General features: G+C 37.3%; 7 protein-coding genes across 9 annotated transcripts; 1 reads left to right on the forward strand and 6 right to left on the reverse strand.

Moving 5' to 3' along the window:
* Positions 1-515: 515 nt before the first annotated feature.
* On the reverse strand, positions 516-4,696 carry LOC110801966 (protein WVD2-like 7). The gene is made up of 8 exons (XM_022007374.2): positions 4,362-4,696; positions 3,704-4,252; positions 2,350-2,655; positions 2,185-2,243; positions 1,636-1,738; positions 1,481-1,543; positions 997-1,107; positions 516-917 (listed from the first exon to the last, which is right to left on the reverse strand). The coding sequence occupies exons 1-8, from the start codon at positions 4,431-4,433 to the stop codon at positions 768-770; spliced, it is 1,413 nt and encodes a 470-aa protein (XP_021863066.1). The 5' UTR covers positions 4,434-4,696; the 3' UTR covers positions 516-767.
* A 4,407-nt stretch (positions 4,697-9,103) lies between these two features.
* LOC130465574 (uncharacterized) lies at positions 9,104-10,131 on the forward strand. The gene is made up of 4 exons (XM_056834388.1): positions 9,104-9,218; positions 9,335-9,817; positions 9,906-9,943; positions 10,039-10,131. Exons 1-4 carry the CDS (start codon positions 9,104-9,106, stop codon positions 10,129-10,131), a joined length of 729 nt encoding a protein of 242 aa, XP_056690366.1.
* A 213-nt stretch (positions 10,132-10,344) lies between these two features.
* Positions 10,345-13,205, reverse strand: LOC130468261 (uncharacterized). Its single transcript, XM_056837950.1, has 2 exons — positions 10,940-13,205; positions 10,345-10,798 (listed from the first exon to the last, which is right to left on the reverse strand). Exons 1-2 carry the CDS (start codon positions 11,093-11,095, stop codon positions 10,493-10,495), a joined length of 462 nt encoding a protein of 153 aa, XP_056693928.1. The 5' UTR covers positions 11,096-13,205; the 3' UTR covers positions 10,345-10,492.
* A 204-nt stretch (positions 13,206-13,409) lies between these two features.
* LOC110779849 (E3 ubiquitin-protein ligase WAV3) lies at positions 13,410-18,213 on the reverse strand. Of its 2 annotated transcripts, none has more exons than XM_021984311.2 (2): positions 17,686-18,213; positions 13,410-15,407 (listed from the first exon to the last, which is right to left on the reverse strand). In XM_021984311.2, the coding sequence occupies exons 1-2, from the start codon at positions 17,899-17,901 to the stop codon at positions 13,548-13,550; spliced, it is 2,076 nt and encodes a 691-aa protein (XP_021840003.2). In that variant the 5' UTR covers positions 17,902-18,213; the 3' UTR covers positions 13,410-13,547. The 2 variants fall into 2 exon arrangements, with proteins under 2 accessions (XP_021840003.2, XP_021840004.2); XM_021984312.2 differs by having other exon boundaries at positions 13,410-15,404; positions 17,686-18,154.
* A 4,934-nt stretch (positions 18,214-23,147) lies between these two features.
* Positions 23,148-26,565, reverse strand: LOC130468277 (40S ribosomal protein S10-3-like). Of its 2 annotated transcripts, none has more exons than XM_056837951.1 (5): positions 26,158-26,565; positions 25,669-25,717; positions 24,602-24,875; positions 24,275-24,404; positions 23,148-23,506 (listed from the first exon to the last, which is right to left on the reverse strand). In XM_056837951.1, the coding sequence occupies exons 1-5, from the start codon at positions 26,548-26,550 to the stop codon at positions 23,426-23,428; spliced, it is 927 nt and encodes a 308-aa protein (XP_056693929.1). In that variant the 5' UTR covers positions 26,551-26,565; the 3' UTR covers positions 23,148-23,425. The 2 variants fall into 2 exon arrangements, with proteins under 2 accessions (XP_056693929.1, XP_056693930.1); XM_056837952.1 differs by lacking the exon at positions 26,158-26,565 and adding an exon at positions 25,798-25,957.
* A 9,246-nt stretch (positions 26,566-35,811) lies between these two features.
* On the reverse strand, positions 35,812-43,075 carry LOC110801946 (cystinosin homolog). The gene is made up of 8 exons (XM_022007355.2): positions 42,814-43,075; positions 42,566-42,698; positions 39,811-39,900; positions 39,572-39,696; positions 37,512-37,554; positions 36,511-36,628; positions 36,365-36,414; positions 35,812-36,291 (listed from the first exon to the last, which is right to left on the reverse strand). Exons 1-8 carry the CDS (start codon positions 42,933-42,935, stop codon positions 36,142-36,144), a joined length of 831 nt encoding a protein of 276 aa, XP_021863047.1. The 5' UTR covers positions 42,936-43,075; the 3' UTR covers positions 35,812-36,141.
* A 12,349-nt stretch (positions 43,076-55,424) lies between these two features.
* LOC110801965 (auxin response factor 18) lies at positions 55,425-58,064 on the reverse strand. Its single transcript, XM_022007373.2, has 3 exons — positions 57,774-58,064; positions 56,496-57,679; positions 55,425-56,418 (listed from the first exon to the last, which is right to left on the reverse strand). The coding sequence occupies exons 2-3, from the start codon at positions 57,618-57,620 to the stop codon at positions 55,648-55,650; spliced, it is 1,896 nt and encodes a 631-aa protein (XP_021863065.1). The 5' UTR covers positions 57,621-57,679; positions 57,774-58,064; the 3' UTR covers positions 55,425-55,647.
* Between the last annotated feature and the right edge of the window lie 13,076 nt (positions 58,065-71,140).

The raw sequence follows: 71,140 nt of genomic DNA on the forward strand, positions 1-71,140 counted from the left end.
ATCATATCATAATTAATCATATATTAATAAAATCAAAATTAATTTTTTTTTAAAAAAAAAATTCAAAACTAATTAAATCAGAAAATCCAAAAATAACCAAAAATAGGTAAGGTATGATCAACGGTTGATTATGGTATAATTAGCGACTAATTGGCCAGAATATGGGCTAAGATAGCAATTGACAACAATAACTTAACACATACGTAGTAATTGACAATTTTCAACAAGATTGGTAGTAATTTGCAGAAATCCCTAAAAATCTATGTAGTAGGTAATAATTAGCAAAATTTCCAAAAAGTAAAATAAAAAATATAACTTTGATGCCTGCTCACACCAAAAGACCATGATGCCTAGCTCAATAGCACATGCGGCATGCCCACAAAAAGTAATCCTGAACTTTTGCCTTCCAATCATCACAGTATCACACCCCGTAGCTCACGTCTATAGTTGAATCAGTAATGTAACAATTATATTCTACAAGGCAGTAGTAAGACCAACTTTAAACAATCAGAAGATGGTAAACTAATACAGTCATTAATAGAATCTTCTATATAACAATCTGATTCAGAAAGAATACATATGTGCAACTTATGGCGTTAGAAAAACTTGCAGAACCTGAAAGAATGTAAAATGACAGCACTCTGATAAAACAAATTGATGGCTAGCCCAAACTTCTTATATATACATGTTATTGAAGTTCTTCAATATCACTAATCTGTTGTCAATTTCAAACGCTTGACCCAAATTCTTGTTATAATTTGCTATTGTTAGACGGGTATATGAGTGGTTGTTTTACTACTCTTCAACCCAAATTGTTTCATTGAAGGCCTTCTTGGAGGTAATGCACTCTTATTTTGAGTTGTCGTTCTGTTAGCGTGTTTTCCTCCGCTGGGGGACTTACGATGTGTAGACTCGTTCTGCAAACAGATGAAACAGAAGATTATGACCAAATAATAATACTGAATGAGCTGAACAAGGTGATTGTTCAAGACTAACCTTCTGTTTAGGGCTACTGAATGTTCCGTTGTCTGCATAATAGTCAGGAGAAGACATAGATTTGAAGCAAAAGCTTTGTCTGAATTTGTTAAGTTCTGCTTCTGCTTTTTCCTGCAAGATCAACACTAGAATAAGTACCATCTCATGTAAAATATGTGTACAAATTAACACAATGCCAAATGAACTCTATGTTCTGTTAAAACTCTTGCATCTGCTGTAAAATTGACCCATTGCCTAAACTCGCTTATGTAAACCATCCCATATCCTAAATTAGCCACACCGACCATCTGAACAGATTGATAGAGTATAAAACTAGTCTTGGGACTTCGAAAACATTTTTGTCTGCAAATAAATTAGCACTGAATTCTGTTTCTGAAACCATCAAATTTGATGATCATACTGTGCATCCTATAATCTAGGTTGTCAGTGATTCAAGACCACAGTACTGTAACCAAGGAAAACATTGCAGTGAAATAGTAGTAACCTTGAATTTTAACGGTTGAGGTGCCTTTTCGGTAGCCATAGCATTGAACTTATCTTCCAGCTTCTGCAATACATCAGGATTTAACAGTTTTTCAGGAAACTTAAATAAAGTCTAGCATAATAATAATGTGCCTTAAAAAATGCTTGAAGTTTAACCTGCTTTCTTCTTGCAGTTCTGTCTGCACTCCTCAGGCAAAAAGAATTGGGAATAATGGGTGAACTTATCTTGTTCCTGCCAGTTCTTGGAGAATCGGAAATACTGAATGTAGAATACAAACATCATGAGATTCGAGTGCTAAACCACAATCAAGCATAACAATACTCAACTTAAAACACGAAGAACATTCTCCCATTCAGATATGCTAGGCTAACACGAATTCTTATTTAAAGATTGTGTACAATAAATATTGTACGGCGGAGATCAAGTTAACTTAAAATGCTTGAAAGTTACCAATATGACATACAAATTATCTACTTTTCAGTGAATTTTTTTTCTTTTCAAAATCACCAATGTATAAATGTAACCACGTGACCTTTTAAAATGTTTATCCATCCATCTTTTTTTCATAATATTAAAAATTAACCAAAACATATTAAAAGGTGCCAAAAAGTGGGTAAAAGTTATTCCAGTGTACAACAAATTTGGTGCGTGCAAAACCTATTGCCTACACCAGTCACTGAATCTTGAATGTGTTAGAAACATACACTCTTTTCGACAAATCTGGAGTCATGGGAGGAAGCTGTGGTGCACTGTTTGCAGAAGCCTGCAGTTTGTTTGAGGATGCTCTTGTTAATACACACATAAAACCAAGCAAGAAAAGTAGAAAACCAATGCAATGGCAATAAACACAAGGGGGAAGAGAAGAAGACCTTGGCAGGAGTTTTCGAGGGGGCGTTGGCGCAATCTTTGGAAGCCTTTGATGAACTTCCAAGTTTCTTAATAACTGGTGACATGATTCTGTTGAGTTCTCGGTTTATGGACATGCGAAGAGGAGTTTTCTTTTTATCAGGATCACCAACAGAACTTGCAGAAGACTTGTTTTTCACAGGAGTGGCGTAGTTTTCTTTGCCAGGATGAATTACATTAGCAGATCTAGCAGGAGATGGTATGTAGGATGAAAGTGGTGGATTCCTTTTGATTACTGCTGCAGATGCTTCTTGGTTTACATAATCTTTCTGTTACACCCAAATGGCTAAAACATGTTAAAAAGTGAAAGAATTGTTACGTTGATAATGTAATTTGAACATGTACTTAAATCATTCCACAAGACCCCCAACATATCATTAATCTTACATAAATAAGTCTTCTAGAGTCCACTTCGTACCATGTAGGATATGATCTACCAAAGTCTATGTAAGAAGAGATTGACCAATTATAAGTCTGGCAAGGTTCATCCTAAAACCACTTGTTGACCAGTAGAGTAACACACCAATCTTATATATTCTCTTTTGTTTAACATTGATACTCCCAGGCGTAACAACCTTTCATGTACACCCAACCGGACATACCAACATATCATTAAGCTTACATAATTAGTCTTCTAGACTCCACTTTGTACCATGTAGCCATGTAGGATATGATCTACCAAAGTCTATGTAAGAAAAGATTGACCACATATAAACCTGACGAGGCTTCATCCTAAAACCAATTGTTGGCCGGTAGAGTAACACACTAATCTTATATAGTCCCTTCTGTTTAACATTGATACTCCCAAGCATAACAACCTTTCATGTACACCCAACCGGACACGCCAACATATCATTAAGCTTACATAGTTAGTCTTCTAGACTCCACTTTGTACCATGTAGGATATGATCTACCAAAGTCTATGTAAGAAAAGACTGACTACACATAAGCCTGGCGAGGTTGCATCCTAAAAACCAATTGCTGATCGGTAGAGTAACAAACCAATCTTATATATTCCCTTCTGTTTAACATTAATACTCTCAGGTGTAACAACCTTTCATGTACATCCAACCGGACACCCCAACCCTCTAACGACAAAGAATTGCTTATTTCAAAGAAGAAAATTTGAGCATGAGAAACAAAAACATTGGTCATATCTCACACGTTCTGATACGGACTTGGGTACACCGTACAATGTAAGGATTATGTTATGAAATTGTGCTTCTACCAATTCAAGAATCAAATAAATAAAAACTTAAACAAGAAGAAAAAAGACAACAGAAATAACAACAATAATAATAGAGGGAGAGAAGTCACCTGCAAGACAGGTTTGTCCATCTGGGGAATCCCATTGCTTGGCTTGCAATTTTCACCCTTGTTAGAAGCTAAGTAAAGCTCAATTTTGTCGGGTTTTCGATCCGGTGGTGGTGGAATTACTTCTTTGGCCTCATTACCATTCTCTTCTTCAACATCAACACCAATTAAGTAAAGTTCATTCTGGTGAACTACAAATTCCCCTGCATCACTCTTATCACCTTCTTTGGGAACAATTTCATCCTGCTCGAAATTACTTACTTCAACCTGCAGATTAACATTTTCAGTAGTAGATGTAGTTTCAGCACTGTTGGCCTGCTCGAGTAAAGCTGCAGCCTTAAGAGCTGCCATTCTCTTGAAATGAGCTTCAAAATAAGCCTTCTTCTGGGCAACTGAGCCTGGTTTTGAGTATTTTTCAGCCTCTTTCACATAACGATTCCTGTTATTATTATTATTATTACTGTCAAATGATGACCACTTTTCCCAATCCAATTCTTCACAAACGTATCTTCCAAATGAAATTGATTCTCCCATTCCATACATTGGATTTTCCTGCCAATTTCAACATTCATATTCATATCTAGGTAAATAAAAACTATGTAAAATGCTAAATCCATATCTTAACCAGTTGAATTAGTAAAAAGGAAAAAGGATTTCTAACCTCATGAGTTTCATTGGAGAAGGTAGGCATGGTGTAAGAGAAAGGATGCACAACACAAGTAGACTCAGCCATGTTTCTTAATTTGCTGCAATTCTCAACTTTTTTGTTTTTTGTAGTGGAGAAACCCAGAATTTTACATGCTTGTTGAAAATAGAAATGGCTGTTTAACAGAAAAAGTAAGTATCCATTTTTTTAAATTTGAAATTTCAAAGAAAAGGGAGAGGCATTAAGGTAGGTGAAGGTCCTATAATCCTATTCGTTGTGGGAAAAGTGGTTCAAGAAAAAGGTAAGTGAGCCTAGAGAGGGAAAAATGTCGTTGTTTGGGTTTGATGAGAACCAAATTCACTATACTTAGTTTCGAAGTGTCATTTTTTAACCCAACTTGTTATGGCTTCATTAGTTCATTGGTCCCACTCCCTTAGTGACCCAATCCTAGATTGACCCGAACCAAATCGAATTGACCTGAACTAAAGTAATCGAACCAAATTGATTTGAATTGTCTGGCCTCAAATTTTAGCTAATTTTCTAACCTAAAAAACATAAACATAACCTAATCTAACCCGAAAAATTGATCCAATATAAACTAACCGGATATGACCAAACTGAAATTAACCTGAAATCTTGACCCAAACCAAACCAAATCCGACCATCCTTAAACCAAATTTTACCGAAATCTTGACCCAAACCAAACCCGATCCGACCATCCTTAAACCGAATTTTACCTGATACCTGAATGGACCCGACCCAAACTCATACTTACCCGAAGTAGGAGTGACCCAAAAGGATTCGAATCGATTTGATCCGATCCAAAACCGATCTAAACGACCCAATTGCCAAGTCTAGTGAATATGGTGGCCTGGTGAGTCGATTTAAATTACCCACTCGCGTAATTATGTACTCATGACAAAATTATGATTCCTTCACTGAAATTCGTACTATATTCATATTAATGTTCTAGGTCATAAATGTTAGTCATTTTAGTCTCTTTTAAATTTATTTACTTTTATCGTCGTTATACCTTTATAAATACCCAAATTCTTATATGAGACTGTCCTCACCATCAACTGATGGTGAGACCAGTTCACACTTGCGAATTTAGGTATGTTACTTCTATAGTTTAGATATGTTACTTTTTTTTTAGGAAAAATTACTTTAAATAATCCAACCTTTGGACCATTTTCTGAAATTAAGCCAACCTTTGGATTATTATTTAATAATCCAACCTTAATACCCATCTAACTTTTATTGCCCCCTACTGACTGGAAACCGGCTAAGAAAGTCAACCAAATTGTGAGACGTTTCGTTTTTTCCATTTTCCCTCCAAAACAGGCATTTACTCCCACCAGTACCACCCACCTTCTTCAATTCATACACTCTCTTGCCCTCTCTCCTGTCACTCTCAGTCTCTCACCACCATAATTGCAAGCAACACCTTAAACCTAAATTTGTACGAGCCAAGTGACGACATCTTTGTACGTTGATGAAATCATCGGTCATTTGAAGCTTGAAGGACCACTTCCTGCGAAAAACGCAATAAATTGCCGCAAGTCAGGTTAGTTGGAACCCTAATTTCGCTCTCAATTTTGGGTAAAATATGATTCTTGGGTGAATTTTTTAACAATTGATGTTCTTATGTCGAATTCTATGTTAATTATGCGTTTTTGTGAATTTTGCCCTAATTTTGTTAATTTTACGAAATTATGAAATTTGCCCTAATTTTCCAGTCAATTTTTCCCTAATTATTCGAACAAGTGAATAAAGTAGGAAAATTGAGTAATGGTTGATTGAATTGAGTGATTGTGTAATTGTTGACTACATTATTTCGTTGGTTTAATTAATCAATTATTTGGCACAAATTCAAATTGATAGTGTGAATTCAATATGTTGTTTGCAGTTGTTGTGATGGGAATAAATTTGTGCATTTTTGTGTAATCGGGGACAATGTACTGAATAATTTTAAATTTGTCTAGGATGGGAGTTGTGACTTTGAAATTTTGGCATGGTGGGATCTTTAAGACGATTAGTAATGGTCAGTTAATTTATGTTGGTGGGAAGGGTAAGACTTGCCAAATCGATTCCGATGTTCTGTGTTGGTGGGATTTACTCGAGTTAGCAAAGAAATGTGGGGATTATGACACAATTCAGGGTCTGTTATATGTTGTTCCTGGGCAATCATTGGCAAATGGATTAAGGAAGGTGTATGAGGATGGGCAGGTTTTGGAGATGGCTGAGTTAGCATTGAAGTTTAGGTGTGTTGAAGTTTATGTAAATCATGGGGTTGACCTTTCACAGATGGCTCCAAAGGCTAAAAAATTACAGCCAAAAAGGGCCCCACTTCCAACTAAATTGGATTCTTTGAGATCTAGTCCTACAAAGTGTGTGTCAAGTGCAAAAAACACCACTGATGTAGCTGCACAAACAGCCAAAATATCACCCACAACCCAAAAAGATGCTTTCCCTAAAGATGCTTGTTTGACTGGTCCCACAAAAATAACCCCTAAAAACATTAGCCCCATCAAAAACAACAACAAACAACAGCCCCAACCTTCCCAACCACTTAATTCCCCCTCTATTCCAGATCCAGAACACACTTCTCTCTCTTTTCCTCAAACACAAACAAGCCTGATTGAAGGTGAAGTTGAAAATGAGTTTTTAAGAGATTATGAGTGGGAAGATCCTAGAGATTCTAGCCCTGTGGACCTACATGAGTTTGAGTTCAGTGAGTCTGAGGATGACCAAGATCCACTGTATAATCCTTACACTGATAAGGGTAAGTCAGTAGTACAGAATCCAGATGATGTTCAGTACACTGATGGTGATGATGAGTGCACAGATGATGATGATTACACCTATGGTGATGGTGGTACTGGCATAGATCTAAATAATGTCAACCTAGAGTATGAGTGTGGAAGTGAAGAGGAGGAGGTTGATGATGCTGGGTTCGAGTCTGATTGCAGTGATGATGAGTATAGAGCAGCTAAACAGAAAGTGCAGGAGGCCAATAATAAGTTATTCAGTTTAGCACAGCAAGTACAGTTAGAGGTTGAACAGAAAGGGAGGCCTGCTGAGCAAGATTGTGTACTTGGGGAGCAACAAAATGGTGGAGATGGTTATCACAGTGAGTATGAAAACAGTGAGGATGACATACACACACCACCAGATTCAGGAGATGAGGAGTTGACTTTTGGGGAAAGAAAGAAGAAGAGAGGGATTCTAGTTGGTGCTGACACTGATTTCTCTAAGTTTAAGTGGACTGTAGGGCAGAGATTTCCAAACAGGAAGGCATTTAAGGATGCAGTGGCTATGTATGGGGTATTACAAGGTAGAAATTTGTATTTTGTAGTGAGTGACAGAAAAAGACAGCAAAGGTTGGGTGTTAAGTGTGTGCAATCTTGTCCATTCTACTTGTATGCTTCTTGGGATTCAAAGAGAGCAGTTCTGGTGGTTAAAAGAGTGGTAGGAGAGCACACTTGTCAAAGAAATATGAAAAAGAATAGGCAGTTGAAGGCTTCTTGGGCAGCTAAACAGTTTCTGGATGTATTCAAGGCAAGACCGCATTGGCCAGCCCGGGAAATTATGGAGTCAGTGAGGAGGGCTTTCAAAGTGTTAATTAAGAGAAGTTTAGCTTATAAGATCAAGTATGCTGCCCATGAAATGCTTCATGGTTCAATGCATGAACATTACAAGAAAGTTGGTGGGTATATTGAAGCTCTAAAGTCCGCTAGCCCGGGAACAGAAATTGAATTGGTGACAGACCCAACCAAGGACAAATTCCCACCAGTTTTCCAAAGATTATTCACCTGTTTTGAAGACTTGCAGCAGGGGTGGAAAGAGGGGTGTAGGAAGGTCATATGTGTGGATGCTTGCTTTTTAAAGACGTTCCTAGGTGGTCAACTCTTGGTTGCTGTTGGTCGAGACGGGAACGATCAGATGTATCCCATTGCCTGGGCAGTTGCTGAGGGTGAGAACAACAACTCTTGGGTATGGTTCTTCGAGCATCTGCAACACTGCCTTGGCCTAGGGGATGGTTCTGGCTTTGCTATAATTTCTGACGAGCATGTGGTACGTATTTATTTATGTTTAACTCTTGACATTTATGGTTTATGTGTTACATGTTGTGTTTACTTGTACATTTGTGTGTTAATTGGGATCACTTGTGTAGGGTATACTCCATGGTAGAGCTGCTGTTCTCCCCAATGCAGAACATAGACATTGTGCGAGACATATATTTGCACACTGGCACAAGGCTTTCAGGGGGGATGAAATGAAGTTGCTCTTTTGGAAGATTGCAAAAGCATACAACTTGGCAGATTACAATGATGCACTAGCAGAACTTGGTGCGATAAATGAGGAAGCTGTGACTGCCTTCAATGCTTACAACCCAAAACTGTTCTGCAGGGCTTACTTGGATTGTTCTATGAAGACCGATGCGATCACTAGCAACATGGCAGAAACGTTCAACGGATACATCATTAATGCAAGGACAAAACATCTATTATATATGCTGGAAGACATCAGACTATCCTTGATGCAAAGAATGGTTGTAAAGAGGCAAGAGATGGAGAAGTCATCATCCGTACTATGTCCAAGAATTCAGACCAAACTTGATGAGGAGAAGACCAAGGCTGCCAACTGTGATGTAATTCCCTCAACTGACAGTAAGTTCAATGTGAGCTATTACTTGGATCAGTACGTTGGTAGTTGATCTAGAAGCCAAGAGTTGCAGTTGTAGAAAGTGGAATATGCTCGGTATCCCGTGTTGCCATGCTGTTGCATGCATTTACTTCCTGAACAAAGAAGCTGAAGCGTATGTAGATGACTGCTACAAAAGAGAAGTGTACTTGAAAGCATACTCAGGTAAGCATGTTCTCTTATTGTGATCTCTTGGTTGGTTTAGCTATAGACGAGCACGTATTTTGCATTTGAAGCTTAGGAATCGTAGTCATTTGACATTTATGGTTTTCCAATAATAGGCTCCATACCAGCAATTGAAGGTGAACGCTATTGGCCTAGGGTGGAGCATCCTTTAGATCCTCCCCCCATCAAAATTGAGCCAGGGAGACCTAGAGTAAACAGAATCAGGGATCCAATGGAGGATCCGAAGAAGCCCGGAACCTTGAAAAGAACTGGCATTGAAATGACATGCAGTGTGTGTCATATCAAGGGCCACAATAAAAGGCGATGCCCCAACAAGGACAGTGCACCTGCCCCATCTGAACCCCAACCAAAAAGGCCAAGAGGCAGACCAAGGAAGGATGGTCAACCTCCTGTCTCTCACTCACAAGTTGCATCAACTGATCACCACAATGCAACTGCACTACCAAGCAAACTTGGAAGAGGAGGTAGGATGTGCAGAGGTGGAGCCGGTTCATGGGGGGGGGGGGGGAAGAACATCAAGAGGCAGAGGCACAAGGGGAGGGAGGACATCTACAGGAAGAGGAAGGGGAAGAAACCAAGTATGTGATGAGAAATTTGTGTGTTTTCTGCTTTTTTGTTGTTGTTTCTTGTTGCTGTCACTCATACCCTTGCTTATTTGCATTGCAGGTACCGGTGGGCAGTGGGTGGTTCATTGCATCAGATGGGTCTGCACACACCAATGTAAGTGTTTCTTTTGTTGATTGTTGAAATCACTGGGGTGTCTGTAGTTGTTAACACTGGTCTGTTTATTTTTTTGCAGCAAGGTTCTAGACAACCTAGATCAGCCAATGAACAAGCTACCCCATCAAGTCAAGCCTCCACAGTGCACCAAGGAACCCAGCCTCGTGCTTAGCATATTATCATCCTTAGTGTATGACAATGACAATGAAGTTTTTGCTGGTTTTATGTTGTGTAATGATCTTTAACATTACTCGTATGATATGTAATGATCTTTAACATTACTCGTATGTTCTGTAATGATCTACTCGTATGCTATATTAACTTATCAGGTTGTTCTTCTATTTTGAAATAGATTGCGATCGAGTAAACAAAGTCTCGTATTTTATTTCGTCAATTATGCAACTTCTTTCAATACATGAACATCTTATAACCACTTACACAATGACTGATCTAAAACAAAACAAAAACTTATTTTTCGTGACTCTTACAGTTTTCAAAAGACAATTATTCGGGTAAACATTCATCCCGATTAACTACTTCAAATACATAATCAGGATGCAAAAAAACACCCAGGAACATAACAAAGCCATCGAGAAATTCTTCTCATTTCTAGAGGTCTTCATAAGCTCAATACGCGTGTGGCAAAGCTCGATTTTTAGCTCTTGATTCTCTTCCTCCAGATTCTCTTTTTTCACCTGCAATTTCTTGTTTTTCTCTGCCATTAATTGTTGCTCCTGCTCCATCTTCATTATCATAGAATCCTTCTCCAAAATCTTACACTCAAGCTCTTCTATTTGATTGTTACCAGGTATCCATCTGAAAAATTTACATGTTGTATTCTACTCCAAACCAAGCAAAAACAAGTTAATTTCTCAAACAAAAACCCGATTAAGGGAGAAATTAATTGGATTATTTTTGGGTTTTTCACCAAATTCATTTTACAAGATGATCAAATTAAAGGGGGTGGGGGATTCACTTACTGGCCATAAAGGGCATCCATGGAATTTCATTCCAACATTCGGACCGTGTTTCACCGTCCGCACAACCGCTTCATTACCACATTCACAAATCAATGCACTTCGTGAATTTTGTGAAGATCCAGACCCACCTGAGATTTGCCCCTTCCAAGCTTGCATTGTCGTTAAATTTGGGAAACAAAAAAAAAAAAAAAAATTGGAGCAGAGCTGTTCTTCAATGGAGATGAACGAAAGAAAGGAACCAAGAAGAGTAAAAAAGAAGAAAGAAAGAAAGAAAGAAAGAAAGAAGATAAAAGATAGAAATGGAAGGAGGATTTTTTTAAAATAAAAAGGAAAGAGGGACCACCCCACGTGAGTTACTAACGGCTATATGCCACGTCATCAGAATGACCTGCTGAACTTGTTGGGTGACCTACAAGGGGCAATAAAAGTTAGATGGGTATTAAGGTTGGATTATTAAATAATAATCCAAAGGTTGGCTTAATTTCAGAAAATGGTCCAAGGGTTGGATTATTTAAAGTAATTTTTCCTTTTTTTTATAATTTTAGAGGAGATACTTGTTTTAGTTTATGTATGTTACTTCTATAGTTTATACATGTTACTTTTTTTATACAGAGTAGTTTTAGGGGAGATACCTTCTTAGTTTAGGTATGTTACTTCTATAGTTTAGACATGTTATTTATTTATTTTTTTATAATTTTAGAGGAAGTACTTTTTTTAGTTTAGGTATGTTACTTCTATAGTTTAGACATGTTATTTTTTTTTTTTAATAATTTTAGATAATGTATTTTTTTTAGTTTAGGTATGTTATTTCTATAGTTTAGACTTTAGACATGTTACTTTTTTTTATAATTTTAGATGAGGTACTTTTTTAGTTTAGATATGTTACTTCTATAGTTTAGACATGTTACTTTTTTTTATACGGAATAGTTGTAGGGGGTACATTTTTAGTTTAGGTATGTTACTTTTATAGTTTAAACATGTTACTTTTTTTTTATATATAATTTTAGAGGAGGTACTTTTTAGTTTAGGTATGTTACTTCTATAGTTTAGATCTGTTACTTTTTTATATAGTTTTAGGGGGGTACGCTATTGGTTTCGCGTTCGTCATAGGAGACGCACTGTATATATTAAATATATAAATGACCTAATTATTTACTTCCAAATAAAAATTTATCCTTGGAATATTGTAAGTTAATTTAAAAAAGAGGGACTATGGGTGATTAATAACTTAATATCTATGTTAGGGAGTATATTATACGGTGTAATCGTAAAAACACTTAACAAGAGGATATAACGATAACTAAAGAGACAAAGCAGTCAGATAATTTAGTGGAGGTAGTATTTAATTTGAACATTGATGATAAAGATTACCGTTGCCGTTCCGGCTGCATGTGACATTGCCCTGGATTAAAGCAAAAGGTAAACGGGATAAGTTACTGACCTTTCATTGGTATCATTACGCTGTCGCTGGCCCAATTTTATTTTAGCTTTTAAATATAAAATTAGTTTAAAAAATCAAGTTTTATTAGACCAGTTAATTACCCAACTCGGCTTCCTCTAATAGCGTGGTGGCGAAAACATCTCAACACCGGCGGGCGCCGTATCACATCTCAGCACTGCCATTAGAAGTCATCACTGCAAAGGTTGTCACCACAATATCACCTTTTCAGATTTCGAAATTAAGGCACTGCAAAACATCCGCCGCCGCCGCCACCACGCGTTGGTATTATATAAGTTAAACAATTAATCAATTAGTTGTAGATGAGATTCAATTTCAAATACATCTAGTTATGCATATCTGATCCTCATGTTAATCCTTTTGAGAGTGAAACTTAATTAAACCATAACGATATAGTAGGAGAATAGCTAATTTCGCCGCCGAGAAATCCACCGCTTATTCGATATTCCGCTAACAATGAATGACCGAAGATGAATCAAAATTCAATAAATCCGACTAGCATCCTCAACGAGCCCACTAATCTCCCCAGGACCTGCCAAATCATGTTCATTCACCGCCAAGTTATCCCCTTCAATAATAAGAATTTTACACCCCATCGCCAACGTACTTTTAGTTCTTTTTCAAAGTGTTAAACCTCCAGCAAATAAGATGGAGTCATCTGGGTGAAATATCATGGCTCCCGCCACTAACAAGTAACAACGCTCCTTCGTCATCGCGAATAACAAACCCCTAGCGTGTAGTGAAAGTCTTGGTCTTCCATGTTGGATCATCTTATGTATGTGGTTAGTAACGGTTGGTTTGACGGATAGTATACTCCATATAATGATATTTTCATATTTGATAAAGAGCCATCAAACAATATAGTAGCAATTACAGGCCTGCACAAAATCCTCCCAGGCAAAACAAGTAAGCCCAACAAATTACCAGATATATACACCACAACCAAGATACTCCGTACTTCAAACAAAAAAATACAAGCACCAACCTTTGATTCCCATAACTCACTCAACCTTTTTCTAAATTTTATTCTTTTATTTATACACTTAAATTAACATAATAAGTACACATAATCCCAAATGAAACAAAATTTGGATCAGCTACAAATCGAACATGTAGCTCCCTACAATAACAAAATACACTAATTAGTAATTACCTTGGTTTTGGTCGAATAAGTCTTTCACCTGGGCTTCTCTTAAGCATTGTCTGGGATCGATTAAGCATTTCGACCATAGAGGGCGTTTGGTACGATTGAATAAGGCTTGAACTATCGGTTGAATCGCCTCTTGCAGTTGCTCTTTGCCAAGAATGTGAGCTTAAACCAGATAGAACATATGCCCTTCCAGAAGCTTCATATACATGTCTGCTTGCCATCCTTTCTTGCATCTCTTTTAGTTCAGCATCCATAGCAACACAAAGCCGGTCCTGCTTTTTTGCAGAAATGGTTCTTGACAGCATTTTACGGCAATTTTCAAGAACTGAAATAGCATTATCCAGGTCTCCATTCTCCGCAGCTGTTCTTGCTTCGGATATTGCTTCTGTAGCTTTGAGCCGGTTTCTTTGCCTGTCTACCTCAATGGACCCTTCTTCCTCTTGTGCAGCTGCAGAACTTTCAGGCCTTTCAATTGAGACCTCCTCACTTTCCACTGTCAATGATTCTTTTGTCAACGCGTCTTTGAACAAACATTTCACCTTTACCAATTGAGTATGGTTGCCTGCTGGAACGTCTAATAGAAGAAGAAAATCTCTCTCTTCATCAGCATATAGATCCCCAATGTCAATGACTCCTGAACGTCTGTTGCCCATCACCTGACTCGGGTAACTCCCGGCTTTTACTGATTGAAGCTTAATACTAGGATGTATACATTCAATCTCGACTACCAGATTCTGTACGACAACACTAAGAAGACCACCTATGCATTGAGCAAACGCGTCTTGGATAGCTGCCTCGGTCTCAATGAAAGAAAATGTACCACCAGACATTTCTGAAATTGAGTGCATTAAGATAGAATCGTGATCTATGCCAAACCCAAAAGTATGGACAGGAATCTGGAAACCTAATCTTTTGCTATCTTGGATTGATGAAGGGAGAAGAGACTGGTAATTATTTGGTGCAGTTTTATTTCCTCCAGATCTGTCAACAGTGTAAGTGTCCTGTCCGTCAGACAATAAAATTACACTAGCAACTGTGTTCTTCTTTTCTCTTCGTTCTTCCATTACTTTTGCACCTTTCCTGAGTCCTTCAGCAATATTGGTTCCGCCATTTGCTACCAAGGAATTGACAGCTAGCAACGCTTGCTGTCTTCCACTTTCAGACATTCGGCGGAGTGGGAAGAGACGTCGAGCGGTGGAGGAGAAAGTGACAACGGATAGCCTGTCGTTGGAGCTCATGTTATGTATTACAAACCCCATGGCTCGTTTTAGAAGTGCGAGTTTTGTACCTGCCATACTGCCACTGATGTCCAGCACTGTCACAAGGTCAACTGGAGTACGGGGCAAGCCTAGGTTGTCTGTACTGGAGTTTTGTGTTGAATTAGTAACTGCTGCTTTGAGATTTATCAAAACGGTGAATTCGTGACAACTTTTACTACGTGGAACAGACGAGACTTCTGGGTAGGCTCTGATGCCTATGATTTTTGACAAATTACCATCAGCATCTGAAGCAGCATTCTGGGAAACTTCACCTCGATTTAAAGGCTCGTCATCATCAAATACGGCAGGTTCAGCAGCATAAAAGAGTGGAACAACGTGGCGGTTGGAGTTTCGCGGAGTAGAAGGTAATCTACGAATCACAGTCATCACAGCATTGTTCTGCAGAGGTCCATCCCTTTGAGAAAGATCTGGGTTTTCCAAGGGAATCTCCTTCCACTTTGCCCTGCAAATTGGGCATATCTGGTTACCATGCTTCACATTTGATGTGACGCAACGGAAATGGAAGGAATGCGAGCACTCAGCAGTGAATATGGCACCTTTTCCAGGCCTCATTGTGGCCAAGCATATTGAACAGGTCTTCTACAAAATCAAACAAGATTTAAAAACAATTAGTCTCAAAAGTAACTGCAACATAAAACAAAGGAAAACACATCCACGCCAAAGTAAACCACAGTCTGAATTATATGAACAAGGAGAAAAGAAAAAAAAGGACAGAGAACCGGTATATCCAGAACACCAAATTGCATTCGTGATTCAGTGATATATGCTTAGTATTAGGCACTTGAAATGCCATCAACACTCAACCGTAAAAGTACTTGATGACGATTAACAACCAAAAATCATGCAAACAAGAATTTAACAGATCAAACCAGAAAAAGAAAAAAAAATATCATCTGAAGAACCAGGAAACAGTACCATACTACATCCTGTGTAGTTGGCACTTGGCAGGAGGTACAACACTTGTAGACTAGTTTCTCACTCATTGAAGATATTGGGAATCTATAGTAGAACCAAAACTGTAACAAGTCCGAGGACAGTTTTAAGACTTCTAACATTTTACCGATTAAGATAATTTAAGAGATGACACAAAAGAAATACTTTGTATATGCTAATGCTACAAGCCTACAACGCATCAAAGAACACGTGATACCTTTAAGTAAGGTACAGCAGTTCGAAAAAATGTGCAACCATCTACCTAAAGGAAATAATCCACAGATAAAACTATAAGTAAAGGGAAGGGGAGTGAGACTGTGAGAGTGATTATATATTCACACGGCGTGTGTTTGGATGGACAGGTTTTAAGGAATGGGGAGGTGAGCGAGTGTGATGAATCCATTTCCCATTGTTTGTAGAAATGAAAGAGGTATAGTTCCTTTTATAATTCAAAAATGAGGTCAAAGAACACATGATTGTACCATATTCTTTTTCAGTTCTAAATGTTTGATCAAATGGACAAGCAGTTAACTTAAGAATCTCATACAACCTTGATCAATTTCGCACCACACTAAAAAATAGTTGAGGATATTTTTCAGAAAGCTGGTTTAAATCACAATCGCGTCCTTCACTTGGAGCATGTCAATTCAACAAGACGGCTCAACCAATTTAATAAGGGTTTGACTAATAAATTTAAAGGCATTTACTTGTAAATTCTGAAGCTGAAGTCATTCATTAAGCGTTGCACGAACATATTGAATAGGAAATAGCCAAACACATTATTCTGAAGCTGAAATAGTTCTTCAAGGTCTGATATTGACATCAACTTTATTTGAATAGCAAATTACCAAACATGCCAATACAAAAGCAGATGCTCTAAAATGGGAAAGTCACTCAAATGCCAACGACAACATGATTCCATGAGCACAAATTGCATAAAGTGTGAACCATAAGTATACTCCTTAGTAAAAACAGATAAGTGCCTGATTTGACAAAACTATTTCTCCTTTTCAAAATTAGGTCCTTTATTTTATTTGGGGGTCAAACCTGTAATGTACGATCATCAAATGACCTCCTCATCCCCGTCCATAATTAATAGTCACATATGTAGTTTTAAAAAGTCCGGATATTAAAGGACCCTTACAAAAATGTGAATTACTACTTCATTCGTCTCTAAAAGTTGTTCTATGAGCAAACTTCACTTTATTATTATTTGGGTGTAAAATATACATACGGATCAATAACGTCGACTTTATTAATATTTGGGTGTAAAATATGCACATGAATCGATAACGTCGACCCTCGAGAAGAGAGATGGTAAAGTTACTCGATTAGGTATGCGCAAACAAAGTGGGACAACCAAAAAAGGAATATGGGGCAATCTTTTACCTGCATAATACGGAGTACTCCCTAAATGTTCAAATTCGCACTAAAACAACAATACTCCGTATATGCTCAAAATCAGCATATTTCAATCACAAAAGTCAATATATTGACCAAGGGGCTCAAAAAGATCTTTTTTTGCCAGAAAAAAGTTTCAATCACCAAAAGACAGTATACTTATTAAAAAGATAAAAAGCTACTGCAAACCACATGAAATAATTGAAATTGCTTCATCCTTTTTACTTTCCTAAATTGATTTTAAAAGAAAGACGATTGCAATTATAAATTAAGTATTTTAGTAAGAAAACCAAAAAATTAAACAATACTAGTTCAAAATATCAGCGTAATTCTATTATCAATAATATAATTAAACAACTAATATATTCTTTATTATCAAAATATCCAACTACTAAAAACAACCCAGAAACTAGCTTAGCCGGTAACGTCACAGGGGTTGGTACTGACTACTGGTACAAAAGAGACTAAATCGAATTAAATCTCGTCTACATCGTTGCTTAAAAACAAAAATCAGAGTACAAACCTCGGAAGAGTGCTTCCTGCTGAAGCTTTTGGACAACCGGCCAGAAGCAGCCGCCGCCGCCGCCGCCGCCGTAATCGGTCGAGAAAGCAACGCCGCATCGGAAACTCTCTCGCTCATCGGCGGAGATTCGTCGTCGTCATCTACCATTGTTTTCGGGACATGGTAGCACAGATTCAATCCTAGTGCCTGCTTTGCCTTCCTCCATTTACTTGCCATTTTTATTGATTTGTTTTTTCGTTCAACTAGAAATTGATAGAAAATATGTAAGCAGAAGCATAAGCATAAGCATAAGCAGCAGCTAATTAAGTACTAGTCGTAGTAGTATTAGTATTAGCGGCCGCCATTAGAGATTGAGGGAGAATGAAAATTAAGCTTTGACCTTTAATTTTGAAGGGTAGTTGTTGGTTTGGTTTTATCTGTAATCTCTCCTCAAAAGCTAAGCCTTTTAAATTTGACTTTTATTTTTATTTTTTTGGAAAGAATTTTGACTTTTTCGATTATTATATGCAATGATGATGATTCTTACCGCTTTATAGCAAAGTGGGGAACAGCTCAATCGGCCATTATTTACAAGTGCTCCACTCTTAATTTTATCCCACGAACTCTTAATTAAACCCGGTCCATAATTATTTCTATATCACGTATTAAAATTACTCTGAAATGTTTAAAATTTAAACCTATGTTATGAAAATGTAAAATTTTTAAAAAGATTTTTCGTCATCCATTACATTATAATATAAATGTTAATCAAAATATGTTAAAATTTATTAAAACTGGATAAAAGTTACACTAAGGTTATGTTTTGTTCGACTTATTTCAGACAAAATTAGTTTAGATAAGTTCATTTAAATTTAGACATTTTAACACAAAATAAGTTTATTTCAGTCAAAATAAGTGTTTCTTTTTTTTCCAGATATAATAAGTTCAGATAAGTTAAGATAAATTCAGTTAAATTCGATAAGTTCAGATAAGATAAGTTCAGACAAAATAAGTCGAATAGAACGCGATACCTATTACAATAGCTTTATTGTCCATCGGGTACATACTACACGCAATACGTATTACTCCAATTTATTTATAGAGGTAAAAGTATATTCATCATTTAAAAGGAAAGCAAGTGTACCATTTGTTATAGGTTTGAGGTATACCTCTTTATATTTATTCCAAAAAATTAAATTTATAGTGTCTTGGTAGCTCGGTTAGGAATGAAAAAACGCACACGTTGATGAGACAAACAAATGGTGGAATTTCAGCATCTATATTTGCACTTCAATTGGTCATATCAACTTTTTAAATGATATTGATATCAACATTTTCGTAGCTTATAACGAATTTTAAGTAGTTGATATAAATAGTTGTATATCTGATATAAGCATTTTATAGTGTATATCAAAATTTTACTCCATTATCGATATCAATATCGTTGTCCCCTAAGGTTTGAAGATGACTAACAAACAACTAACTTATGATTCGAATTTCTTGAATGAAAGAAAGGTTTGAAATGGAGTGAAGAAACTTGAAGAATCAAAGTTATTTGAAGAAAAGCAGCAAGCAACAGTTGTTATCCTAACAGGGAATAAATGAGAGAACTTAAGAACTATTTTTGGAGACGATAAATTAACAACGGAGTATAAATTATGTTTAGTAATTTTTAGGTGCAAGAACTTGATTTTGGAACTTGGAACACAATGCAAGTTATAGGGGAATATAACATTTAAATCCTAGGCAATTCATAAATTTAACGGAAATTTCATGAAATGCCCTCGAGTTTTGCCATAATTCACCAAACGCCCATCAAGTTTCAATAATTCATAAAATACCCCTCACAATTCGTACAAATACCCAACATACCCTTACTAATAACGGGCCGTTAGTCCACCGTTAGCCAAGTTTCCAATTCACCCAAATGCCCCTAGTCTGAAACTTATTTCACCAATTGCCCCTATTATGAAACTTATTTCACCAAATGCCCCAAATTTAAATATAGCTATTATGATGTTCCGACGGCTAGTTTTTGTGTTTGAAAACTGGTTCTTGGTCATGGTTGGCTATAAAAACCCCTTTGCTGAATGGTTCTTGTATTTTAGATGTTATTTTACTTTACTTTGCTAATTTCATAAGATTTGTGTCATGAGTTTTCTTTCAAAATCATCTTCCACAAGTCCACATATATTAGGGTACCTAACAAATTTTGTTATTGTAGTAGGAATGGAGGTTGAAGTGGTGTTCCACAAGCTCTTCTGGATAGCTGCTAATGCTTTTTGGGGTAGTTTTTTGCACATCTGTTTTGATCTTGCACATATTCATTGAGTAGAAAATAACATTAAATGTAGTTGGTGCAAAGATGTTTTGTAAGTGAAGCTAAAAACAGAAATGCTTCCCAGTTTGGTATTTTGTGCAGATTATGCAACATAAATTATTTATGAAATGTGAATTTGTTTCTCATTACTTGTGTTTACTTCATAATTACAAATAGTAAAATTACAAACATCAATATCCCCATTTGTATTACAACTTTGACTACTTTTTGTTGTTGTTTTAGCTTCTTCTTCATTTGCTTCAATTCTTCTTGCATCTTACTGTTTCGCCTGTTTTCAATACTTTCTCCTTCGTCTAAGCTTCCCCCGCATTGTCCTTCGTGTTGTTGCCCCTTGTTTTCTTGCTCAACTACTCCCTTGCACCATCTCAGATCGTTTCAAGGATCACACTTGTAGTACAACCTTTGTGGATTGAGTGTTGTATCAGAGCTTCGAATGACAAATTTCCTACCACAATAACAAAATTTGGTAGGTACTCTAATATATGTGGACTCGACCATTGGGTGTGGATGATGATTTTGAAAGAAAACTCATGACAAAAATCTTATGAAATTAGCAAAGCATCTCAAAATAACATCTAACTTACAAGAACCATTCAGCAAAGGGGCTTTTATAGTCAACCGTGACCAACAACTACCCTTCAAACACAAAAACTAGTCGCTGAAACATCAAAATAGCTATATTTAAGTTTGGGGCTTTTGGTGAAATAAGTTTCACAATAGGGGCATTTGGTGAAATAAGTTTCAGAATAGGGGCTTTTGGGTGAATTGGAAACTTGGCTAACGGCAGACTAACGGTCCGTTATTAGTAAGGGTATGTTGGGTATTTGTACGAATTGTGAAGGGTATTTTATAAATTATTGAAACTTGATGGGCGTTTGGTGAATTATGGCAAAACTCGGGGGCATTTCATGAAATATCCGTAAATTTAAGTGTTATCAATTTTCCTAAAATGTCGTTTTCGTAAGAAAAAGTTTTAAACGTGAATTGTCTCAATTTTGGAACAGTGATGAGAAATTGAAAGGCAATTCTTTGAAGAACCAATCGTCTTGTTACTTGATCCTATAAACTTTAAATTTGACATTAAAAAAGAAGGATTGCGCCACAACAATCAATTAGAGTGAAAAATCAGGGCCAGAAAAGGATTTGTTACAATTTTCAAAATAATAATAATTCAAACTCAATACAGAAATTCAGTCCACACCTCCCCAAGGCCCCAACGAACCTCACGCGCCACTTAACCTGAATTAGTCAGGTCTATTCAATCTCATGGGACCCTAACGCGCCTGTATGGTTTAGTCGTGGCCGATGGTTTGACCTTTACTACTTTTAAATGGCTCTCAAAGTTTTTTGGTGTCCACGTGAAAAAGTTTTTTCAGTTCGGGCTTAAAGTAGAATTAGGAATTTAGGATTTTAATCATGCTGTAGATTCTTCTTCTCAGTCGGCGTCTATCACCATAAATAGGATGTAATCTCTTGTTGTTTAACATAAAATTAAGAATGATAAAAGTCTTGAGCTTTTGCTTAATTACTTGTTTTTCTTTAAATCAACGCGTGGTTTAGGCTTAGAACATATTAGGTCAATTATTTACAAATGCTTCACTCCTAATTTAATCGAAGGAAAATGTTGTGGGATCTTTTCCGGTGATGACGTGTCACGCGTTCCTCGGAGGTATTATTAAGTATGAGCTGACACGATCCTCTTGCAACCTGCAAAACAAGAACATTCCCGTAGGAATATTCCCTCCGATGCCTAAGTAAGTATTGTTGCGATTAAAGCGAAAATTAGAACAAACTTATCTGATTCGATGAACTGAACGAAGAACAATTGTTGCGTCGTGGACACCCACTGTCCTAAAAGACGATTCCGCGCTACCTCCCGGTGCAGTAGAACAGAATGCGGTCGCCCTCCAGGATTAGCGCAACTCCGACGTTGTGTGCACTCACAAAGCCGGATGGAGTCAGAACGTATGCCCAAAACCGAGAGCAATTTTGTGTGAGAGTAAGAATGTGTTTTCGTATTTTGTGTGTATGATTTTTTGTGAGAAGGGAACTGAAACTCTGATTTAAATAATTAGAAGGAAAGCATTGCAACAGACAAAAACGGCTGAGGGAATGAATTGTTGCAACAGCCAGAAAACGGTCAAAAACATTGATCATAGTAACGGACGTAATTAATGGCATTTAATCCAACGGTTACGTAATCAATACAGATTCCCGTAACAGTGACTTGCGCAAACCGGTCCAGTTACCAAAAAGAACAGGGTTGACCCACAAAACCCACCCCACGCCCGCGAACCGCATTCCCAAGAGCCCAAGTACCAAGTACCAAGTACCAAGTACCAAGTACCAAGTACCAAGTACCAAGTACCAAGTACCAAGGCCCAAGGCCCACGGCCCACGGCCCGCGGCCCGCGGCCCGCGCGTGTGTGTGATGTGTCCACCCATACCATTCTCACACTTTCTTAAACAAGAGTTACACTCATTCCCCAATTAATAAACAAGAGGAATATGAAGAGTTTTTCCAATGTGGGACTCTTGAATTTTCACTCACCTTTTTTTCCTTTGTGTTTCCCAATGAGAATTTCCAACAATCCCCCACAGGTTCGAATATGCGGAAAAGAAAGAAAAGAAACACTAGTAGAAAAAACCCTTATTGCAGCGGGCTTTTAGACCCCTGTTGCAGCGTACATCGTATGCTGCAACTGGGGGGCCTGCAACAAGTCTGAACTTGTTGCAGCGTACATGTTCGCTGCAAAAAGTGATTTGTTGCAGCGGGCTTTTAGATGTACGCTGCAACAAGTGCCAAAAAATTGGCAAAATTTTGGACTTGTTGCAGCGTACATATAAAAGCCCGCTGCAACAGACCCAACTTTTTGCAGCGTACATTTATTTGTACGCTGCAACAAGTCTGAATTTTTGCGAAATTTTTTTCCCTTGTTGCAGCGTACAACATATATGTACGCTGCAACAAAGCACTTTTGGCGGGAAAATTCTAATTTTGTTTAGGGATACCTAGAGTGCCTTGCACCAAATATAGATGGGCACGTTTGTACTAGCAGCACACCAGACAGAGCCGAAATGCCACAGAAGCTTAAGGCAGATGGGCACGTTTGTACTAGCAGCACACCAGACAAGGAACAAATAGGAGATAATGGCAAAGCCTAACATGTAAACTTTTCCATGAAGCAAAAGGTATCAATAAACAAAATCTGAAAATGGTGGCCAAGCAGATGATCACTTGAGTATTCACATCATCTACCAACCAAAGGGAAAAAAAAACTAAATTAAAGAAGTCAAAGTACATGTAGTTAGTCTAAGGAAGCCTCTTGCAAAACATTGTATTGTATTTCTCTTCAACTCAATCAAAAACAGTCATGACATTCAAAATTGGAATAGTCCTATTCATAGAAGTTTATGGTTTCAAGAAAGATTTGAACTTGTTGGTCCAGCACCAAAGCTTCCAGCTCCACGACCAAAGCCTGACCTACCACTAGAAGAACCCTGTGAAATAATAAAATATGTATCATCAAACACGAATCTGGTACAATGGGGAGAGGGGAGACAATCACAAACTCACACCTTATACGACCACAGACAAAGAGTAAGCCCTGTTTTAGGCAATATAAAATCAGCCATCTAATACTGGTTCTATCCATGATCCACATGTTTACACATCCTTCAGGAGGTGACAAGGGAAATATATAGCATTGTATTCATACAGATTAATTTACCTTTCACGCAAACACTATGCTTTTATATAGAGGAAATTCAGATCCAAATAGAATTATCAACTAAGTCTTCTAAGTACCGGTATTCTGGACAAAGCTATCTCAGCAGCTGAACTGGGCCTAGGATCCAATCTCATATCCATAACCCTTGAATAGGTTCATAGAATATTGTAGAATTATTTATATCCAAATTCTACACATCACTGATATTCAACAACGCCAAAGTAATGGCAACAAACACATGACACGTAGGATTCCACTCTATTGCATATATCTTCTTCACAAATGTGATCAGTTCCATCGTTTTAAGTTACAGAAGGTAGTACAGCATATCATTCAGTAGATAACTAGGTATAGCTCGCTTCACTGAATCACCGGAATGTAACGTAACAACATTGTAATAAAAATTCAGATCATCAAAGAAAATAAATATTAGGGTCTTAATAGTTAATACGGAGTACTATCCAAGTGCAATTAGGACTATTAAAAAACAGAAGCTACCCAAGAAACTCAATTAGCACTATCAACGTTTCACACTTACCCCAAATGATGGTCTGTAATCAGCAGGAGCACCGCCCTTGTCACCGGAATCACCTTCACCACGAGGTCCAGAACGGTAGCCATCCCTATCACCAAATCTAGGCCTGTCTCCTTCAAATCGCGATCCCCCACTGGTAAAAAATTCAACAACATAACAACCAAGTTAGAAAGCTGACATCCAATTTGAAAAAACAACAATATCAGCAGAGCGCCACTAATAAGATAAGTTTGTACTCCGTATTAAACTTGTGTTTACCATCAGAAGGGAAATCACAATTATGACAACCTTAACCATTTTGACTATAAAAAAAAAAGAGCAAGCCATTACCGTGGGCCAGGTGCGCCGCCCATTGGCCTGCCAGCAGGCTTCATCTGCTTCTTTAAGGTAGCAGGGACAATCTCTGAGGGAAGGTTGAGGTAAGTACGAAGGAATTCAATACCCTCGTTGGTCAAGAACCAGTAGTAGTGCATCCAAGCAAAGGTCTCCCTCACATACTCCTTGGACTTAAAGCTTTGCATCAGCTTGATCACTTGCAGATTCGGGACATCAATGTCAGGGTGCTTTGCCAAGTTATAATCTTTCTTTGCAAAGCAAACTCCCTCTGTTCAAAATTCATTCCAGTTCTAAATCAGTACAGAAAGCTTGCATTTCTGAATCACTTTGATAACAGAAAAATCTCTTATGGTTCTGATTAAAGAACTCCAAAAGATTAACTATGAGTCTATAACTGACAAAAGCTAATTTAAAAAGGAAATCTACAAACAAATAACATACAAAACTCAATGCGATTATGAGATACAAATAATGGAGTAGCACAAGCCGTATCACCGTCAAGTCACAACAGTAACGCGGTGCAGCCACATTCAACATTAACAATTCAACGATTTCAACCTAGTGCAGCTAATAGAACATTGGTTTGTACTCCGTACATTTATATGATAGTAAAATCTAATCACCTTGGGAAGCAATTCTTAATTAAGATATGTTGTTCACAAATCATACCTCTGGCTATCTGTGACCACGAAAGACAAAGCCTAAACCAAATTGGTGCTAAAAGTTACTGTTCCACACTTCCACCTATCACTCAGACATGTAAATATATCCCAGAGTTACCACTTCCTTAAATACCCCAGTATCCCAATCCAATATTGAAATTTGGGATAAATGAAAGATAACACATTTCAACTGTCAAAATGAAATACTCCGTAATATAAATTTAAAACCAACCACATTGGAAAAAACCCAGAAATTCATATCATATTGCCATAATCTAATCAATTATTCACTAATAAAAATAAATTAAATTTAAGTGGGAAATGGAAGTCTGTTCATATAAAATTGCACCAAACACAAAAAGGAAACCCATAATTTAGATCAAGAAAGAGAGAGATGACCTTGGAAGAGGTACTTGCTGATCTCACGGCGGTTCTGCTCAGTCATGATCTGTTCAACAATACCCAAAATTATTATGAAATTTCACACACAAATTAAAAGGAAATTGAAGAATGAGAAATGGAAAATACCATGTTGACGGAAATACGAAGAAGGGATCTGTGGGAATCGATCAAATGGTGAAACTTGCAAAGGGAATGCCGCAATAAACCTTGAAATAAAGCTTAAATCGCAGAGAAACCCTAGTTTTGTTCTTTCGTAGATTTTAAAAGACCCCGTTTAATCGTTTAATAATTGAAAAACAGCCAAAAAAATCAAAATAAAAACGAAAATCAAAACGAAAATCAAAAACGAAAATCAAAACGAAAATCAAAACGAAAATCAAAAACGAAAATCAAAAACAATAATCAAAACGGAAATCAAAAACTAAAATTGAACCCTAATCTGAAAACGAAAATAAAAAACGAAAATAAAAATTGAACACACCATACCGAAACCACCGGAACCACGACGCCGAGCAACCACCGGAACCACGACGCGACGGGGAGATGCTGAACCCCCGGCCGACCAAGAATATATCTTTCAGTGACAGGCCGCGCGAGAATTGAACGGGATGGGGGAGATGAGGCGAGAACACCACACACCGGCGAAGACAGCGATGCAGGGCTGAGCAACGCTTGGGTTCGACGGCGACGCAGGGCTGAGTTCGACGGCGACGCAGGGCTGAGTTCGACGGCTGAGTTCGACGGCTTGCTTGGATATTTGTTTAAGGGAAAAAGCTTGGAGCTAGCAGAAAAGGAACAACGTACGTTTGAGCGCGGTTTGTTGCAACCTAGGAAAGTAAAAAATTTGAAACGCGGACTTGTTGCAGCGGGCAATAACATGTATGCTGCAATAAAGTCGGGTTGTTGCTGCGGGCTTTTATTTTGTACGCTGCAACAAACACATTTGCTGCGAACAACTAAAATGTACGCTGCGATAACCCTTTAAAGGGTTTGACCCGCGTTGACCGACTGGTTGTTGAAGCGTATTTATACATGTACGCTGCAACAAGGGGGCTGCAACAGGGGTTTTTTCTACTAGTGAAAGGAGAAGGATATTGGTTTTGGGCAAACAAAACAATTGAATAGGTGTCAATGTCTTTCGACTTGAATTAACACTTAGTGACATTTAAGCTATGATCTCTTTCCTACCAAGTGACTTTCGTATTGAACTTGATAGGGAGATAGAAACCCGTCACTTAAAGCACGCAACTGAATATGTATGACATTCTGACTCCGCGAATAAAGTGACGCCTTATACTGGCCATACGTCCGACCTGGATATGCTCATAGGTGCTCTAGAGAATAGCCCACATCGCAATTCTCATAGGAAGCGGCCACACTTCCACACCTACGTAGGTGAATCCCATCAAGTGTGAGCTACATTCACACCACCAAACATATGGTATGGGTTCATTAAGAGCCGTATGCTCAACCTCTTTCCTATTGTAGCAAGCACATTATAACATCTAGGGGATGGACAAAAAATAAAATTTTGTGCTTCCGAATTATAACAATAATGTCGTCCTTTGAACTCTGTGAGTAGGAGTTCATTATTTTACAATTCATTCAACGGGCTTCAGGCCCATCCCTTCCGATGTTTCCAAAACTAGTTTTCTACATAGGCCTTTCGTTAACGGATCCGCAATGTTCATTTCAGACTTTACATAGTCTAGTGATATCACCCCACTTGACAACAATTCTTTGATGGCCTTGTGCCTCAAACGAATGTGCCTTTTCTTCCCATTGTAGGCATGGTTGTTTGCCACAGCAATAGCCGCTTGCGAATCACAATGAAGTGCAACTGAAGGAGCTGGCTTCCCCCACAGCGGAATATCTGCAAGCACATTTCTCAACCATTCTGCCTCATGACCTGCCAATTCAAGAGCAATAAACTCAGATTCCATAGTAGACATAGCAGTACAAGATTGTTTACAAGATTTCCAAGACACAGCTCCACCCCCTAGGGTGAAAACATAACCACTGGTAGAGTTAATTTCATCATTGCCAGAAACCCAGTTAGCATCACAATAGCCTTCCAAAACTCCTGGAAACTTGGAGTAGTGCAAACTCCAATCCATGGTACCCTTAAGGTACCTGAGCAATCTCTTCAAAGCATCCCAATGTTCATGACTTGGGTTATGAGTATACCTGCTTAATCTACTCACAGAATAAGCAATGTCAGGTCTAGTGTAGTTCATCAGAAACATAACACTACCAATAATCTTAGCATATTCAGATTGGCTAACAGGATCACCATTATTTTTCCTTAAGTGGATGCTTGGATCATAGGGAGTCCTAACTGGATCGACGTCAAAAGAGTTAAATTTTTTAAGTAACTTTTCAACATAGTGAGCTTGGCTAAGACAAATGCCATTTGGAGTTCTCTTGATTTTCACTCCTAAAATCACATCTGCCTCACCCATATCTTTCATTTCAAACTTAGAACTTAGAAAACTTTTTGTCTCATTTACTCGATCCAAATTAGTCCCAAAAATTAACATATCATCCACATTAAGACAAATAATCACACAACCATCAGAATCATGCTTAGAGTAAACACAAGAATCACCTTCATTTACATGGAACCCATTACCTGTCATAGTCTTGTCAAATTTGTCATGCCATTGCTTTGGAGCTTGCTTAAGCCCATACAAGGACTTGACTAATTTACAAACCTTATTCTCTTGACCAGGAACAACAAACCCTTCCGGTTGAACCATGTAAATTTCCTCATCCAAATCACCATTTAAAAATGCAGTTTTAACATCCATTTGATGCACAACAAGATCATGAATGCAAGCAAGAGCAATCAAAGTTCTAATAGTAGCAATTTTAGTGACAGGAGAATAAGTATCAAAATAATCAATACCATGCCTTTGGGTGAATCCCCTTACCACAATTCTAGCCTTATACTTGTCAATGGATCCAGTGGATTTCAATTTTTTCCTAAAGATCCATTTACAAGTAATGGGCTTGCAACCCCTAGGCAGATCAACCAACTCCCAAGTATTGTTACTTAGGATTGACTGAAGTTCACTATCTATTGCCTCTTTCCAAAACACTGCATCAACAGATTTCATAGCCTCTTCATAGGTCCTAGGATCATCTTCCAAAATAAAGACATAAACAAAGTCATCATCAATCAAGTAAGGTTCAGTTAAGAAAGCAGTAATAAAATCATCACCATAACTGGTTTCCTTTCTTGCCCTCTTGCTCCTCCTTGGCTCCAATTCAGAATTCACATCAGAGGTGGGAGGAGCAACAACAGGCATACTAGAAGAAGTGCTAGAAGAAGGCACATCATTGATACAAGATATTTTCAAAGGAAATACTGTTTCAAAAAACTCGGCATCTCTTGCCTCAATGATGTTACCACCTGCATAAGAATTGTTAGCACCTTTAACAAGAAAACGATATGCAGCACTTTGGTAAGCATAACCAATAAAAATACAATCAACCGTTTTAGGACCAATCTTGTCCCTTTTGAAGCTGGGTATAGCCACCTTTGCTAGACACCCCCACACTTTCAAATAACTTAGGTTAGGTGCACGACCCTTCCATATTTCGTATGGAGTCTTGTCTAGCTTCTTGTGAGGTACCCTGTTTAAAACATGACAAGCAGATAATATAGCTTCCCCCCACATGTTATCAGAAAACCCAGAACTAATAAGCATAGAATTCATCATGTTCTTCAATGTTCTGTTCTTCCTTTCAGCAATCCCGTTCTGCTCGGGTGTGTAGGGAGCCGTTGTCTCATGAATGATCCCATTCTGCTCACAAAATGCCTTAAGAGTGTTAGGGTCATATTCACCACCCCTATCACTCCTAAGTCTCTTGATCTTCCTATCAAGTTGGTTCTCCACTTCGGCCTTGTATTTGAGGAACATTTCCTCAGCCTCATCTTTTGACCTGAGAAGATAAACCATGGTGAATCTTGAGCAGTCATCAACAAAAGTAATATAATACCTTTTACCACCCCTGCTCTCATAATTTTTAAAATCCCCCAAGTCACTATGAACAAGCTCTAGTACTTTAGTTTGTCTATCTATTGATTTAAATGGCTTCTTTGCAAACTTGGCCTCAACACATACTTCACATTTTGCAAAATCAGTTTTAGAAAAACTGGGAATCAAGTTAAGTTGTTTAAGCCTTTTAATTGAAGCAATGTTAAGATGACCCAACCTTGCATGCCATAAATCAATAGACTCAGCAATATAAACAGAAGAAGTACTAGCATTCTTATTCATAATTTCAAGTTTGACATCAAGAGTAAATAAACCCCCATTACAGAAACCCTTTCCCACAAACTCCCCATTATGAGTAATAACAAGCCTATCAGAATCAAATGAAAGCTTCAATCCAGCCTTAATTAGCAAGCTACCAGAAATCAGGTTCCTACGCATTTCTGGAACATGCAACACATTGGTAAGAGTAATAAGTTTTCCAGAGGTAAGAGTGAGAACGATCTTCCCTTTGCCTTGAACAGTTGCAGAAGCTGAATTACCCATGAAGACATTTTCACCATCAGTTTTTTCGTAGGTAGTGAACATGTCTTTGTTGGTGCAGATATGTCTCGTTGCTCCAGTATCAACGATCCATTCAGCAACATTACCTGTCAAGTTAGCTTCTGAAACAACAGCAACAAAATGGTTAGGATTAGAAACTTCATTAGCTTCAGCAAGGTTGGCTTGGTTCTGATCCGACTTCTTCTTGGATCTGCAATCTACAGACTTGTGACCAGTTTTCCCACATTCAAAACACTTGCCCTTGAACTTATACTTCATTGGTTTCCCTTGAGGCTTGAAAGGACTTCCCTTTCCCTTAAACTTTTCAGAATATGCATGAGGCTTAGGTTCTACAAGGTTAGCCTTAGCAGACCCGGAAAACACAGATTGACCCTTATCCTTAATACGATTTTCCTCCTCAATTTTCAGGTGACCTACAAGCTCCTCTAAGGTAAGGTCCTTTTTCTTATGCATTAACTGATTACGAAAATCTTTCCAAGAGGGTGGGAGTTTCTCAATTAAAACTATAGCAAGGGTAATATCACAAATACTCAAACCCTCGGCAGCCATAGCAATGCAAATATTTTCATAAGCATGAATCTGATCAATAATTGGTTTATCATCTTGGACTTGAAAAGCTAACCACTTACTGACACAATAACGCTTAGTACCAGCATCATCAGTTCCATATTTCTTTTCTAATGCATCCCAAATATCCCTAGCATGATTAAACCCCATATAGATATCAAGCAAAGCATTCGACATATGATGCAGCAACATGCCCTTACATGTCCTATCATCTTTAGCAAATTTCAACTCAAAAGCATGCAAGTCAGTTTCATCATCAGGTTCGACAACATCATCAAGCACATAAGCAATCTCAATTTGTTCTAAATAGAATCGCATCCTAACAGCCCAACGTTTATAATTCTTGCCATCAAGAGGTTCTAACTTAGACATATCAGGAATCATGAATTTGGAAGTCAAAGCCATAATAATCGTCTTTTAGATTGTTGCGATTAAAGCGAAAATTAGAACAAACTTATCTGATTCGATGAACTGAACGAAGAACAATTGTTGCGTCGTGGACACCCACTGTCCTAAAAGACGATTCCGCGCTACCTCCCGGTGCAGTAGAACAGAATGCGGTCGCCCTCCAGGATTAGCGCAACTCCGACGTTGTGTGCACTCACAAAGCCGGATGGAGTCAGAACGTATGCCCAAAACCGAGAGCAATTTTGTGTGAGAGTAAGAATGTGTTTTCGTATTTTGTGTGTATGATTTTTTGTGAGAAGGGAACTGAAACTCTGATTTAAATAATTAGAAGGAAAGCATTGCAACAGGCAAAAACGGCTGAGGGAATGAATGATCATAGTAACGGACGTAATTAATGGCATTTAATCCAACGGTTACGTAATCAATACAGATTCCCGTAACAGTGACTTGCGCAAACCGGTCCAGTTACCAAAAAGAACAGGGTTGACCCACAAAACCCACCCCACGCCCGCGAACCGCATTCCCAAGTACCAAGTACCAAGTACCAAGTACCAAGGCCCAAGTACCAAGGCCCACGGCCCACGGCCCACGGCCCGCGGCCCGCGGCCCGCGCGTGTGTGTGATGTGTCCACCCATACCATTCTCACACTTTCTTAAACAAGAGTTACACTCATTCCCCAATTAATAAACAAGAGGAATATGAAGAGTTTTTCCAATGTGGGACTCTTGAATTTTCACTCACCCTTTTTTCCTTTGTGTTTCCCAATGAGAATTTCCAACAAGTATAAGCTAGAGAGAGGAGTAAATTGTAGAGAGAAGGCAGAGCAAAGATAGTTTTAAGGTTGGTGGGAATGAATTGAATGCCCCTTTTACCTTGTGATCTGAACTACTTATAGGACTAGGGTTCATTGGGAATTGATCCCATAATCCTAAATGAATGATGTGATACCTTCTGGGATTGGAACGTGTTCAGAGGTGAGAGTGTGGAGTTGAGTCTGATGGACTCTTTGGATTTGGGCCTGGTTATGGACAACTTGGGATTTTATGAAGAGAATGGTCTTTCAGGGCCTAAAGGGTGAGGTGTGGGCCAGCATATAAGCCCTAGACTCATGTTGCCATATGAGATGGGCTATAGTCAGATTTCCCTTGTCTTAGGGCCCATTATAGGGATACACAAAGCCCACATCAGAAAAGTATACTCGTCACTTAATAGGAAAACATGTGTACCATTAATTACAAGTTCGGGTACTCCATACAATTTATAGAGTCCTGCGGAACTCTTGGTAGCTCAGTCAAGGGTCAAAAAACACAAAAAAAATAGTGTGACAAACAAATGGTGGTATGTCAAAATCCATATCAACCCTTTGATTGGTCATATGAACTTCTGGATGATATTGATATCACCAATTTCATAGCTTATAATGAATTTAAATTGTTGGTATAAGTAGTTTTATATCTGATATAAACATTTCAATAACTTATATCAATGGTACACATGTGTGATGGAACAACAAGTGAAGCAATTTAAATTTAATTTTTTTAAAAAAACAGTAACTAAGCTGGTTAGCATTGGGTTGGCAGATAAAGTTGATTGACTTTTGTAATTTGAAGGATACAATGTGGAAAATTAAAAAGGCTTTGATACAACATAGAAAATAAAAAATAGGTATAATTTAAATAAATCCTATAAACGGGGGTAGGATTATATTGTTCTTATTGTAGAAACTTGAGATTGCGGATTCAATTCTTATACAATACATATTTCTACTTTTTGAATGAAAGTAGATCGATAGCATATCATGCTTAATCTTTTCCTCTTCTTCTTTTTTAATACGAAGTATTGGGTTTTTTTTGGGAACATTATTGATCTTGGTCTTTTCCAAACAATATTTAACGAGCTTCACATGCCAATAAATTCAATTGTACAATTTTTATCAAACTCCAAACTTACCATCTTCGTTGTTTGATTTGTTTATTTTCCAATTTTTTCTCCATCATTGCACATATTCCACAAACAATTTAACCAACTTTTATCAATAAAAAAAAACCAGTGCATCACACGAGAATAATACCCGGCTTTCTAAAAAAAAAAAATTAGATTATTAATTGGATAAATTGTTTGCCTCTGAGCCCTACACAGAATTGATCCGAAAAGTCACTATCCCGTCATAAAACAACACGGCGGGGTAAGTCGTACGCCGATAAATGTTGCATATACATCATTTTAGAAATTTGGCACGAGCACTACATGTCGACCCGGGCATCCGCTCAATTATTTTTAACCAATTAACTAAAAATCTCAAAATTAGTCAGGGAATACGCTGACCCGGCAATACCTGATCCGACATACAAGACTTGCAGTCCATATTGATAAATGGAGGAAAGCTAATTAAATCAATATTATTTTTTCCTTTATGATATAATTTTATTTATGTATTATTATAACTTTTTAATCTGATAAGAAATATAAAAAATATTGATAAATGAACTTTTAATGTTAGTCTACTATTAATAATACTTCCTCCGTCTTTTAATACTCGCAACGTTTGGACTTTTGCCACTATTCATATAATCTACTTTGACTATTCGTAGTGTTTTTTGTATAAGATAAAACATAGTCATGTGGGATCTTGTTATATCGGATTTTTCACCAAATGCCCATGAGGTTTGCTTTAATGCACCAAACACCCCTAAACATTCCAGAATGCACCAAATACCCCTGACGTTTAAAAAATACACATTGAGACGAATATAACAACGAATTTTTCACCAAATGCCCTTGAGGTTTGCTTTAATGCACCAAAGAATAATTGTTTTAAACGTCAGGGGTATTTGGTGCATTCTGGAAAGTTTAGGGGTATTTGGTGCATTAAAGCAAACCTCAAGGGCATTTGGTGAAAAATTCGTTGTTATATTCGTCTCAATGTGTATTTTAAAATATCAACTTTTTATAATTTTTGCATAAAGAGAATTTAAGATATAAATTATCAAATTAAGTTGTGCATTGGCATGCGTGAAACTAACAAACATTGCGAGTATTAAAAGACGGAGGAAGTATAATACTCCATCCGTCTCATAATTATCGTCCTGTTTGACCAAAAACACGGATTTTAAGAAAAGTGGAATATAGTACATGAAAAAGTGGAATAAAGTACAAATGACGATTGAGTTGTATGGAAAAGTGGAATAAAGTACATGTGAAAGATAATATAGTACATAGGAAAGTGGAATATAGTACATGGATGGGGTTTTCAATTTATTTTTAATTAATATAGTACATGAGAAAGTGGGGACCTTAGTAGCCAAAATTAGAAACATGACTATAATTTTGGGACGCCCGATTTAGAAAACAGGACAATAATTTTGGGACGGAGGGAGTACATGGTAACTGCTAAGTAAGATTTTTAATTAATATAATAATGCAATGGTAAGTAGACTAACATATGGAGTATAAGTTTATTTATCAATATTTTACTCAATTCAAAATATGTTGTATTTGACTAACTAGGTTATGCTCGGGTCTTTTCGACCATTAGTCTTGAGTCATTCGGGTTTGGTTAACGTTGTTAGATCGTTCTACATACAAGTAAACGACTATAATTTTTAACTTTGTATAATAATATGCAAATTTAGTTCATTTGAATATATTTTTTTACACAACTTTGAATTTATACTTTTTCATATATCATATTTACTTTCATGTTTTTCTAATATCACAAGTCTTTTAGTTAATATTAAAATAATAAATTATTTTAGTAGTAGCCGTGCGTTGCACGGGCCCTAAACTAGTTTATGAATAATAACAATTCCAGCATGTCACGACCTTTCTTTGGACTGTTAGCTATTACTTTACTATATCCTAAAAGAGACACCAGGAATGACACGTGTCAATTCCTGGTGCGAGTTTTTCCCGCCAAAAACTACTTTCCCAAAACAGTGTATCTGTTTGATTTTATATTTATTTCTACCTTTTTTATAAACTGTTTATGTATGGAAACAAAATATAGTTTATAAATTCTGGCAATAATAGATACGACGTAATAATAATTATTCTAAATTGGTAATATTTTAGTCAAATCGCTATATTAATAATGGAAATATCACTCAATATTCTGGTCAAATTACCATATTAGCATTTTAAATATGCATATTAGATGAATAAATTTAAACGAGTATGTTAAAAATGTTATAACTATGCAGTAGTTTGGGAGATATTCGGTTAAATATTTTGTGAAAAAGATGATCAAAATCCGTGCGTGCACGGGATCTAATCTAGTAGACAACTAAGACTAGCCCCATTGCGGCACGAGGTACGCTGACTTGTCACGCCGGCTTACACGTCTGTATGTGACACGTGCCAATCTCTAATTCTCTGTTCCTAGTTCAGCAAAACTGGGAACAACAAATTTCCTTAAAAAATGAGATCAATAACTGGATACATGGATAAAACTTTGAATTATTTGCATCACCAATATGACCATATAAACTTTGGAAATTTTTGTAATTTAGTTTTCTGAATCTGATGAGCAAGGTCAACTCCAGATGCATCACAATTTGGGATACACTCATTATTTAAAAAAGTGGAAAGTGTAACATTCAATAAAGCTATATAGACTGTTTCTCACAATTGAATTCAAAAACCCTTAACTATGGTTTATTCCATACATGTATAATGCATCAAAACAAGGATAAATCCACCATTTTACACTGCCAAAATGAAAACCTAACTACAATATGTACAAATTCTCTTTAATTTCTTCTACAAATTTCAATAATTAGTCAGTGTGGAGTACCGAGTACGTGCGCAGTTCCTCGACTAATATGGGGGTATATTGTGAATAATGAAGAAGAGTCTCTCCCAAAGAATGGTCACGACTCACGAGTTCTCTACATCGATTATATGGGCCCCTTCGTCCAACATGTTCGTGATTTAGGGAAGGTCTGATGTTGGTAGATCAGAGCTTTTCAAGAGTGCTTCCTTGTTTGCCTCGTCTTCAACCTTAGAAGGATGATGGATTGGCTTACTGCGATATAGCACGTAGTGTTGCACCATAAACAGGAGATCAAAGAAGATAGACACCTGCACGGCGATTCAACATTTTAAAAAAAAGTTGGTTTGAAAGTTAGAGAGGTAAGTAAATGGGCATGCATACCAGAGACAGCAATGTCTTCCCTATATTTCCATAGAAATTTACCCAAGAACCTGTATATGGACACAAATAGAGATTTAAATATGTGTTAGCAACTTTTTAAGGAAATAAAATCAGATTTACGTTACTGCTATAGGAAAGCAACGCACCTTGATCGATAGACTGTGTAGCCATTTGTCCATAGTTGGTCACTCCTCCAAGAAAATCAAGTAAAATGTTTCCTATGCTAAATCCTTCTGTGCTTTTCCGGTAGAAGTTCATAAATGCCTGCATCCAAAAAAAATATGCTTAATACCCTTTTTAGATCTTAATAAACCAAAGAAACTGGAAAAAAAATAAAAAATTATACAGAGATTTTTCACAACGCAAATTTATAAACTACAAGTGCCATCTTCCAGAGAGTTGAAAGTCTTAAAACATTATACTCCACTCGCCTCCACTCAATGACAATTTGAAAACAGAACCACCAGCCAGTGGCGAATCTAGGACACTTTTTATATGAAGGGGGCAGTAGAAGAATTAAGCAATTTAGTATGACATTTATACAATTATACACAAATTTTAAAAGGGTCGTAACTCGTAACTAAAAATATACTACAAAATTTTCCGCCTGGGGACCGGGCCCACCCGAGCCATATAGAACATCCGCCACTGCCACCAGCAGTCCAGAAGGCCTTTAAAATAAAGTGTAGTAATGAACAACAATCAAGTGGCCATCCCATTCAATTACAGCAGTAACAGCAATACAAGAGGGAGGTTAATATTGTCAGGGTGGTTCACTATGGTAGAAAAGCGAGCAAGTCAAAGCTAAGTTTTGATGCAACATAGCATACGTATGAAATCAGGTTCGCAAACAAGATTTAACCAGGATACATTATATGCATCTTACTGTAGCAAAAGTTCCAATATGAATAGGTTAAACACACCTACCCCCTTCCGGCTTCCACTACCCATACATGCATTAATACCTATAATTCCTTCCAAGTGCAGAGGCTTTGTTTAGGCAATCTATGTCTGGACAACGAGATAATTCTCTGACTTACGACTTCACAGTTCAGATAGAAGGCAATAACAATTATTCTTCCAGACGAATAGCATTTAGTCATAAATGGAAATGCATGAAGAGAGTTTTAAAGAAGCAAACACCAACCTGGGGAATATATTTAATGACAGTCATGCTGACTTGAATAGTGCTGCAACATTAAAACAAAAAAGTTCTCATGTTATGAAGAAATCAAAGACAATGTGTATAAAGTTATCATTCAACAAATGCTTCTGGTATTACGTCCACACCAGGAAGAAGTATGACATGGCATACATGTATCTTTTTAGGAAAATCATATTATCCACTGGCCTTCATAAGATATTGAGCGTTCAACGTCATAATGAAATCCTTCAAATTTCATTAGTGGTATGGAAAAATGTGTGCATAAACACACCGTTGCTCGCTATGGCTAGCTGCCAAAGACGAGCTGAATCTCTATTATATAAGCTAACTCTTGAGGACTTGGTGTCCCCCTTACAAAATTCCTACTACACACTTACTTAACACATTGATCATATCCCTTAAATTAATCCACTAATTTGAAGCACTAAATCCAACATGGGCCACTTGCATATCTCTAAATGCAGATTTATTTAGTTGCATATCTGCACAACCATCAAAACACAATATAAAACTCAAATCCTAATGTAACATGAAAGTTTTTTGTCCCTGGTCATATAAATAACATGACCTGGACTTAAATTGGGTTCGGTCTATCATTTAGTTGTTCAAAATACAAGTCCCTAATTGTAGTTCACACATTTTACCCTACTAAACAGTTTCTACCAGACAACCACTGGTCTGTTCCAAACAACCAATCACTGATGAGGAGGAAACAAGTGAGCTTATGACCTTAAAAAGATAAAAGAAGTTTCTTTTGGAACACCCCAAATAGTAACGAGGAGTTATTTTGGGAAGAAAGGGGCAACAAGGAACTACAGTCATAACCTTGCCACTAGAAATTAAAGAATTGAACAGTATCTAGATTGAAGAATCTACCATAGGAAAATGGGTTACAGACCTCAAAGGATGTGGGAGACACTGGCCAAAACCAGAGAAGCTGTAAATTGCATGTTTGACAAAGAGTGCACCTAGCTCCCTCAATTTAGCTTCTAATTGAATGATATCATCTTGAGTGAAAGCTAACACGTTATGCTTTAATCGTCAGTGATTGCACCACAATTAGATGCCCAGCAAAGTGGAGAGTAGAGCACCAATTTTACGGGAACTTAGAGCACTAAAGCTTTATGGTTGAAAATGAGGAGTTCCTAATAGTAAACTTACACCAAAAACAGGATCAGATTGTGACTTGCGACAGACCTAAAATGAGTAGGAAGCTAGGCCTTAAGGGCCAAAATTAGCTTTTTGATGAGTAGCCACCTGCACCCGAGTCTGTGACAAGTTCCTTGCGCCGCATAAATAAGCTCATAAGGAGTTGTTCCACCATCAACCATAGTTGATCAAAGATTGGTGCCTAAATCTCAACATACTGTAGTCAAGCTCATATATCCCCTTAATTTGATACAAATCCAAGAACCAGAAATACAGCACTTAAGTCTCATTTATATAGATTGATTTAGCATTCTGTCTTGCCTCTATTCTTCAAAATACATGGTCCATTATGCTCCAGTAGTTATAATCAATAAATATCAACTCAGAATCGAGTGCTTCTCCACATCAATCGTTGCCTTATCCCACCTAGCTCCTACATCTCAGTTAATTCTTAAGGCACAAATGTGAAATCCCATTTTTTCTCATAAAACAAATTTTCTTGCAAATAGTCTTTTCCAAGAATCTCATGGAAATTGCTATCTGATTCTACATTAGTAACAATTAAATCCCTCCAACAAAGTACATGACGTACAGTTCAATTAATTAAGGACTTTTGTTAAATGCTAAAACTTATATACTGTGAATGCCCAGAGACGACCAAAGTAGATTCCGTTTTAAATTTTACTAAATGGCCCAGATTGATTTGCATGCTTTCTTGTAATCTCAAGGAAGATGGATCTGTTTTGCTTGTTTTCTTCCAATTTCTTGTCTAACGTATCGTTGGCTCAACATTGCAAGCTAATCTAACATCACCCTTTTTTTAGTTCATAACTTCACATAGATAAAAGCTAACATATACAGCAGGACATATTAGCAGGGGAAAAAATTCTTACTTGAAGACAGTGATCAGCCAAAGCCACGAATGGCTTGGCAAAGCAACAAATACACAAACCGCAGCAGCACACCATGCAACAGTAACAAGTGTGAGGGAAATCTTCGACACTTTCTGGTTTCCACCCTTCAGAGAAAATATACACAAGTATTAGATTTGTAACAAAATAAAGGAAATCTCGCATTAAGTCATGACAAAAATCTACCACGAAAATCTAAACTTCCATAAGGTGCTACTTACTTCATAGATAAAGATCTGGAACAACGTAAATGCTGTCAATAAAACGGCATGTATAGAAAACGCAACATCGTTCGCAGCCACGGGAATCATCTGCAACATACACACCAGTCAAACAAGACATTATATATGACATGTGGAACAGCCTAAAACGATAATTTCGTGTACAAGGTGTCACATGAAGAACTAGTTGGATAACTTTATAAGTACTTCAATAGTTGTTCTTCCTCTTTACATTAAAGGTCAACAAATTCAAAAACGGACCAATAAGTTCAGGTAAAGGCCAAAAAGTTCAATTAACTTAAAGGCCAATAATTTCAAATAACATAAAGGCCTATAAGTTCAGATAAGAGCTACCCAAGTTCATTTCAGTATTTTACAACTTAAATAAGTTAAGGGCCAATATTCTTTTACAAGAGTAATAATAAGTTCAGAATGTTCAAATAAGTTCAAGTTCAACAAATGGTTTTTTCTAGTAAAAGTACAATGCCTATGACCCTCATTTTCAATTTGAGTGTTTTCCGTACAAAATAGGATGAAGCATTTCACTATCGTCCTGCGCAGGACCTACCTCCAAAATCAACAAATGTGATAAGCCACAAGTTCTAGCAAATTTTCAGCCAATGAGAACTGGCAAGTACATTTTTTGCACTAAGGATCGAATGATGATGAAGAAACAAGCTAGAGGAGATTAAGTTCATCAAGAAATAAATTCGATCAAGAACCAGGTTTTGAAGCACAAAAGACAATAATAATTCAGCTCCAAAACAAGTATTTGGACACTGAAAAGAAATTGTGGGTTAATTAAGCATCAGACTAAAACTACAATTGGGGTGATCACATACATATTTGAGTTCCATTGCACATATTAAATTTGTTAATCTTGGTCTTTCATGCCTATAGTAAGTGTAAGTGTGTAACCAATACTAAAGAACGAGGATCGTGAGAAGTTCAAGTTTTAACATTATTAGCTAAAAAAATGATCATGTCTAATTTTCGAAAGTACTTAAATAGGATGGTTTGTGTTAACCGGATGAGACCTGAACTTATGTGATATTCTTGGAACTTATTGGACATGATTAAGCATGATTGACCCGATTGAAACTTGTTGGACCTGATTGAAACTTATTGGACCTAATTAGACATGAATGCAAGAGAGTAAACATTAGAGAGTAAACTTATTGGACCTGATTGAAACGTATTAGTAACTTAGGATCCTCCTTATTATCTTTCCCTCTATTTCTTATCTTCAAATTATGACATCTAAGCAAACGAATATAAATCCCAAAACCTTTGTTTCCCTTTCTTTACAGCTAAGCCTCAACCGTTCATTGAAGAAATGATCCACAGAGAGGATCGCGTTCCTAATCTAGTAGTCTCATTCCCTAATAGGATATTTGAATTTTTAGTAAAGTATATCATACGCCGAGCATGATTTAATAAGCTATCGACCTATCTCAAGACTGCCCACCAAGGCTCATTCCCCTAATTTTAGAAAGGTATATCATGGCAAGCTTGAGCTATTGACTTTTCTCAAGTTAGCAAGCTGCCTACCAAGACCCATCCCTGGCATTGTCCATGAGAATCGAACTTCCTCCACTTCAGCTGGAAATAAAAGACAGTTACCAATACACATCCTTAATTCTATTCCTATATGCTACTCTCAGTCTTCATATCACATTATCACCTCAAGAACATGTCTGATACTCAATATTGATATGACACACTTCATTTTGCCCCAAATTCATGCAAATTCTTTTCTTTGTAAAATGGTCGTCCCAAACACTTGGACACGTTCCGGCCCAACCCTGAGCCTAGGCGAGAGGTGCAGCGGTCTAGGGCCTAGGGCCGGAATGTCCTGTTACTCCCTTACTCGCGAAGTGTCCTGTTATTACCTTACTCCCGTCTATGACACTTCTAGCCTAGCCAACTATAAATTGGTTAACACTAATGGTCTGTTTATGATAGGTTTCAGATTCGAATTCTCAGCCATATAGCCCTTGTGACTCATTTGCAACAAAAAGAATATATACTTCCTCCATTCCGTAAATATCGCACCATTTGATTTTTCACAAATTCTTATTTACAATGGTTATACAATAATTATTGTACACCCGAGTAAAAGTTAACTCAAAATGCTTAAAAGTTATGCTTATATATGTAAAAGTTATATAAATTTTTGTGATAAATTTTTTCATTTTAATAAAACTTATTTCTTCAAAATCACTAATAATGTATAAAATTAATTATTTAATCCTTTAAAATGTTTATCTATCAACTTTTTTTTACTAATATAAAAGTTAATCAAAGCTAGGTTAAAATTACAAAAAAATAGGTTAAAGTTATTTTGGTGTACAATAAATTTATTGTACACCTTGTGCGCGCAAGACCTTTTGTTGATTTTTTACACTATTCACATCACGACTTTAGCTACTTTTTGTAATTCATATGTAAGAAAATTGCAGTCATATAGGTTCAGGTTAGATTCATATCGATATATATTTTCTACATATCAATTTTGTATAATTTTTACTTACACAGGATTTGAGATATTAAGAGTCAAAGTAACGGGTTAGAGGAGTACAAGTCAACCATATAAATTGGTGTACAAAATCCATTAGCCAAAAATGCTAATTTGTACCATGAAAACATAATCATATTGTTTAGACAAAAAGCAAGCGATACACATAAGATGATTGATGAACTCAATGAACTCTACCAGTAAAGAAAAAAAGAGTAAGAGAGAAAAAGGGATCACCTCATCAAGGCCATACTTGTCGCGGTATTGCTTCTGAACAACAGAGCTGAAGTAAAGGGTAGCGTTGTATATAAGATACGTACTATGCTTTGTCAAATTCAGCACCACGAAATCAAAATTCAACCCCACCACACTGTACCATGAATTAAAACAACAATTAACCCAAAAATGGTGGATAAAGCATCATCGAATCCCGTCTACATCATAGCATACAACTCAAGAACAAAGGATACTGTAAAATCACAAACCTTTTACGGCGGAAATTGAGGATAATTTGCGGGTAAAAGCTAATAGACCAAGAGAAGAAAGCAATCCAACCAAAAATCTGGTATATGATCTCCAACGGAAATGAATTCCAATGTGACCCCATAACTATAAAATTTACCCTTTTCCTTCAGAAACGCAGAAATGGAAATTTTGATGAAGGTGGAAATTTATTGGGTATTTTTCAGAATCTTGGTTGCGATTTTGGTTTGGTCTTACAGAATCTAATCTTTGTTGGAATTTAATGGAAAAAAAAAGGGGGATGCTGCAGGCCAAGTATGGGTCACAACTTAAAGTAATGCATACGTTTGCAGATCGAACAAGGACGGGTATCTGGGTTTTGTTCATTCCATTGAATTTCTTATTTTATGATTTTTTTTTGTTTTTTTAGGATAAGATTGTTGAAAACATGAAATCGATTTTGGGGGTGATTTATTTTTTACAAACTTTTATAAAAGACGGTCTTACAGGAAAGACCACCTTATTATTGAATTGGGTTTCAAATTTTCGCGGGTTAACACACGCGGGTACGGGTCATGGGTTTTAATTTTCGGATCTAATAAAGAAGCTGCTTTTCACCACATTTGAAAACCCATTCGTTTCTCTCTCTCCCCAACGAGTGTCTGCCTCCCCCTCTCTCTCTCCTAAACAACCTTCTTCTTTCTCTCTCCTCAAACCCTAATTTCCCGGCTGTGAGGCACAACCACGGATAGGTAGGTCACGATTTGCTACGCCGATCTCTTCCAAACCGCCGCCTCCTCTCTCCTCCGATGCCTGGTATGGCGGCGCTGAAGATTCGGCGATGGCTTAGTGGTGGCTTGTGGTGGCATGTTATTCGTCGTTGTGGTGGATGCGGACGCGAAAAAGAGCTAGATCGGTGAATCGGCAAGGCAAGCGGCGTTGAGCAACGACAAGTTTTGGTGGTGCTCCTGCCGTAGGTGTTCGAAAGCGACGATGGCCGACGGGATGTGAAAGAAAGGACCAGAGGTCTGTTGTTCTCTCAAGGATTTTCTCTCTTCTCTTGATTTTCCTTGCTCAATTTATCCGATAAAATGTTAATTACTTAGAAATTGAATTTGATTGATGTAGCTGAAATTGGTTCGAACGACGACGATCAAGGCGGAGGAGATAGAAACAGATAGAAAGAGAAGCGCAATCATCATCGTCAATAGCAGCTCAAGAAATCTAAGAAAATGTCTACAAATCAGCAAGTTAAAGGCTTCCTGCATCCTAGAATCTGCAATGTGTTCGCGATGACATTCTCTCTGGCAACGCCAACTTCGAAAATGTCGCTCCTCGTATCTCCGATTGCAGCTCTGCTAAGTGAGGCAGCGATCTAGGTTTTAGTTTTGGTTGGTGGTGTTGTCAGATTTATTTTCGTTTTAGTCAAGAATTCTATTGTTTTAGTTATATTTTAGTTGTATTTAGTTAATAAATTAAATGGTTTAGTTACGGTTATCTCGGTTATTGTTTTAGGTATATTTTTTGTTGTATTTAGTTAAGAAATAAATCGTTTTAGTTATTTATTGTTTTAGATAACTATGTTTTAGTCATGCTGTGTTTCCTTTTAGTTAAAGTTTAAAAAAAATTAGTTTAGAATAATTTTATTTTAGTTAATAAATATTTTGTTGGTTTTCTGAGTTTTAGTTAAGATTTTTGTACTTTTAGTTATGACTTTCTTGGTTTTAGTTATAACTTTTGAGTTTTATTTATGTATTTTTGAGGTTCAGACAATCAATTTCAGGGCTTTATTTAAGTTACAAAATGCAAAGAAATTAGTTAAATAATTGAATTAATTAATTACGCAATAGAACCAATTAGTTAACCAATAGAGAGCCTGAAATTGAATTAGTTAAACACTTGAAATAATTAGTTAAACAATAAAATTAATTAGTTAAACAATAAAATCAATTAGTTAAGCAATAAAACCAAGTAGTTAAACAATGGCATTAATAAGTTAAGCAATATGATTATTTAGTTACGCAATGAAACCAATTAGTTAAGCACTGAAACCAATTAGTTAGGCAACGACACTCATAGTTAAGCAACGAAATCAATAAGTATATTTGTTAACTCTGGAATTTAATTAGTTAAGAAATAAAACCAATTAGTTAAGCAATGAAACCATTTAGTTAAGCAATGAAACCATTTAGTTGGGCTTGAAATTCAATTAGTTAAGCAACAGAACCACTTAGTTAAGCAATGGAACTAATTAGTGAAGCAATGAAACCAATTAGTTAAGCAATGTAACTAATTAGTGAACCTTGAAATTCAATAAGTCAAACAATGTAACCTATTAGTTAAGCAATGAAACCAATTAGTTAAGCAAGAAATTCAATTAGTTAACCAATTGGACCAATTAGTTAAGTTTGAAATTCAATTAATTAATCAATGAAACCATTAGTTACACAATTGAATCAATTAGTTATGCAATGAAACTAATTAGTGAAGCAATGAAATCAATCAGTTAAGCACGAAACTAATTAGTTAAACATGAAATTCAATTAGTCAAGTAATGTAACATATTAGTTAAGCAATGAAACCAATTGGTTAAGCAATGGAACGATTTAGTTAAAGCAAAGAAACCAAATAGTTAAGCCTGAAATTCAATTAGTTAAGCAATCGAACCAATTAGTTAAGTTTGAAATTCAATTAGTTAATTAAGCAATAAAACCAATTAGTTAAGCAACGAAACAATTTAGTTAAAGCAATGAAACCAATTAGTTAATCCTGAAATTCAATTAGTTAAGCAATTGAACCAATTAGTTAAGCAATAAAACCAATTAGTTAAGCAATAAAACCAATTAGTTAAGCAATGAAACGATTTAGTTAAAGCAATGAAACCAATTAGTTAATCCTGAAATTCAATTAGTTAAACAATTGAACCAATTAGTTAAGTTTGAAATTCAATTAGTTAAATAATGAAACGATTTAGTTAAAGCAATAGAACCAATTGATTAAGCAATGGAACGATTTAGTTAAAGCAATGAAACCAATTACGATTTTCTGAGTTTTTAGTTAGGATTTTTCAAGTTTTAGTTATGGTTTTTGACGTTTTAGTTAGGATTTCAAAAAAAAAAAAAAAAAGAGTTCTAGTTACATATTTTTAGTTTTTTTTTTTAAAAGTATTAGTTAAATTTTTTTGAGCTTTAGTCAAGGTTTCAGCGGTATTAGTTTCTTTGTTTTGCGTTTTAGTTAAATTGTTTTGAGTTTTAGTTAGTTAATATTTTCGAAGTTTTATTTAAGATTTTTTGAATATAAATGTATAACTTCATCTATTAAATCAAATCTCACATATTCAGAAATCTGACATCAAAAGACATTGATAATTTGTTGCTTATAACCAAAAATAAAATGCAAAAAGATAACTAAAGCACTTTAATTTCATAACTGAATATAAAAAATTTATAACTAAAACAAAAATTTATACAAAAAAACTACAAGAGTACTTCAAATTTCTAAACTACATCTACTAGAGGCTTGTGACTCCATTCCTCCCTCCGACTTCCTTGCCGCCGCCTAATTCACCATCAGCGAATCCACCGGTGATGGGTGGCGAGACTAAATTCAACTAAATTAAAAACCACAACCACCGCAACGAATCAGAGGGAAATAAAAAACTTAAATTCAGCACAATTGGTAGATCCAAGAACACGATCTATCCAAAATACAAATTATTAAAATAACCTAAATCAAAAACCTAAATTACAAAATCATAATCCAAATTAAAATACTTATTCAGATACTTGGACGATGGAGATCACCGGTGAGTTTGACTATTCGAAGAGGGAGAAAGGTAGGCGGCAACGACGAGTATGATGGTGGTGATGGTTGTCTTCTCCGTCGAGAAAGGAAGCTTAGAACACTGAGAAGAGAGGAGAGAGATCGACGGCGTTTCGGCTGCTCCAGTTGACGGCCATGGTGTAGGTGGTTTGGAGATTCGATCTTCTTGGTGGAGGAGATTTTGAGGAGAAGCCAGAGATTAGGGTTTCAGAGAGAAGGATGAGAGAAGCAAAGAATAAGTCCGTGTTTGCAGAAAATGAGAGGAGAGAGAAATATTTTCTTTTTATATAGCGCGTGAGTCCACGCGCGCGTGGTTTGTTCACCCGGTCTTTCCTACACGCGCCGTAAGGCGGTCTTACCGAAAAGCTACTGTTTATTTTTTAATGATGATTTTCTTGTAAATTTTTGTGGGTAATTAATTAATTAATTTTATTGGAACAAAATATTTTGAACAATAATATGGCTCATGCATGGTAGGTACAACAATGTCATATAATTTGCTGATTTGGAAATCAAATGATTAACATTGTGCTTAGGGATGACAATGGGTCCAAGACCCGACCCAGATCTGGTTGAATCCGATCCATTTTAAGGGTTTGGGTCCAAAAAATTAGACTCTGTGGATCTGAGGCGGATTTGGATCTTTGTTCAATGGGGCGGGTCTGGGTCTGGGTCCAAGAATTAAAGACCCATATTCGATCCAGATCCGATCCACATACCCATATATATAATTTTTAATTTTTCTTTATTAAAATGTAAATGTAATTCAATATTTATATGCTAAACTCTATTCGGTTCTTATGATACTAAATTATTTAAAAACTGTTAGACGTGACATATAAATAATAATATTACAAACTTTAAATATTTATTGTATTACAAGGCTAATATGATTTTTTTTTCCCTAAACAAAAGTAACGAATACTATGTTTCTAGTGGTTTTATTAAAACAAGATTACGTTTAAATACAAAAAATGGGCAAAAAAATTACGTATAAGATAAGAAAAATGAGGGACACAAATTTTTGGAAAAGAAATACGCTTAGACCCATTTAGGATCCAGATCCGACCTAGACCCATTAGACCAAGTGGATCTGGGTCTGGATCTGAATTGTTTTTGACCCAGCGGATCTGGGTCGAATCTGGATCCACCTCTAAAAAAGCGGGTCTGGGTCTGGATCTTGTCGGACCCGGTCCAGATCCGACCCATTATCATCCCTAATTGTGCTTAGTAATCAATTATAACTTTTAAATTCTTATTGGCCGATTCTACTGTCTCATTCGTGTATGGTTTATGGGGAGGAACGATGGTTATCTAAGTTTAACATAATATCGCTCCGGCGGATCTTGGATTTTGACCTCGAAATGAGAACATTTGCCGGTTATAAATTTGTGTACAACTTCGTATCACAAAATATGTTGGTTTCTAAGAATTTGGCTACGTGTTTGCATAAAGTTTAGCATAAGAGACAATAAAGTAGTCTATTACAACTAGAGATGGCAGCGGGTCCAGAACTCTACCCGTACCCTGTCGGACCCTACCCTAAAATTAGGGTATACTCCCTCCGTCCCGGAATACTCGACCCGGTTTGACCGGTACAGAGTTTAAGGGACTTGAATTGACTTACTTAATTTAATAGGTAGTAGTTGATAGTGGGGTATTATTTTAATGTAGTTAGTGGGAAATGAGAGTAGGGGTTGAATTTTTAATTATTTTTTGTATGGAATAGGGGTAGGTGGGTTAATAGGGGTGGAGTGAGAAACAATATAATATTGTTAGAATATTTCCATTTTTAGAAACAGGTCAAGTATTAAGGGACGGCCCGATAAGGAAAACAGGTCAAGTATTCCGGGACAGAGGGAGTAGGTCTTTATTTTTTAGACCCTATAGGGTAAGGGTAGGGTATGGGCATATGTTGTTTTTTTTAGGGTAGGGTAAGGGTCTTAATTTTTCAGACCCGTACCCTACCCATACCCTACCCGCGGACCCTTAAGACCCATACCCTACCCATACCCTATATTTAGACCCGCTTAAATTTTGTTATTTTTTGTGTACTTTACTTTTTTTTTTGTAGGATCTTGATGATGAAGTAGATGATAATATGGACGATAACTACTACTAAAGTACTGAAAGGATGCCTATTTATTAACATTAATGTTGTGTAGTTAAGAATGTGGGATTTTTTAACTTATGAGCTTCGTACTTTAAGATGTATTGTGTTTAAGGAAATACAAGGATAATTTTTGAAGACTAGCTATTTATTTGTTTTAAAATGCCTTATTAATCGTTGTTCTTGTATTATTTTTGCATATTACATACAATTGCATACAAAAAAGGAAATAAAAGTTATAGTTTAACGCGGACCCGCATAAGACCCTAGACCCTACCCATACCCTGTTGGACCCATAGGGTCCGGGTAAGGGTCTTATAATTTTAGACCCTATAAGGTAAGGGTAGGGTATAGGTATATGTCAAAAAATTAGGGTCCGGGTCTGGGTATTACTAGACCCTACCCAGACCCTACCCATTGTCATCAATAATTACAACCAAACGTATTTGTGTCCTCCAACATCTGCTGGAATTACTTTACTAACTAGATATGTCAATACACTTAGAACTGAAAACAGAAACAAAGAGGCGCTAACAAAATATTTCCAACGGATGAGAAATATGAAATGTAACTACAAGTTTAGATAGATAGATAAATAGATAGATACGGAGTAGATAATATAACTATGGATGAGAAATGTGTTAAATATTGCTAAAAATTTGACGTTGTATACAAGCTTTTACGAAATAGCGACAGCCATGCTCCATCGTAGTCTGTACATAATACTCCGTTGAAGTGGCCTTATATTCAAGAAAGCCCGGCCTGGTTAGTAAATATCTGACATTTGTGCGGGTTGAACTTTTGTTTTTGGACTTCAACCTGCAAAATTTATTCTGGGCCTCAAAATTTTGGGCATAGGTAGGTCCGGTTGGACCGGCCCAAAATCTAGCCTGATATTAAGTATTAACCAAAACATAGTTGAACACAAACATTTATTATATGTTTGGTACTGTATCTATATTAATATATTAAAAGGCGTTTGTTAGAAAGTATACAATGCCACGTGACGCCCTCCTCTTTTAATTTGACACATGTCATTACGTGTCATCCAATATTATTCAAAAATTACGAATACAATTTATAAGAAAGTATACAATGTCACGTGGCGCCCTCCTCTTTTAATTTGACACATGTCATTACGTGTCATCCAATATTATTCAAAAATTACAAATATAAGATTCGAACCCATGTCTTGGTGATTGGAATCACTAATGACTTATCCACTTGGCTATGCAAATTTACGTGTTATATTTTGCAAACGATATATAATAAAGTGATAGCAAAGAAAGAAAAATGATTTTAATAAAAATAGGAGTTAATTATGATTTGTTTTTATTTTTTTACGGAAATATAGGCATAGTTACAATTATTCAAGTAGTGACTCGACCTTCGGGGCATCGCCCGAGCCCAAAATCTAGTTGTCTAATAAACATAGTTTGGAATCAGACATTTTTTTTTAATTTATTATTTTAATATAATTATGGTACGACAGCTGGTTTAAGTTGAAAAAACCAAAGAGATGAGAGCAGACAAAGAAAGTTCTATTCTGCACATCTGCAGTTGTAAGTATATAAAATTAGGAGCAAGTAAAGTACGTACAAGTATTAATTAATTAATAAAGTAAATAGAAAAACAGAAGATTGAAAGTGGAGCATTAAACTGTGTTTATGGGTTTTGGGTTAATTTCAATAATAACATCCGTAAAACACGGCAAGCCCAAAGCCACAGGCAAAGCCAGAGCCAACGCCAAAGATGTAGCTTCTACTCATGTGTTGCCAATTTACTCACTAACGTGCATTTTCTAATTACTCTTTACTTACTTTCTAACACCAAACTCCTATGTATCACCATTTCGCAAATCTCAGGAATCTTTATTTGGTCTCTGTTTTGTTCGACTTATTTTAACTTATTTCAATTCAAACAAAATAAGTTCAGTTAAAATATATTCGAAAATATATTTACTCTACTATATTTTTATAACATCGACATATTAATATATCGAATATTTTGTTCAAATTAGCATATTATGCATACAAAAATATACGTAGTACGACAAAAATTACATATTCTGTGTTAGATGATTAAATGAGTATGTTCAAGTTTTTTTATTTTTTATTTTTTATAATTATCAAGTAACTTTAGCGAGAGAAATTTTAGTTAAGTATATTATGAAAAATTAGTCAAATAATTATAGAATATCCATACATGTACATATCCTAATCTAGTTACTCTTTATTTTTATAGAACATATTAGGTGCACCAGGATGCACAATGCACCCTCTCACATTTCCCCTTCATGTAATGAGAAAATGTGAGGAGATCACCCGTAAACATATAAATACCATTGGATACATCTAATAATTTTGATTACTTCTAAAGCCAACTCTGTGTATGACAATTTGACAAATGACAGGGGAATCTTTACTTAGTGTGTTAGAATCCCAGCTTAAATATCATTGTCTCTCTCTGCTTTTCCTAATCCTAGAGTGAGTTTAACTAATTATACTCGAGTATATATAAAGTTAAGTCTACCTTATACTCGAGTATATATAGTATAAATCTACCTTATACTTGAGTATATATAAAGTTAAGTCTACTTTATACTCAAATAGTCAAATGCATATTTTTCTTATTTTAAATTCTCTAAATTGATTAAATGAGTAAAAATAACCCTTAGATGCACCGAGTACAAGATCAAAGTGCTTATAACCTAACAAGATCAAACTATGTACTACCTAACAAGATCAAACTATGTACTACGTCTGTCTACTAGATGTTGCTCAGTAGTCAGTTCCTATAACAACAAGAACAATTAAGTTGTATCAATTGTCTGTTGGTTCAGTGGTGATTGGAGCTGAACTTGGTAGAGAGGACCCGTGTTCGATCCCCACAACAACAATTGGTAGGGGACTGGAATCTATCCACCCAAAACTCGCCCCAAATTCGAATTAGCCCTAAAGGTGAACCGGGTGCTAACTCACACAAAAAAAAAAAAAAAAAAAAAACAATTAAGTTGTATAATTGCTTACACACTAGTTTGTAAAATAATGTACCATTATACAGTTGCCCGTAAGAATTGAGTAGTTGGTCAGAAAATAGAAAAAATAATGGGTTTTTTCTGAGTTACATAATGACATTGATATAAACTGAGAAGGAAGTCAAAGACCGACAAACTCTTAAAGACTACACTTAATTCATCATTATTCCTGTGGTAATCACCATACTAAGCTGTACGCTAATCCCTATGCATGCTGTGTTAATGTCGTCTTAATTTCCTTTAATAATTTTATGTAAACTGATTCATTGTCGCCAGCTATTGCGGCATACCATCAGGTTTTCCTATTTTCCATGCTTGCATTTTTCTTTTTTTTACTGAATAGATATGAATCGAATAAATTGAACTTATTTATAATGTGAAATTGAAATAAGTTCTAAACATATAACACGGTCTTACTCTATTACGGAGTACTCCGTTAAAAGCACATTTTTATGTTTACATTTTGCTGATATTTTTTTACATGCTAATCTGATCCCATTTAATACTTACTCTAATTTTTAATACTTGCAACGTTGGTAACTATCAGACATGTCTACAAGGGCGTGGCAAAGAAATTGGGGGCCCTGTGCGGTTTTATAAAATTTGGCCCTTTTTCACGATTCAACATACGTTAATAATATTTAGTTCAAAATAATACGGGAACAATTTCTTTGATTGTATTAGTACGTAGCACTAGGGAAAAAGATCAATCAATTGAAAAATAAAAATTATTATTTTAAAAAAAGAACTTAAAAAGAATAAAATATTTGCATTATTTACTACGAGACAGTGAATTCATATATAATGTTATCCCTCAAAAATAAAATTTATACATTGTTATGAAATATTGAATTCTAGAAATTAGGATGGATATAAAAATATAGGAAAAAAAACAAAACAGGAGGAAACATTAAGGGAAAAAAAACCCCCAAAATTAAAGAGAAAAGAGAAGGACAAAGTATTAATGGACTCAATTGACTGCTTTTATTTCAAAAAAGCACGCCCAAACATGCTTAAGAGGGAATCGAACCCCGACCATTTGCGTGGTATCATTCAGCACCTACCACTAAGTCAAGTTAACTTCTGTTTGTTATATGCACCTTAATACTACATATACTTATTTTAGGGGCCCTTTTTATCGGGGGGCCCTGTGCGATCGCCCCACTCACACCCCTTCTCCGCCGCCCCTGCATGTCTATACAAAACTTTGATCATTAATATCTTTAATTCTCTAATATTTTGAAAATACAAATTGAGATGAATCTAACAAGATTTTACATGATTATGTTTTATCTTTTATATAAATCACCAACAATAGTCAAAATAGAATATGTGAATATTGTAAAATACACAAACGTTACGAGTATTAAAGATCGGAAGAAGGAGTATTTACGTTTGTCTTCTACTCCCTCCGTATTTTATTACATGATTATGTTTTATCTTTTATATAAATCACCAACAATAGTCAAAATAGAATATGCGAATAGTGTAAAATACACAAACGTTGCGAGTATTAAAGATCGTAGGAAGTAGTATTTACGTTTGTCTTCTACTCCCTCCGTATTTTATTAAATGATACATTTTCCATGAACGACCGTATTTTGTTAAAATATACAATTTTTTTTTGGCATGTCATGGTCTCCACTAGAGCTGTCAAAACAGGTCATCGGGTCGGGTTTGGGTCGGGTCATCTCGGGTCTCGGGTCATGATCAGGTCGGGTCGTGTCGGGTCAATATTTCATTCGGGTTGAGTTCGGGTTCGGTCGGGTCGATTTCAGGTCGGGTCATATCTGGTTTTTTCCTATCCCGGGTTCAGGTCGGGTTCGGGTCGGGTTACATTTCGGTCAGGTTTGATTTCGGGTTCAGGTCTTATCGGGTCGGGTTTAAGTCGGTTTGTAGCAGATAATTTCGGGTTCGGGTCTTATCGAGTCGGGTTTAAGTCGGTTTGCAACACAGTTATTTTCGGGTTCGTGTCTTAGTTTGGATCGGATAATAATCAGATCAAATAGAATTCAGATCGGGTCACTCTCAAGGACGGGTCAAACTCGGGTGTGATAATTAACCTATACATTTTAATTATTTTATATTCTAAAAAATTTTGTTTAACTTATTTTAGAGTTAAAATTTTCAATATCTAGCAATAAATAATTAAAATAGATTTATCAATGTAGTTAATATTTGGTCGTGTCATTGATAACTCGGGTAAATCGGGTAGCGGGTTGTCACAAGTCGGGTCAATAGCAGGTTTCATCGAGTTACAATCGGTTTTGGGTTGACATCGGGTCGGGTATCGAATCGGGTTCGGGTCATTGTTCGGTCGGGTCAGTTCGGTTATCGGTCATTTTCGGGTCGGGTGTCGGGTTCGGGTTCGGGTGTTACAAAATCGGGTTAAAATCGGTTATCGGTTTTTTCGGGTCGGGTACAGGTCGGGTTTCGGGTTACCTATTTTACCGTAATTTCGGGTCATGGTCGGTTACGGGTTCGATCGGTTCAGGTCGGGTTTTCAGGTCGGGTCAGTTTTTGACAGCTCTAGTCTCCACTTCCACTTATATTAATATTTCTCTCGTTCTTGTGATCCCACACTTACTCACATCATCTTTTATTACAATACATAATTCACCCACTACCCTACTTCCTCTTATTTTAATAAATTCAACTTACTCTCATAAAAATATTTTTACATAAAAAAAAATGAAGAGACAGTATTGTAGTGTATTCCGTAGGAGATCGAGTGATGGGGGTAACGTAATAAGTGAAACGGATGAAGTGCCCCACGTGTGGAGATTGTGGGAATAGATGTAGATTGGGGTTTTGTAAATTAAATGTAGAGACAATTTAATTGAATTGACAAATGTTTGCGTCTGGGTTTTTGGTTTTTGCCAGTTGCTGACTTTTATTGTTTTTATGGTTGGACCTTCAACCCAGCGCAAACTTGCCGCATCTTATGCCTTATCACCCGCTTTTGGTCAATTTTTCAATTATACTATCCACACTATCAAACTACAAACTCTAATCTCACTCTTTACTCGCCCACTTATGGTCGTTTTTGTTTTTGGTTTTTTGTTTTTACAAAATAAAATATTTATAAATTTTTAAAATAAAATTGTTAGTTATCAATTTTTTAAAAAGGTAAGAAGAATGAATAAATCTTACTGAACTAACACCTATCATAGTTTAGTCACAACTTGTCTACGCTTGAGTCACTCCTAAGTATTCTCATTTTCTACCATCCATCTTTTTTTAAAAAATTAATTATAATTATGGAGTATGAAATATTCCTTTCCGAAAATTGCAAAATACAGTACGACTTTGCTTCATTTGAATACTCGATCTATGACCCTATCTCCATAAGATATCCAATGTTGCAAACTCGCAATTTAAAAGAGAACAGCTGAAGTATTTGTAGTCAAAAGAACACACAATCGATATTGTTCCAAAGTTGAAAATGCTTGGGACGAAAATCCAATCCCATCCTTGTTCGCTTTTTCTTTTATTATTCATTTTACGTTTGGATTTGGAACAACTACCCATCTAATCTTGCTCTTTTGTAGTAGACTGAAACAAATTTGCCTAGACAACTCTTTGTATATGTCATTAATTATTTGATTACAACCTAGAAACATGATGAACTAATTTAGCAGAGTTTTAGAAAGATGATTGAAATGAACTAACTTAGCAATCTTGCATAACGGTGTATTAAGGAAAAGCTTGACAATTAAGGATCGGAATGGGCTCCTTGCCATTTCAGGGTTATTAACCCGGAAATGGATAGGAGCCGTTTCCTTTACAAAATGATGATACATTCGAAAATCTTGTACGTGTTCAATTAAAAAAAAAGTTACATAACCAATGTGTATGCCATTCCTAAACCAACTAAAAAAGACGAGATTAAAGAGCACATTGCTCGGCTTCTAGGATCTTTCCCTGCCAAACATGTTGTGCGATCTTCTTATACAAACCATCACATGAACTTAAGCCCGAAAGGCTGAGACTTCTGCCCGCATCTGAATCCAAACTGGGAAATTCCCCACCAGAAGATGAAGATCTGTTCATTGATGTATCGTTACAATTATCATGATCAGATGAGTTTGAACCAGTTTTTGCTGAATCACTGGAACAACTTTCTGAAATTTGCTGCTGGGTTAGAATTGGTTTCCCAAACAGCATGAATTTAGGTGTCATTGTATCATTTTCCTTGGGAGTTTCTTCTTGGAGAGTTGTTGCCATTGTTAAGAAAGATGAAAGGTTTTCCCTGACTATCGGCTTTTTCGATGAGAAGCTGCTACCATGGTGGAATTTCAGGTCGGGTCCATTAGAGAGAAGACTAGAGTAATTTACTTTGTTGTTTATTATATGATCTGACAAGAATTGTCTGAAGTTAGCATGCCTGGCTCCCTGTATGCCTGCAGGGACGACCTCTGCGAAACCAAATAAGGATCCGGGCCCGGACCCGTTAGGGCCGTAGAGTCTACTAGGAAAGGTCGGAATTGGAAGATGGTCAGCAAATGGGATTTGATCTGGAACTTGATGAAGCCTTGGCTTCTTTCTAGGAGGCGAAAATGGTGACATATGGATTGGTGGCATGTTTGGCACTGACTCAACTGACCATGGATTCACCCTCTTCACATTCTGGAGTAAATCCGGCTCGTCCCATGCTACCTGAAAAGCCAATCTCAGTCATATGTAGATTCAGGGTGATATTACTAACAGATATATATGAAAGAATAATACAGTACCTGAAGAAGGCGCCAAGGCGAGTTAGGCCAATGGATAGGATCAAGAACAAGAACAGAAGATACAGTCCCCATAAACCAGCTGATGCGAGAAGAATCCTCAGTCTCGAAAGCCATCTTAAATCTCATTCCAGGACACCATTGAACTTGCATCGCCGCCCTTACCGCTCCCGTTTTAACAAAGAACTCCGGTGTACTTGCTCTAGGATAATAAACCACCTCAAATGGTCTACCATTAGCAGCAAGATTAGCAGCTTCCACAACAGATTCCGCTCTCATTTTCTCATTATTACTACTACTACTATTGTTAGACCCCATCCCCTCGAAACTTCGAACCATTCTGTTCTCATCATTCCTCAGAAAAGCACCAAACCCTCCACCGCCACAACCACCACCTTCACCACCGCCATAGGAGGAGCCACCACAATATAAGATATCCCTCTTAGGCCTCCGAATCCCAACGAACAAATCACCATTTTCCGACCTCAAAAAAACTATCGAATCCCCAGCTACAAGCTTCTTCTGATTGACAAAATTACTCCACCCAGTAGTTAAAAGATGTCTCCTAGGAGTACCCCTGTAAATATGCCTAAATTTCCAGGTAACCCCATGAACATCCTTAGCAAGGATTGTCTGAACTGGGGGTTCAGCTGAATAATCCAACCTAGGAAAAATAGTTTCAGCACAATAACGCGGTACTGAAAACCCCCCTCCATTATTAGCATCAGATTGGGTTAATGTTTTAGCAAATGATGCAGGTTTTTCAGACGACCCTTCCATGTCGTAATTACTCCCAATAAACCCATCATCATCATCATTAAAATCAAAATCATTCTTTCTTAAAGGTATTAATCTAATTTTTGCATAAACTTCATCGTTTTCCTGATTAGCTAAATACTTAATCCCAGAAATTCTACATGGGATTAATGGGGGTATTTTTGGGTAATTTTTAAGATCAGTAGTATTAACTTGAGCATGTTCTATATGACCTTGTGGGAAATAAATAACTTTGGAGTTTATTTCTGGCATTTGGACCATACCTCCTGCACATGAATGCCATAACTGACGATCCAAGCAACTTTCTACCTCTTTCATGGATTCTTTACTGGGATTCATCACATTTATCATCACATTCCAAGTATTCAAACACCCCTTCTGATTGTGTTTTTTGCTTCAGTAAATAAACCCTGTTAATCAAAATAATAAAATGATCAGTACAAAATAAGCAAAACCATATAGTTATAACAGAAATTTACGAGTTTGTAACATAAGAAAGTGTACCTGTGGTAGAAAGATCTTGAAAAGTGGTAGACTGGAAGATGAAGAGGATAGGAAGAGGAAAAGGGGTAAGATATATTTAAGGAAATTCTACTTTTGGGAAATCTAATTCTGATTTAGGAAGAAGAAGGAGAAGAGAATGAATCTGTGGGTTATGTAGAAAAAGGTGAGGAGAAGACAGAGATTTTTACTGCAAAAAAGGATGGGAATGCCGACAAGAAAGTAGCGTGGAAGAGGGAGAAAAGTGAGAGATTGGGGAGTTTGAGTTTGACATCAAAAAAAGTAAGGGAAGAAGTGTGTGTGTGAGTGTACTTATTTTTATACTATATTCCTTGGATCCCAAACATTAGGTTGTGGTTTGGTGAGTGCTTTTAGGTTGACCGTGGGAGCTCATTTTATGCTCCTAAAATTTGAGTAATTTAAAATTTTTAGGCAAGTTTGTAAAATATAATATAATGAAGTTCTCTATTTGTCAATTACAACCTTAAACTTGCACATCCATTTTAAATTACAATCTAAAATCAATTTTTGGCAAATATCACCGGAAAATGATGTCATAATGTTATTAAAAAAAGTACGAAATAATCCGTACATACTATCTATAAAAAAATTATTTTTTGAATTTTTTGTTTTAATTGTTATGTTTCGATTTAAATTTTTTAAAGAAATTATATAATTATTTCTAATAACATTATGACATCATCTTCCGGTGATTTTTGCTGTAAAATAATTTCGGATTGTAATTTAAAATGGATATATAAGTTTAAGGTTGTAATTGACAAAATTATAAGGTTGATGTTGTAATTGACAAATATGAAACTTTATTAGGTTGTATTTGCCAAAATTTTCAACTTTTTAAGTAACTTTATTCAACTCTCTTCTTCCCTAATTATTTGTCCATGCTCTAAATATGGTTTATTAATAAGAGTTCAGTGGGTAAATTTAAAAACAGACGAAAATGGTGGGATCAAAAGTATATAGAGTAATGATGGGATTAAAAGTTGTGGTCTCGTGAGTATTTTTAGTAATGAAGCAATCGAGCCGCTCCCCTCTTGCGTTAGGATCCTCTAGAGTTGGAGAGAACTCTAACTTGTAGAGTTGAACGAATCTTGGCCTTCTACCAGAATTAATGGCTAAGATTGTCCCACTAACTCAATTTAATTAAAAAAAAAATAGCATTCTCCTTCCCCGGCCTGATTCACATAATTAATTAATCATTCATTCTTCATCATCATAGATCACCTTGCTGGAAACTCATTTCATTACTCAAATACAAATTCCATGTTTCTTCCTCTCTCAGACCTCCACCATTTCCCATTACCAGGCGATGTAATCGCCGGCCACCTCTCCTCCCTCACCACCCAATTGACTTTTCCTCAGTAACTCAATAATTAATCACACCCTCCTCTCTCGGAACACATCGCCACCAGTATTCAAATTGGATGAATCTTTAAAAATATTCCCCCAAACCCCCCTTTATTTTCCATTAATTCAACAGGACAGTCACCATTAATAAAGTCGTCGTCTGTCATATCACTCATATATGGATGAACTGTGGTGGTGCTAGAGGAGGGAAAGAGAGTAATTGGAAATTAGAAGGGGACGGTAATGGAGAGTATTTTTGTAGTCTGTAGTTGTTGGGGGTGGGAATGTGTCGATCAGCCGAAAAATCTACAATGGTAATTTGACGCATGAATGCAGGATGTTGCCATGGTGGTGCTTTAAAAAAAAATAGTATTTAGCTAAAACATACGGAGTAGTTTGATGTTTTGTGTGTTTTTCCCAAACTTTAATGATGTGGAATGTAATCTAGCCATTCACTATATTGGATGGTTGAGATTTTACCAAATCTATAATATAGAGTTATCTAATAACTCCAGAGGATCCGAACCCTCCTCTCTTCTCTCCCCCTTTTTTCTCTCTTCTCTCTCATCTTTTAGCTAAATATTTCTTGTTTTTTCATTGTTTTCTCTTTATGTATTGTCTTGTTTTGTTTTTTCCTTTGTTTTGTTCCCAATTTATTTGGGTTTTTCCTAGAGTTTTCTAGGTTCTTGATTCTCATCCATGGATGAGAATTTTTTTAGGGTTTTTAGGGTTTCAATAATTGGGAAGGAGATTTGGATTCATACAGATTTAGGGTTTATCATCAACTCGTCAATCAGAACAACTCGTGCGCATATTGCGAAGGGCTCTACTTGGAAAGATGCGAAAACATCGAAAATCACTGCTCGCGTTAAGCTAGAAGCGGTGGAGTACGAGATGTGCTTTAGAATTCAGAATAGTAATTGGTTTGATTGTAACAGTTATGTATTTTCTTTGAATTTTTGGTATGCAGATATATTTTATTATTGTAGATGTCGTGTGGCTGATTATTAATGAAATTGTTCTTCCCCGTAAAAAAAAAAAAAAAAAAGTAATGAAGCAATCTTTCACAAACAACCGGAAGGAGTACTTAAACTTTTTTTTGTATCTTCAAATTAAAAATAAAGACTCAAACTTCTTTTTGTTGATTGGAAAAATTAACGTTAATAATCCCAACTATCAGTAGCCTTTCAATTTTAATCCCAACTATAGTTTATTCTAGAATAATCCTAATTATATAGCTAGTCTTCTTTAAACAGTCTTCCTGATTTAACAACTTGTTATTGCCTGTCATTTCATTAAATGTGGCCCACTGAACCCAGCCTCCCCTATTTTCTTCATCTTCTTCAATATTCTACCTTCTTCCATGGATGCACTGGCCTTTTCACCTTCTTCCTTATTTTCCCCTTCTTCTTTTTCTCTTCTTCCTTTGACCGTCTCTACGCACCACAAAGCAACAAGAAAATTAACAATTGCACGTCTAGTTACAATTGGGCAATCAGCCACACCAATTGTAAACTGATAACAACCATGTGTAGATCCGGCTAGATTTAAGCAACCCATATGTAATTACTAGCAACAGACGAAACAACCTGGGTTGATGAGGATGAAAGGGAAATCAAGATTCAAGATTAATAGACCCATCCAAGGGTGATAAAAGAATATGGGAGTTTGAATCATTTTGGGTTTAATGGGAAAAGTGAGGACATTGAAGAAGAATAGATGAACAATCTGGAGAATTAACATGAGAAATGAGTTTGATTTTTTTTTTTTTAAATGTTGACATTGTGTTAGTTTGATCTTAGATTCTTAACTAGTATTGTGATTGATCGTTTTAGGTTACTGGGAAAGTGGGAAAATAGAGCATTAATTTCAATTAGTGTGGGTTAGTTTATGGTTTGTTAATTCATGTATTTGTGCTCTTCTTTGAGCATTATTTCTTTCTTTGAAAAAAGATTTTGCATTCTGTTACTGGATTAAAGAAAACTCTTATACGATTTGTAAGGTGGTGTAAGAGGTGGATATTAGGAGGCATATAAGTTGGATGGCTGATGGTGGAAGAGGAGGGATTAGGGTAGGTATGGGTTGGGTTGGTGTTGGCCGTGGTGGTCTTGACTGTGGTGGTTTTAAGGAAGAACGCATAATACTTTAAACAGATTAATTTTCAAAAAAGGAATATATGCAATCACCGGTTTAAAAGGTTACTGGTAAACTTAGATTGTTTAAAGAAGACTAAGTATATAATTAGGATTATTCTAGAATAAACTGTAGTTGGGATTAAAATTGAAAGATCACCAATAGTTGGGATTATTAATGTTAAATTTTCCTTGTTGATTTGATTTGTTTTCTTATGAGTTTAATACTCCGTAGAAGGTAAAGGTGCTGAAGCTAGGTCAACCCCTCCTTAGCAAACACAATACTCCTGCTTTTTTTCAATAAGAGTACAGTTATTATAATTGGTCGTTTATAATAAAAGTAAAACTTTCATTTTCAGTAAGGTTCTACATCTTAATACAATCTTTTCTCTCCCCTCTCTCTTAGTCTCTACACTTATTCATACTCCCTCCGTCCCGGAATACTCGACCCGGTTTGACCGGCACAGAGTTTAAGGGACTTGAATTGACTTATTTAATTTAATAGGTAGTAGTTGATAGTGGGGTGTTCGGGCCCCCCCTGTGGAGCCCACTGTTCTACATAATTTACCAAAATACCCTTCCAGGGAAATTACTGAAAATTCCCTCAAACACAAACCTCCTGATGGGCTCAGACCAGAAGTTAGGGGCCCATATCTCAGCCTCTTACAGGCCCAAGATTTCATACCCCTACACTTGCCTATATTTACTAATAATTCCATCCTGCATTATTATAAATATGTCTCACCTAATCATTACTGAGGTATGCAATAATTCCCAAACTAACTCTCTCACTACTTTCTCTCTCTACAAGGACTGACTTGAGCGTCGGAGAGGGTTTTCCCGGAAATCCCCCGGGCCAGTTTACGTTTGCCGTTTTTGTAGGACAAACCACGACCGATCGGAGGAAAACGACAGACTGGTTGACGAGGCTTCCCCTATTTTCATACTTAAGCATTTTCTTCGCAGAAACAGTTGGCGCCGTCTGTGGGGAAGTTAACTACAAGCCATGGTTAACACTCGACGAACCAGGCAACACTCCTCCTCTCATCGATCAGAGTCCCATCCCAATTACGTGTTGATGCCTACTCCGAGGAACGGAGATGATCACGATGGTGATCAGGACCATGAGAATCAACAGCCCCATGTCGAGGGTCACCCTGAGAACTTGGTCACCCGAAAGGATCTAGAGTATTTGGCTGCTCAAGTCAATGAGGCTATCCACAACCTCCAAGGAATGGGAGAAGGACCTTCAAGGAAACATCCAAACCACCCTACCAGCTCAAAGGTGAGCACAACATCTCATACCATCCACAGGGCACAACCCCGAAGTGTGAAGGACAGGCTAGGTGACAGGGGTGGGGCACAGCCTCGCCCTCGCCAATCAAGGGCCAGCCAAGATGCACGCCGGGTAATTGAAGATCGACAACTGCACAGAGGAGACCTTGATGCTCGAGACCTCTTGCACAGAAGGCGCCTCGAACAAGCCAGAGAAGCCATCAGGAATGATAGGATCACCCGAGGTCTATCCCCCTCTAGTGCTAAGACTACGGCCTCCGCACGAGACTACCCCACTCCTTCAAGACAAGTCAGACCGATCGAGGTCAGCTCTCGAAGGACATCTCTCAGGAGGCACTCACCTTCTCCTATAAGGAGATGTCACTCACCCTCTAGCCGGGCTAGAGGCCGTTCCCCCAGGATAAGGGTTTCATCCCTCGATCAACAGCCAGGGGCTCATTCATCTTCTCATCGCCCAAGGCATCACTCACCCTCAAGAATAGGAAGGATCCCTCCACGCCGTGAGCGAACATACTCGCCTCTCCCAGAGAGTAGAGGTAGGCATACCTCCCCAAGAGGAAGATGGGACTCCCCTCCACCAAGAACTGATAGGCACAGACATACCTCGTCATTGCAAGAGGCTCTCACTCCCTTCTCCCAAGAAATAATGAACACCCCCCGCCGAGACAAAGTGAAGGTCCCTACCATCGAGCCTTTCGATGGAACTACGGATCCAGAAGAACACATGGCCGCCTATGCAGCTCAAATGAACGTTCAGACTGGATGCGGAGCTACTTGGTGCAAGTACTTTCCCACCACCTTGAAGGGTCTTGCCCTTATATGGTTCAACAAGCACGTACCAAAGGGAAGCATCAAGAGCTACAGTGAGCTTGAAAAGGTTTTCATCAGCCAATTCGCGGCGGGTCGGAGGCACCAAAGGACAAGTGTCAACTTAATGACAGTCAGACAGGGAGAGACGGAGACCCTTCGCAATTATATTAAGAGATTCAATGAAGAAGTCCTAAAGATACACAATCTCAAGGACGAAACCAAGTTCGCAGCCCTCTTGGCAGGTCTTCAGCCAGATGACTTCAAGTTTGAATTGGTCAAGTCCGGGGTGTCCAACCTCGAGGAAGCAATGGGGAAGGCCGAAATGCACATTCAAGCCACAGATATTTGTAAGATCAATTGGGGTGGTGAGAGTGGAACAAGGTAAAAACAAAAGCCAAGACCTAACGGCAGCCACGACCAAACTCAGCCCTCCCTCAAAAAGTCGGTTATGGTTGATGACCATGGTGAGGATCCGAGGTACAACCGCAATAGGCGGGAGATTTACCTTGATCTCAAAGGAAAAGACATCCTCCCTAAGCCACCTGCAATCCGTACGCCCGAAGCAAAGCGAGACAAGTCACTTTGGTGTGAGTTTCACCACGAGTGCGGGCACACCACAAAGAACTGTAGGGAGCTGAAAAAGGCACTGGATCACTTGGCTGACAAGGGCAAGCTGAATAATTACCTAAGGAAGAATCCCCCAAAAGCAAAAGCCAAAGAAAAGGAGTCTCTTAGTGATGATACGGGAGACTACATTGGAGTGATAGCCGGAGGCTTGGCAACAGGCGGGTCTGTGAGCAAGGCGAAGGATAGCTTGTGGGCACTGGAACATCAAGTCCTAAAAGTGGCATCGGCCCCGGTGATGACATTTGGTGGGAACACTAGTCATCCAATTCAAGAGTCCCATGACGATCCGCTGGTCATCGAGATGAAAGTCGCTAACTCAACGGTAGGGCGAGTGTTAGTGGATAGTGGATCATCCGCCGACATCATTACTCTAAAGTGTCTAAAAGGGCTCAAGTATTCCAAAGATGATCTGAAAACCATCTCCCAACCACTCATTGGATTTGGAGGTCAAGGCGTCCATCCTCAAGGCACCATCAAGCTACCTGTCAGGTTGGGTCCTAAAAACAAGGGAAGACGGTTGTTGGTAGACTTTCTTGTCGTGGACATCTCCCTGCCATACAACATCATCTTAGGCCGACCTCTACTAAGCAAAATAAAAGCCGCAATCTCGGTGTACCAACTTCTCATGCAGTTTGAGTTGGAAGATGGCTCCGTGGGAAAAATCTTTGGGGATCAACAAGTGGGCAGACGATGCTATGTTAACAGCCTCAAGAGAGGGACAAGTACCCCCCAACCACTGGCCAAGAAAGCCAAGCCAGAAGGGACTCGAAACTCCTGAAGGCAAGCCCCTCCCTCGCCCATGGAACACCGACAACCTTAGAAGGTTTTATGTTCAATCTCCTAAGAATTTCTCCCTTTCTCAAAAGTACTTAGCTTTATAGCTCACATCCATAGTTTTCAATGATGAAAGTGGGGGTAAGATACATGTATGCCCGCCATAGGCTAAATAACATCTCATCATTGTAAACAAAGCTTTATATCTTCAAGGCAATAGTAAAGAGCTCGACCAGTAATATTACTTAGCAAATTTTGTTTCTAGAATGTTGTAAGTAGAAGCCAAACATTGGCCATGCAAGCGCATCACACGTCAAAAGGAAAAGACAAGCCAAGTTCAAGCACATGAACTCATACTTAGCAAAATATTCTAAGTCATTTTCAAGAATGGCGCATCATCGTTCGCCCAAGCATGGGGCTCATTAGTCCCTTTGGAGAACAGCAGCCCATTCCCATACTTAGCAAAATAATCTAAGTCATTTTCAAGAATGGTACATCATCGTTCGCCCAAACATGGGGCTCATTAGCCCCTTTGGAGAACAGAAGCCCATTCCCATACTTAGCAAAATAATCTAAGTCATTTTCAAGAATGGCGCATCATCATTCGCCCAAGCATGGGGCTCGTTAGTCCCTTTGGAGAACAGCAGCCCATTCCCATACTTAGCAAAATAATCTAAGTCATTTTCAAGAATGGTGCATCATCGTTCGCCCTAACATGGGCTCACTAGCCCCTTTGGAGAACAGAAGCCCATTCCCATACTTAGCAAAATAATCTAAGTCATTTTCAAGAATGGCGCATCATCATTCGCCGAAGCATGGGGCTCATTAGTCCCTTTGGAGAACAAACAGCCCATTCCCATACTTAGCAAAATAATCTAAGTCATTTTCAAGAATGGCGCATCGTCGTTCGTCCAAGCATGGGGCTCATTAGCTCCTTTGGAGAACAAACAGCCCATTCCCATACTTAGCAAAATAATCTAAGTCATTTTAAAGAATGGCGCATCGTCGTTCGTCCAAGCATGGGGCTCATTAGCTCCTTTGGAGAACAACAACTCATTCCCATACTTATCAAAATTTATCTAAGTCATGTGCGGAAAGTAGAAGCCATGGCACCATAAGTAGAAGCCATGGCACCATAAGTAGAAGCCATGGCACCGTCATGTGTATGACAAGTAGAAGCAGAAGCCATGGCACAATCATGTGCGGCGAGTAAAAGCCACGACACCATCATGTGCGGCAAGGAGAAGCTATGGCACCATAAGTATAAGCCTTGGCACCATCATGTGCGGCAAGTAGAAGCCATGGCACCACAAGTAGAAGCCATGGCACCATAAGTAAAAGCCACGACACCATCATGTGCGGCAAAGAGAAGCCATGGCACCATAAGTAGAAGCCATGGCATCATCATGTGCGGCAAGTAGAAGCCATGGTACCATCATGTGCGGCAAGAAGAAGCCACCTAGCCTTGGCCTTGGCCCGCTCTCATCTCGCACACAAATCAACACCCCAACTCACATGGAGGGGCAGCCCGCGCGTCATTTTATGCGCAGAAAACGTCAGCCACAAGTGCCACGAAAAACGACAGCCAAGCCCGAAGACACCCTCACCTCGCGCCTTACGTTTGGACAGGCAGCTTGTGCGTGCACCCCGGGTGCATCAAAACAACAGCCACACCCGGTGGAGGAAACAAAAGCCACACCGTGTCCTTCGCACTGTGTAAGGAGGATGGCAGCCCCACGCCCCTCTCTAACCTGACTATGCGAGGATCAACCGCCCAATTAGGGCCCATACCTACCATCGTAGGCGACAAACAGCCGACAAGAGAAGAATGTCCACCATCTAAGCCTCGCCTAGGCCTTGCCTAGGCACGCGAACATGATGCTTAAGGCACAAGGGGAACACCCCTAACATATACGCGAGGAACAACACAAAGAAACGTGAAGACGCTTCCATACTTAGCAAAAATTCCAAGTCATTGGGGCTTAACTTGCACAAACACAAAGAAACAACCACGCCATGCACGTGGTGCGTGGAAAGTAGCAGCCACGCCGTGCCCTTCCCGCAAGCATCGCTCGCCCAATACCTCCCATGGTCACGCAGACGCCCTACAATGAACCGACACTAACATAGCAAGCCAACGTGCATCGATTGGGAATAGACCGCTCAATTAACAAGAAACGGCAGCCAAGCCCAACCCGTGAGCGCATAACAACAACCACTTCCCTCCATGGGATTGCATCAACAGCCAAACTCGCGGAAACCAACCGCCCAGCCAACTTAGCATCCTCGCGTGCAAAAAAAAAAAAAAAAAAAAGAGGAGGGCAGCCACGCCGAGAAGGAACAGCCAAGCCAAGTTCAGCCTTGCCTACGGAAAAAAAAAAAAAAAAAAAAAGGGAACAGCCACGCCCGAGAAGGAGCAGCCACGCCTAGGCTGCCATCCCTGCGCCAGCCTTCAAAAAAAAAAAAAAAAAAAAAAAAAGGAGGAGGGCAGCCACGCCGAGAAGGAACAGCCAAGCCAAGTTCAGCCTTGCCTACGAAAAAAAAAAAAAAAAAAAAAAAGGAGAAGGAGCAGCCACGCCCAAGGGGCTAAGTCCAGCCTTCAAAAAAAAAAAAAAAAAAAAAAAGGGAGAGCAGCCACGCCTCGACAAAGAGAATCCCGTGCGCGCAGTCACACCTCGACAAAGAGAAGCCCCCGCTCACGTCCTGTGCGCGACAAACGGCAGCCACGCCAAAACAAAAGCAAGCCCACCTCCTTCAGCCATGGGCACGCTAGGCACTCGCCCAAAGACGCCTATGGACATACAAACGTAAGCCAAACTTTTACTAACTTGGTCCAACAGCCGATTGGGCGCGCACATCATACTTGCAAAGCAGCAGCCGAGCCCGCGCTCCATCCCTTCGCCCAAACGCCGCAATCAATACGTGCCCACCTTATGCACGATAAATGCGGACCCTTGAGCACCTCTCCATGCCCACCCATGTGCTTGACTACTGCTTGTATTAAAGACCAAGCATCGCAAGCCGCTCAAAACACCGGAGGGCTCGGGGATCCTTTCTTCCGCCAAACTCCCGAGTCTTTAGCCAAACTCGCAAATTTGGCGTGGGGCTAATGTTCGGGCCCCCCTGTGGAGCCCACTGTTCTACATAATTTACCAAAATACCCTTCCAGGGAAATTACTGAAAATACCCTCAAACACAAACCTCCTGATGGGCTCAGACCAGAAATTAGGGGCCCATATCTCAGCCTCTTACAGGCCCAAGATTTCATACCCCTACACTTGCCTATATTTACTAATAATGCCATCCTGCATTATTATAAATATGTCTCACCTAATCATTACTGAGGTATGCAATAATTCCCAAACTAACTCTCTCACTACTTTCTCTCTCTACAAGGACTGACTTGAGCGTCGGAGAGGGTTTTCCCGGAAACCCCCCGGGCCAGTTTACGTTTGCCGTTTTTGTAGGACAAACCACGACCGATCGGAGGAAAACGACAGCCTGGTTGACGAGGCTTCCCCTATTTTCATACTTAAGCATTTTCTTCGCAGAAACATGGGGTATTATTTTAATGTAGTTAGTGGGAGGTGGGTTAAGAGGTGGGGTTGGGGGAGAGTAGGGGTTGAATTTTTAATTATTTTTTGTATGGAGTAGGGGGTAGGTGGGTTAATAGGGGTGGAGTGAGAAATAATATAATATTGATAGAATATTTCCATTTTTAGAAACATGTCAAATATTAAGGGACGGCTCGATAAGGAAAACAGGTCAAGTATTCCGGGACGGAGGGAGTACCATTTTTTCTCTCACAATAATACATTTATTCATACCACTTTTTTCCTCACAATAATACACTTATTCATACCATTTTTTCCCTCACAATAAATAATTTATCCACAACCAATTTCTTATAACACATAATTAATCAACTAACTCGATTGTGTATTATTTATTCCGTTCCAAAATTATAGTCTTATATTCCAAATTGAACGTCCTATAATTATAGTCATATTTCCTTATTTGAACATAAAATATTTTCCATATTACCTTTTTTTGGGACCACAAAAAAAAAAACATTGAAAACCTCACTATATTCCCTTTCTTTTTTACATGTACAAAATAATCATCAATGTATTATATTTTAATTTTCTTACACTATGTTCCACTTATCTTAAAATTCGTATTTTTAATCAAACATGACAATAATTTTAAAATAGATGAAATAATTTATTAAATTCAAGTCAAATATCCTAAAAAAAATCGTATATCTTCTGAATTGTAACTCTTACTACAAAAAACGAAGGCGGTATATATAAGTTGTTTTCACTGTTATTTCCCCGATTTTCGAAAGCGTCAATATTGAAAACACAAATTCTTATTTACAATGGGTGTACAATAAATATTGTACACTAGAGTAAAAGTTAACTTTAAATGCTTAAAAGTTATGCATATATAGGTAAAAGTTATCTATTTTTCAGTGATAAATTTTTTCATTTTAGTAAAACTTACTAGTATAATACCTGTGCGATGCACGATTTATGATATAAATATAAATTTATATGAAAATCTGGCAGTCAATTATCATTAAAATAGTGCATGGACAAAATTATTATTCATCCCTATTCATCATCTCATGTCAAACATTAAGTTATCTCATCCACCCTTCTTTTCGTTAGTCATATCTACTTAATACTTGTCTCATTTATCTCATTATTCGATCATTTAACGCCTACCCACCCCTCCCAATCTCCATCTCGAGAGATCAGGTATAAAATAAAATTCATCCAAGCTCCATCACCCACCTATGTAACCTCATCCTTAGTGTCAATTTTTATTTTATTTTTGGTAAAAGAGTTTTGAATTGTAAAACTATGTTCTGACGTCTTCGATAATTCAATTGTCTGGTTATATTAATTGAGTAAATATATAAACATTATCATATGTACGTTAGTGTAAAAAAATGTTGATATATTCATAATCATTTTGATGAAAGATAAGCGATTCGATGCGGGCGGGAGGGTCCAATTTAAAATTCGTTCTCGCCCCCGTTACCCGCTTGCGGATACATTTTTAACCACATCTCCCACCAAACTTTCATTGGTTCTCTCCCACTTGGAGAGGATGCCCGGAGGACTCCCAAAAAACCACCTCCGCTGACAATATGACATCTCTATATTCGGTAAATAAGTCACTTTACCTTTACCTAACTTTTGAATATATTGGCACAACTTTATTATTAAAATTAATTGTATTAGCTAAAATATTTAAAAATGACATCCATAATATTTAGGATTGGGTTAGTGATCCAAGTCCAGGAAATGTAAACTCACCCCATCACCAAGGTGGGTACATGTTATCCTTATACCCGCTCACCAACACCAAATCTATATTTATTAGTAATATTAGTCAATCATCCACGTTATCTTCGTCTTCAGCCTTATCTAAAATATACCTCACGGAGTAAATGATTTGTAATATTTTACATTAACATATAAAGATTATTTTTGTTGTTCCAAACATAATAAGCAAACAGATCGAATCATCTAAATCTTACTCCCTCCGTCCCATAATATAACGCCTGTTTTCCTAAAATTGTGTCCCTAAATGATGTGCATATTTCTATTTTAAACCATTAATTTTTACCCATAATACCCTCATGCACTATTTGTAATTCCAATATTGTCCTAAATAAGTCAGAATTTTTACTTTGAAAATTATACTTTTTGACTTTTATTCAACTCATGTGCTTGATTTTTGTCTTTTTTAGGCCTATTTATTATGTACACACCTTTAATCTCTAATTTCTCTCTTCATAAAAGCCAAGTAACATGTACTTTATCTTAAAAGTAAAAATAATTATTGTTTTTATTATCAATGTTATCCTTTACCTTAATAACCGTGATTTTGGTCAAACGGACACTATATTATGGGACGGAGGGAGTATGATTTTAGAAATAGTTGATTACGATAAATTAGTCAAAAGTTTAAATTAACATGCCCTTACGACTTCAATAATACTATGTGTGAGGGAATAACTGGTTATTTCTGAATTTGTGTAAAAATATCACGATAATGAGAACGTGAATCTTTTTTAAAATAATTGATAGTATTTATTATATGGCAAAAAAAATTAAATAATTGATAGTATTTATATATGACACAAATTTTTAAACAATTGAATGGATAGTACAAGTTCAACTATTATAAGATTTTCTATACGAAGTATTGGTTATCTGAAATTGCATTCAGTAGATTATAATGTAAAAATATATTACCCACCAAATGATAAAAAAAAAAACAAATAATACAAAAATTAAGCGAAGTATTAGATGATTCAATCAATATGTACGTTCAAGATTTATCAATTAT

Source organism: Spinacia oleracea, chromosome 1 (assembly GCF_020520425.1).
Source record: "Spinacia oleracea cultivar Varoflay chromosome 1, BTI_SOV_V1, whole genome shotgun sequence".
NCBI lineage: Eukaryota > Viridiplantae > Streptophyta > Magnoliopsida > Caryophyllales > Amaranthaceae > Spinacia > Spinacia oleracea.

Bases quoted from the DNA above. Each gene is read 5' to 3' on its own strand.
- LOC110801966 (XM_022007374.2), bottom strand. From the start codon at position 4,433: ATGGCTGAGTCTACTTGTGTTGTGCATCCTTTCTCTTACACCATGCCT. The intron at 2,656-3,703 runs GTGACTTCTCTC...TGGGTGTAACAG, and splicing joins TGGACAAACCTGTCTTGCAG to AAAGATTATGTAAACCAAGA. The intron at 1,739-2,184 runs GTATGTTTCTAA...TTCTACATTCAG, and splicing joins CCAGATTTGTCGAAAAGAGT to TATTTCCGATTCTCCAAGAA.
- LOC130465574 (XM_056834388.1), top strand. From the start codon at position 9,104: ATGCTCGGTATCCCGTGTTGCCATGCTGTTGCATGCATTTACTTCCTG. The intron at 9,818-9,905 runs GTATGTGATGAG...TTTGCATTGCAG, and splicing joins GAGGAAGGGGAAGAAACCAA to GTACCGGTGGGCAGTGGGTG. The intron at 9,944-10,038 runs GTCTGCACACAC...ATTTTTTTGCAG, and splicing joins TGGTTCATTGCATCAGATGG to CAAGGTTCTAGACAACCTAG.
- LOC130468261 (XM_056837950.1), bottom strand. From the start codon at position 11,095: ATGCAAGCTTGGAAGGGGCAAATCTCAGGTGGGTCTGGATCTTCACAA. The intron at 10,799-10,939 runs GTAAGTGAATCC...GGTTTGGAGTAG, and splicing joins ATGGATGCCCTTTATGGCCA to AATACAACATGTAAATTTTT.
- LOC110779849 (XM_021984311.2), bottom strand. From the start codon at position 17,901: ATGGCAAGTAAATGGAGGAAGGCAAAGCAGGCACTAGGATTGAATCTG. The intron at 15,408-17,685 runs GTTTGTACTCTG...TTGATTTTGTAG, and splicing joins GCAGGAAGCACTCTTCCGAG to AAGACCTGTTCAATATGCTT.
- LOC130468277 (XM_056837951.1), bottom strand. From the start codon at position 26,550: ATGTTATTGCCCGCTGCAACAAGTCCGCGTTTCAAATTTTTTACTTTC. The intron at 25,718-26,157 runs GTATGGTGTGTT...ATTGTTGAACAG, and splicing joins TCGTGGTTCCGGTGGTTTCG to ATCATGACTGAGCAGAACCG. The intron at 23,507-24,274 runs GTAAGTGTGAAA...ATTATTTCACAG, and splicing joins ATTACAGACCATCATTTGGG to GGTTCTTCTAGTGGTAGGTC.
- LOC110801946 (XM_022007355.2), bottom strand. From the start codon at position 42,935: ATGGGGTCACATTGGAATTCATTTCCGTTGGAGATCATATACCAGATT. The intron at 42,699-42,813 runs GTTTGTGATTTT...TTCATGGTACAG, and splicing joins CTCAATTTCCGCCGTAAAAG to TGTGGTGGGGTTGAATTTTG. The intron at 36,415-36,510 runs GTGCGTTGCTTT...GTCCATATACAG, and splicing joins TACACAGTCTATCGATCAAG to GTTCTTGGGTAAATTTCTAT.
- LOC110801965 (XM_022007373.2), bottom strand. From the start codon at position 57,620: ATGATAAATGTGATGAATCCCAGTAAAGAATCCATGAAAGAGGTAGAA. The intron at 56,419-56,495 runs GTACTGTATTAT...TTGGCTTTTCAG, and splicing joins CGCCTTGGCGCCTTCTTCAG to GTAGCATGGGACGAGCCGGA.